The following is a 72,089-nucleotide window of genomic DNA, read 5'->3' on the forward strand; positions in this document are numbered from 1 at the left end:
TAGGTCTGCACTAACACTGGTGTCTCACATTCAAGCTCGAACTGTCTCTTACCTTTTTTGTCTCTGCTATTACCTTTAGAAATTTTTTATATACTTCCTTTTATAATAATGTTCCTCATGCAGAGAGGTCAAGGAAAATCAGAACTATTAAACTGATTGCACCAAGCACAATAGAATTAAGTAGCACCCCATCAAAATCTTGCCGGAAGAATACATTTTCAGGTGCTCTCTGCTACATTAAAAAAGTAATTTTCTATTATTTATTAAATAATCACTGGCCATTTTTACACCATCTCCTCTTTGCTTAAAGATGCAGTTGTGAAATTGGGAGGTGGTTTTGATTGCACAGCTGCACAGGGAGAATGGATTCTGTTAATGGGTGATGATGCACAGCTGCACTTTGTCTTCTGGTCGGATGGATGAGCTCTAAAGGGATTTATCACTTCAGTGAAATTCTCACAGTGAACCTTAAAGTCCTGTGGCAGTCTCTCTCCCAACAACTCTCCCTTTCATTTGGGCAGCTATGAAAGAAGATATATTTTCTTTTCCCGCTTAGAAAAAGATAGAGGGGAAAAGAAAGAAAGAAAGAAACAAACAAAAAAAAACCAATAAGGAGTGAGCTTCATTTCTTTTCCAACTAAATAAGCCTAAAACACACATAGATTTCCCCACAGGGAAAGCTTCTGACTGATATGTTGAGTCAAGACAGCATCACACTCTTCCAGCTGTCACAGCATTACAAAAGTACAGGTTCATCTGCCAAAAGCCAGGAGGTTATTCTGTGACTGCTTCCAAACAAGTATGCCAGGGATGGTTTGCTGATTAATTCAGTCCAGGGGCTTCCAAGACGATTTCACTGAAAATGACTGACTGACGTTAGTACACTGACCCTCCGCTTCCATGGTCTGGGGACAAATATTGCCGAAACACCTCGGAGCTACCCTTCTGTCAGGGACACATGGACATTCGTGAGACTGGCTGGGACTTCTTCCCTGTAGGCAGAAGTCCTAGGCTAGTGGCCAGGGAGCATGGACCAGTCTCCTCCATGAAGGGGGAAAAGCACATGCAGCAGGAGCCACTGCAGGTCCTGCACAGGCAGGACCATGCATGCTCATCTTTCAGGATGGCATAACATAGTAATGTGCTTAAAAGAGAAAAGAGCTATGTCTTTCCACTGAAGTGAAAGAGGGGCTCTTGAAGATAACCAGGCATTTTGAGTCAACCCTGAGGTGTAGAGAACAGCCGTTTCTTGCCTCGATGGCTTCAGAAAGTCTACTCCTTTCAGTATTGTTGCAATTGTCCTTACCAAAGAGGACCACCACCTAAGGGCAGATGTGTGACTACTTACATGAATCTTGTTATTCTATTCAGTAAGAGTCTCTATTTTAAGAAAACAGTCTCTTCTGTATCTTTATCCTGTAAACTAAAAATATTTGGGATCAGAACAACTCTCAGAATCAGACTTGACTTCTAGACTAAACTGCTGAAACAATTACTAATCCTGCCAGGTTTTGATTGAAAGTCAGCATTTTACTTAAACAAGGAAAAGGTGTGGAAGTTTTATTTTCTTCCAGAAAGTGAAAAAAGCTTTTAATCCAAAAAAGGTAAACCAGAGTTTTAGTGAACACAAAACCAGTAATTTGACAAAAGAAAAAAAGAACCAAAATAATTCCCTTGAGGAAAACATCTAAATTTCATGAAGTTCTATAAGTTAAAAATGGCATTCAAAGCGCATGCAGTAACTATCTAATTGTGGTGGCCTGTCAATAAGAAACAAAGAAAAATAATAAATGTCTATTTTCTTATAAAAAACATATCTCTCACCATTTTAAGGGGTAATTTCTCAACTGCAGCTGAAATCTAAAATTATCAGTTTGATCAATGGTCTAGGTAGATGAAAAATCTGGTCAACCCATTAAATAAGAAAGTTAATAAGAAGAGAGAACCATCTCACAGTTCATGAAATAGTACAGCAAAGTATAATTTTTCAAGTCCTAGTAATTATGTTGGCTATCACACCATTACTGATATAATGTGAAGCTAATAAGCCAAGTAATTAGAATGCACTAGGTCAGAGTTTTCACCTTAATATGTGAAGGGTAAATGAGAATGAGGCATTATAATATTTAGCATATGGCTAAAACAGTACAAAAGCAATAGAAACGAAAGGTTACTTTTTAGAGGGAAAATGTTCATCGAGTTGAAAGTTGTTTGTATTGACTTACATGCTGGGCCTAATGAAGGTCATTATGGGGATTTAATTGTGTTACAGATGCACCAGAGAGGTCTGACTAGCTGAGTTTCTCCTCTGTGAATGACTTGCTGCATTCTGCTGCTATTGCCCAACTTCTCACAGGCTGAATTGCCTTTCTCACTTACAAGCCACTTACAAATTGAATGCAGCCCTACAAAAGATTGTCTAACACAAAAGAGCCAAATTAGTCCATACCTCAGAAAAAGAAGTGTGATATTCCTGAAAAGCAAGGGGGGAATACTTCCCTTCCTGATGTTTCAGTTCACAACATTGCCAGACCTAATTCTGTTATTTGATGTTCACACTAATGTCAGACTATTCAGCTATTTTTGAAAGAAAGCTGAGTACAGACCTCAGAGGCCATAAGTTTACCAGAAAACAGTTAGATGCACTCCCCAACACCAAGGTTATTCACTCTCAGCTGTTTACAGGCACAAACTAGCAGCGTACCTTTCTCCTCAGCCACAAATGTAGCAAACAGTGGACATACAGTTTCAAAAGATGCTTCGCTTTCAGTCCTTGAGGAGACAGAATGACAAATTCCAAATGAAAATGTAAAATGTAGAGATTAAAAAAAGAGGTTATTAAAAGAACAACCTGGGAATTGGTCTCAATTTGGAGCGATAAGTCACATAAGATACTTTTTACAGTGAGGGGGCTTAAAGAGAAAATTAAGCTGTTTACTGCATTTGATATGGGGCACGATGATGTCTCACGTTTGACTGTGACGCCTTGGGCTGCCAAGTGTGATGAAATAGAAAGTGCCATGTGAAAGAGAGTCAAAACCTTTGCTTGACTCTGCTTTGCAGTGAAGCGTCTCTTTTTGATCCTCATTTGTCAGTATCAAAGAAAAATGGAGATCACTAAATCGGTCTGCAGCAAATGAGTGGAGAAATGCACAGAGTGAATGAAAGAAATCAATGGGAGAAGTCATTTGAATTCTTCTGGCAAAGCCGCATGAAAAAAAGACTGCCTTCCAGAAGGTTTTGAATTAAAAAGGTGCCTTTGAGGTTTCAGACTCTCTTCAGCCTGCATGTTGTAAGCGATACGAAACGCTAAAAACATTAAGAGCTCTGAGGAATGCACATTCCTACGCTTCGTTGCGCAGCCTTGCTTTGAAGGGTGGGTATGTAAAGTCCTGAAAAATCACTTCAGAAACTGAAAGGGAAAATACCTCTGATGGGACAGAGCTTACAGCACACTTGATCAATGCTGAAAACGTAGGTGTTGTCACATGTACACGGTAAGGGTCTCTGTCTGACGACCTGATCCCGATGAGAATAGGAGTGAAAGTCTGCCTTCATCCAGTACCCACATTACAGAGGATGGTGCCTGAATGTCCATTTAGTGAATGGGCTTATCCTTTGCAAGGAAATAATTTTAACAAATGTCCTTCAAGTACGGTCATAAAAGAAACCATGTTTTAGATGGAAATTGGAGCATGACCAGCAAACAAATAATAATAAAATAGTCACATTAACCACTCCAGCTTCTCTAAGGAACAGGTACAAAATGTAACTCTAAGGTGGACATTTATGTTGTGTATCAAACATAATGTAAATATGGGCGGTTCTAACCTTAACAAGTTTCATAGACTGAAATTCTCTTATTCAGATTTAAGCTAAATCAGCCACGTTAAGTAGAAAAACATGGATGGAATTAGAGACTAGGTCCTTGACATCAACCTCATTCATACTGCTTTCACATAGCTATTATGTAGAGAGCACTTAGGGAATAGGGCCTGACCTGAGTTCTACAGCCTCTACTGCATAGAATTTCTGGAAGCAGGAGTGGGTGTTAGAGGATGTGAAAACTCATAGTTTTCCAAACCTCAAAGGAAGAAGTTTTAAAGAAAAGGAACAGTCTTCTTATGGCAGCAGCACTACCATCCTCAACACTTTTTTGCTCACTGCTTTCAGTCTGCCCGAGGGAAGAGGTTTGCTGAGCAGCACAAGCAGCAGATAAGGAATGAGGACAGCAAAGGGTAACCCCCACCCAACTCCTACCCCAAGATCTGGAAGTTGGACAACAGTGGTGGAGCAGTGGGTCTTGCAGCAAGGTCTGTGCCTCACAAGTGCTCTGCAAGGAGAGCGTTCCATGGTCGCAGACAGACTCCTTAGTGACCTTCTTCAGGAGTCACTTGTTCCTTCTTTGCCTCCAGTCAAGAACTGATGTGTGGGAAGCCGCTCACCAAAGCAGGTCTTCTTGGCACTAGCAGTTTTTGCTTCTACTTGTTTAGATCTTGCTAAATAAAATGTCAATGAAGTGAATATAAATGAGCATTAAAATAACTTATCATTGCCAGACTATACTCTCAAATTATGCTTCCTCAATAATTGCTTGACTGATGCATCTAAGCATATATCTTTCATATCCATACTAATTAATGAGTTGGCACCTCAAGAGATTCAAAATATGCCTTTTCCTTCCCTGGAAATGATGTGTAAGACTCCAGAGTATTTCCATGTAAAATTCCATCTAATATTTATATTTCATTAAAATATACTTTTTTACTTTGGTAGTTATCCTTTAACTCCCACAGGTCTTAACTATGTTCACAAAAGGGCATTAATAATTCATTACATCATTTATGTAGTTAATGTCACTACTGTTTTTTTCTGTTGCATGCACTGTCCATGAACCAAGCGTGGACTTCTCAGGTGCATTTCTTCCCAAGTACAAGCTTTGCATCTCTTCAATGAGCAGTGCTTAACCTGCAAGAAAGAGGCTAAGGGACATTCAGGGAGGAGTTGTTGCACTTTTTTTGCTAATCGTTTCAGGAGATAACAGAGACACTCAGGCTTTTGAAGGCTGGAGATCAACAAGCTGCTGTCTTCCTATTGCCTCTCTAAAGAACTTTCTGATAAGATGCTCAGACATCCATTTTCTATTTTTTTTCACTCAGTGAGATACTTCAAGCCAATAAAGGACTGAAAAGCTCTCAGATTTCATCTATTCATCCACTCCTTTCCCCCCGCCCCGCCACCCCATGCCGCATGTATATCAGAAGGAAGAAAAGTGACGCAGAATATGATACTGAAGCTGTTTTAAACCTTGCCCTTCTAATGCAGAGTAAAGTTAATTTTCATCAAATTACAAGTCTCTGTCACAGATGCAGGTGTGAATGTCACCGGAAGACATGCATTGTCAGTTTTTATTTCATCATGCACTGAAATCAGGAGGCAATTATTCATGTTTAATATCTCAACTTTAAATAGCTTTAAAGATGTTGAAATAGGTGCCCACTTAAATAAAAAAGTGGAAATAAAGTTTAAAATTCTGGTAGGTTTCAGAGGATAGGACGAGGGGAAATATCACTTTAATAAAGACCTGCCATAAAATGGAAAAGTAATTTTTTGTTTTAAATCTGTTCAGGTTTTCAGCAGAGCTCACCTCTGCTTGGTTCTTTCATAGAATTATGATCAGTGCCTAAACCACAGAGAAGATTGCTGCCCAAATCATGGAGATATATGTTGTCTTAAAACAATAAATGATCATCAGTGCCCAATTTTATTTTAATTTTCAAGGAGATAGGCAATGAATGAGTGCAAAAAGCAAAAGGAATAGGTAGATCTCCTTCATTTATTTTACAGTGTGCAAAGAAACATAGAAATAGTTTTTTAAAATTTGAATATTGCAAGTCTCCAATGGAAAAAAATCAGATCTACTAATATTGCTTTGGGGGTATTTTGTTTGTTTGTTTGTTTTTTAAGTGAGTCTAACAGGTTTCTTTTCTGATTGAATGTAGCAGGGATGGAGCTCTAGAGGAGCAGAAGCTCACTGCCCTGCAGTTGAAGGCTGATGCTCCTCTGAGCCCCCGGGACTGCCAAAGCAGAGCAGAAATCTCCTAGGACAAGCCTTCCTGTAGGCGTTTAAGTTTCTTTTTCAAGTCCTAAAGAAAACGGAGAAGAACAGAAGCTGCAGCAAAATGAAGAGCTGTCTAAAGCATTACCAGTATTGTTTCTGTGATGTTGTGATCTAGTTCCAATCAGTGTGCGTTTGTCATCGGGAGCAGGGACTCTGCCACCCCTTATGGTGCTGCCACTTTTGCTCTGGGACCTGGATCAACGGCGAGGGTACAAAACAGGTCAGGATGGAGCTGGCTCCTCCCGGTTCTGGAAATCACTAAAGTAAATGTTCCTGCACTAAGAAAAGGTGTCAAAACCTTCTGGAGTCAATGGAGAGAAGTCTTATTACTGCCACTAATTTTTATTTAAAATTTTATTACCACAGCTCAGATAAAAGCTAGAAGTTTGACATATGCAGGCCGTAAAACCCTGACGGCTGATCATCATCCAAACCTAAACCATGACTTTCAAAATGACAGGTGGGGAGAGGCTTACAAAACTTGACCTGTCTTAAGCACATCAGCATGTGACACCAGATCCAGATTAATAAATACTCTTTACTGCGAACACATGCAAAGGGGCTGTTCGAGTATAAGAAGTTGCCATATGGCGTAGCCAGTACACCTGTGGTGTTGCAAGGAATGATGGATCGTGTGCTCTAGCAGTTAAATGGTGTCATCTGTTATTTGGATGAGAGTGGGAGAGACCAAAATATAAGCTAGGTAACATATCTCCTCAAAAGGTTTTAAATAATACACCAAGATTTGGAAAAAAACAGCCGACAACCTCATCCCTCGCTGTGATGCCGCAGAGCTGCATGGTCCCTTCAGGGCATGGAGCGGTGCGGTGTGGCAGCCTCTGAAACCACGGGGGATAAATGCTGCACGGAGTGGAGCGGCCCCTCAACGGGAGGAGGGAGCTCCTGCAGCCGTGTCCCTCCCAGGACAGGGATGGGCTGGCAGGAATAGATGGCGCTGACCTGTATGGTGCGGATGAAGGAGCGGCCATTTCCATCCTGGTGAAATGATATCTGGAAATAGCCCGGAATACTTCAGGGCTGAGGTCAGTTTTGGCAATGCCATATTACCATAGGGGATTCCAAATTTCTCGCCTCGGAGAGCTGAAGGACAGAGAGGACTGTAACATCAGTTTAGATTGACCAAGGAAACAGGTCATCGAATGCCAATGTGTTTGTTTCGCAGAGCACTTTACAGGCAGACCTCTGTAACTGCTGACAAGCACCCTTTCAGCAGGAGAGGGGGCACCTGTCGCTCTGCACATATGCAGAGGGAAGATTTATTTCCGCCACATTTTCAAAGTAGCTGAGAAACGAGATCTCAGAGAGCAGATGCAGCATTAGGCATTCGGCATGGGATAGCGGATGCGTTGGGACAGTTCACTGGCCATGGTCACAAGCTGGCTGCTGATCACAGGCCAGTGAACGAACAGCTTAAGGGGTGGGCAAGAAGCAGCTTTTGTGGTCCCTTGTCTTTAGCAGTCTGGCATTCGTACCCACGGCAGCTAAAGGCAAACAGAGAGTATGATGCGCCACGTCGTGCCCCTTGCTGCAGTTGTGGCCTTCGCTAGCCTTGCAATCTACGCTGCGCTGATCTTCAGCCCTGGGTGTCGGCTTAGTACCTTAGCTGGAAGATGCGTCTTGGAGTGTGTGTGCCAAATAATCCTGCTGCTGAGATTACTGAGGCACTACGAACAATTTCTGCTGGCGAGCAGTTCTTTGGGGGAGGAGTTCCTGGGAGCAGTCTTGACTCTGCTTGCCTGGGAAACTGCTCGCCAAAATAAAATTGCTGGGGTTAGCTGTGAGATGTCAAAATGAGTTAGTCAATTGCTGTGCATCAACAGATAAATGGGCATTACTTCAAAAAAAAAGGAGGAACCTACACTACTGGCTGCATTTCAATAGTTCACTACTGTCTTTTTGGTTTAGACCACACAAGCTACATGAAATGCTCCAGTACCATGTGTTCAAATATCATTCCCTGATCAAAGCACCGATTTTTGGCATTTTTATCCTTGCAGAATGCTCTTTCCTGACTAAACTGGTTTGTAGCATGAGTGAGAGCGAGTAGCAGAATCTGTCTCTCTGTTCGAATTCCCTTGACCAGAAAACACAAGAGAAACAAATGGAAAACAACACACAGCGAAAGACCTGTGAAAATAGATCCTACTTAGTATGGGGAGCGTTCACGTGAAATTACAGAGAAGGAGAAACTGAACTAGCAGTATTGTCAGGTAGAATGGTTCCATAATTGAAGAAAAATGTGAGTGAAATAAGTACAAAATAAAGGTTCAGCAAATAGAAAAAAACAGGCAACAATATCATAGGTGGCTGACAGCAAGCCGAGCCTCACCGCTTACGGTAATCCAAGAAGAGAGGGCATTTCCTGCATGTCAGGAGATATTTCCTGGTGTGGGATCCATTCAGCTGAGGGTTTATCGATAGCTGCCAAAGTACGGGACAAAATAAATGGGTTTGAGGAAAGGATTTCCAGGTGACATCGTACCTATGCAAAGAGACAGGCAAAGTCCTAAGAAATCAAACACAGCCACATTCAGGCACGGCAGCAAGCACAGGTTTCTGGGGCAGCAAGGATCTGCTGACACACAAATGCACTAAGCAGCAGCAGCAGCAAACATTTATGAATCGGAAAAAAAAGGTATAGGAGACCCACTTATTGGAAGCAGCAATTTCTTTGGAAATGGATATGGATATGCAAACACAAAAACCCTAGAGACATGATTGAACTCATTGCATCATTGGGATGCATTAATCAATAGTGTAGGAAGCTGGGAAGGCTTTGAGGGGTCAACTGGATTTCCCAGCTCCTGTTTGATACATTGCCAGAGGAGTAAGTCAACAGAGATGGGGCTTGTTGACATGTTATCTGCATCGCCTACGTGCCTCTGCCTCACCTCTGCCTCTGTGCAGAGACAACCTGCCTGGCAGAGGCTGGACAGTTGGAAGGTTTGTAGAGGTAGATGGGATGACATCTAACTGCAGCTATGGCAGAGGCAATACGCATGTGCACAGCATGTTTGCATATGTGGCTACACTGGAATTCCCAGACATCAGAGCTACCTCGAGAGATTAAGCCTTTAGCAGGAATAAATGGGTGCTAGCAAGAACATGAGCGATTAAAGACTTCACCCTAGTTCTCCGGCTTCACAGCTCTGACTTACATTTGTCTCCTTTTGACATGCTCTGAAGGCTCCTGCTCAGTGGAGATTGCTGACTTTGGGCTATTAGTCACAGCCATTAGAGGTTAGATTTGTCCTCCAGTCATTAATAAGAGCAAACACCTCCTTTTAGTTGAAAAAGACACGGTCAACTGATCAGTTTGCAGGCAAACAGCGAGGAAAGGGCTGGCACAAGTCAGTCTGAGGGCTGTAATTGCCCGAGACATTTTGTTTGTGTTTCCCTCTCCCCCGCTTTTCCAGATTTTCTTCTTTCCTTTTGTGTTGTGGGAGGCCCAGAAATACAGCAGGGGAAACTGAGCAACCACCGGTTTTCATGGCAAAGCTACTCAATAGAAGTGCTGTCACATCACAAAGGGAAAAGTAGGGCATACTCCCCTTCATCTTTTATAGTTATAAGCTGAATTATGAATAAGAATGGTGAGTAAAACAACTGTGATTTTTAAATCAATCCTAACAGTAATAGGATTTCTTTTCCTCCTTTCATGTGGATGAGTTTTTATTGTGATAACCTTATAAGCACGGGACTATAAGCTTGCTCCTGGTTCTCACTTGCTCTGCAGAGGGAGGAGGGGTGAGGAGGGGAGTGGGCTGGAGCAGGGCCCTGCACTGGTCTTTGAAAACATCCTTTCATGTCACAGCAGCTCTTTCAAGCATCCAAAAGATGTCCTGCGCAAAGTCAGGATGCAATTAAAACCCTGTGAAGCTCTTTTGTGAAATCTCACCCATCTCAGATTAGACAGTAGCTAAAATGTTCACCTGGGAGATTCACATTTAAGTTTCCTTTTACAAGCAAAATGGAGACTTGAATAGAGTGGGGAGGATTCCCACGTGCCCTGCGAACATCTGAACCACCAATTATCCTCTCTTTTTTCTGATCAAAAATTTTGTCTCAGATCCAAGAAAAACCATCCTTCAAAACTAATGTGTGTGTTCCCACAAGAATTTCTGGTGGTGGTGAATTAACATTTTCTGAAAACAGCCAGCCACTTCTGCATATTCTGAATTATGTGGTTGTTTTCTGATCAGGACGAGAATTTTACAGTATTTGTGTTTGTGATGTACAGATCAACATTTTCTTCTTTGTATCCATTTCCTGACTGATTTCACCCATTCTTTTCTTACTTTGTTTCAGAATGAAAAAAAAAAAAAAGTGGAGATGTGCTAAATTTCTGCATTTTCAGATTATTCCAAGTAATTCCTGATCTAAACAGCACGAGCGTGGTGGGGACCAGGTTGAGACCCCACGGTGAGTACATTCGGGCTGGCCGTGGGCCCCAGCCCAGGCCATGCAGGGGAGTCTGTGGCTTCCTTCACGCGGGGAGCGGGGGGCAGAGGGAGCGCCTGGGCTTACTTCCATCCCAGTGGGGTTTCGACCAAGCAATGATGGTGCAAAAGACGTGGTAAGAGTTATTTCTAGACAACGGTGGCATGGTTTATAAAAAGGTGGAATCATGGCAGAACTGAAATATAGTCTTTAAACCTCTCAATGGTCCTCAGAGTAGCTACATGAAAATAGCATATTATGGTCTAAATCTGTCTCTGGAGCAAATTCTATAAAGTCCTTCATAAATATACTTTATGAAACTTATTTCTCTTGTTAATTAAGAGGCACATACTTAGATTCACTGTGTGTTTTATCAGGAGAAGATCAGAATAGCTCCGAACAGCTGCTGGTGTTGAATACATTGGTTTTTGCCAAACCATCTATCAGCTAGTGGGGCATACCAGGACAAATGAATCATTCTTCACTGAAGATCTCAAAAAATATTTGCAACTTCATTGGGATAAGAAACTGGTCTCTATAACACTTTCTTCTTCATAAGTACAAGTATAAATACACAGTATCTTTGTATACTAATTTAATTCCTGTAACACTCAAAGATATTGAGCAAGGGCATATGTGGCCACTAAAGGTCAATCCCTGCACCAAAGAACTTACTTCTTAAGAAGGTAAATAACAGCTGAAAGATAAGGAAGATAATTTTTTTAATCTTCCTGCAAATACAATCATTCACTATTGTTAATGTTTTGAGCAGTTAATATGCATGCCAGGCTAAACTGTAGTATTTCCAGAATTTTTTAAAGTGTGAAAAGATTTTTTCCTGGATTTTTTTTTATTCAGAATATTCTGTTCAATTTTCAGAAAAATCAAGATGCCCTGAATAGTTATTTGTTTAGCAAATATTACTTATTTTCTTCTATAAGAAGATTTAGCTGGTATGCATCCAAATCATTCTCATCACTAAGAGTAAAAAATGCACTACTCATTATTTTGTTTGTGCATAAAATGTACTGCTATCTGCATTCATGAATTAAGTACAAATTATTTGTTGTTAAATAATGTAAGTTATATTAGAAATGGAGCTTTAGAAATGCATGCCAAATGTCAAAGAATTTGTCTAAATAATATAAATGTTGAAATTATGCAACTTAAAATTGTTAGCTTTCTAACAAAAGAAGAAAGTTTTAGCTACAGGAATTGTAATTGCCTCATACAGACAACATTGAAATAAAATAACGCCATGTGGAAAGCTTATAGGAAGATTTTCAGGCAGTGCCATGTTGTAGGAAAAACATTGGTTTTGATATCACTCTAAAAGTTCCTTCTCTGTTCCCAGAGAGACTGTACTTCACTAATATTTCCTTTTATTTTCTCTTCAACTTTCCAAACTTTACATTAGCAGTCTCTAAAAACTAGTGAGTAACCAAACCTTTTTTACGTTGCAATTCATAGATCTGTAGCAGGCTGCTGCAGCTCCAAAGCCATCATGGACTGGTTAATGTCTTCACCAGTGGCATCAAGGTCTTGCAAACCAAAGGAAGAGCAGATGTAGCCCACGGGGGATTCGTTTCTAATGGGCACTGCAGAAGAGGTGGGGTGGACTTGGGTTTGGGAGAAAATGAACTTTAGCATCCCATGGCACGAGGCTTGGTGGCCCATCACCTCCTCTTGTACACAACTTCCTCCACACACTCCCACCCTGGGTCCCCTTTCAGCCTGAGTTGTCCAAGCCTGGGATAATTCACATGCTTGCCCATTTTTGCCCCAAAGGAGAGTAACCAAATGGAATATTTTCTCTATAAGCACTTCAGAAAGTAACCATCATCATGAAAGGTGCCTTTCAGACACTTGGTTGGTGTACATGCTAAAACAAAGTGCTAGAAATAACACCAGGACTGTAGTAAGTAGAAGAAGCTACAAGTCCACCAGCTTTGGGTAGGGTCTGTTGACAAATCTCCAGTAAGTTTTACACATAAGAAGAGGAACTGCCATTCCCCATGTCTAAGACTGTCAAACTCAAGCTACTCAAGCTGGTGGCAGCATGTCTATCGTATGTCCTCACAGTCCTACCTCTGACGGATGTGAGTCCTGTAATCCTGCCCTTGAGGAGACTAGTTCTGGATCAAGCTTAAGTTATGAGGAATTGCAGTAATCAGGTATATAAAATAAGAGGTATTGAACATCAAAGGGGCAGAAGCATGGGCACACAGAGACGTACACAGAAGGTAGATTTTTTTCAGTGTGACTCAGAATAGGCTGTCACCGGGGTCAAGAAATAAATGGGAAATGAGAAAACCATATGCCATGTAATGCCTTCAGCATTCAAGGTTGGGTTTTTCAAGTCACTATTCTCAGGATCATTAAAGATCAAAAGTAAATTTATTCATGTTGTTCTATCTTGTATAGTCTATCACTTTCATATTTAAACAGTGACTCCCATATATGTGTTTGTGTTTACTAGAAATGGAGGTGACTAACAGAAATCTGATAGTCTTTTTTATTATTAGGGCTTCTTGAAGTTTAAACTTCTAAGTCATATGCAAAAAATATTAAAATAATGCTATCAAAGGCTCCGTCTTTCGGAGATTCGGTTCATAAATATGCACTTTGATGGAGGAAATGCAGACCCTTTTATGCAGTATGAATGTCATCAAGGAGATATTCTCATGCTAATTATTACAGACAATTCATGGCTGAACAGCTCTCAGATAATGTAAGAAATGGCAGGGGCTTATTTCCACATTCTTCTATTCTTCTGCTAAAGCTCTTGTTAACCACTTTTTCCACTAGCTCTGCTATTTCATTTGCGACTTGCCATCTCCAGGGAGAGGGAGTTTGTAGTTTGGAAATAGTTGTTAGGGACGGTGCGAGGCCCTGATGGCCCCGAGCAGCCCCAGCTGGGACCCGAATGGACCCACCCCGGGCTGGGAGCCCCAGTTCAGCCCAGCCCAGGGCACCCAGCCCTTCCCCATTTGCCCTGAGGGTGCAGGGCTTCCTGCAATAGCCCCGTGTGTGCTGCTCCCTTGCGAGTGGTAGGTGTACATACTATATCTGCCTTTGTACTTAGAGCAGGTAGTGATGTTAGAGGAGTAATCCATCTCAGCCTGTGGGGATATCCACCATAAGCAACAGCTACTGTTGGTAAGAGCATGAAGTGTCAGGTTTTGGCATGAGATGGACGCAAGAAATGCATATGCATGATGAAATTGGAGGATTAGATTGTGATGACCCAACTTATTTTCATGACCTTTCCAATTGGCATCTCTACCCTATTAAGGAGGTAAGATCTGCAGTAGTCTGCAAAGAAGCTGGGAAAACCATCAGGCCCTTGCTGAACGCTGAATTTTATGCTTGTACCAGTAGTTGTGAGCATCTCGAGCTCAAAGAGATGTAGAAAATAAACAAATGAGGAAAAACAGCTTAAGGTAGAACAAGTTTAATATGTTTTTCCATTTACATTGGGGCAGTGGGGAGAAGCATGTGCCAAATTTAAAGCTGACTGCCGATGGCCATTACTTTTGTAAGTAACTTTGGCTTGCCAGCCCAGTGCACAAGGCTGACTGACCTTGGCAGCCGTATGTCAGTATTATTCTCCCACAAATCCTGTATTCTTTGGCAGTTTCTGCAGCGTTCTGAACAGAGGCAGGCTTGTCAGTTTGTAGAGTGTGTTCTTCCTATTTTTTGCCCTTTTCTTTGAAGAAGCAAGGGAAAACTAATGCTGGATTCTGTGTCTGTTTTAAGGGATGTTAAAGCAGGGGGGAAATCTTTCCATTTGCTGTACTGAGAAAGCAGTTGTGGAGCTGGGTAGCTTGTAGAAAATGTTGTACAGAAAGCAATCACTTGAAATGGATGCTGGAATAAATGAATTTAGGTAGTAAAGGAGAAATAACTGAGGCTGAGCAATCTGACGAGGTTATGTTGTTCGCATTTCCTCTGGCTGGGCACAGACTCTACTGTCTGTGCCATTTTGCTGTCAGTACAGATCCTGAACAGGACTCAAGGAGAAGAGCTGAAATGTGCATAAGTGTGAACCAGAAAATGTCGGGTTTCCAGGTCAGGGAACTTGCAAAAAATAAATGGGGGGGGGAAGTCCCCTTTTGTCTGCAGAAGGACATCTGCAATAACTTGCAGCTGAACCAGGGATTAATTATAGCAGCAAAACACTGAATGACGGTGAGGTCTCAGGATTTTACCACCCTGGGTCTGAAGCACTGCAAAGCTGGTAGAATCCCATTTTTTGGATCGGATCACAGTTGGGTTTCAGGGCATGTCCCATTTCTGGAAACCTGCACCCGAGGACATGTGTGTACCCCCGTAGCCCTTACAGAGGACCTGGGCTCTCTGAAGCTGTCCGGAGGCAAGTGTTGCCCAGCTGTGCTCCAAATCTGTTTTTCATTTGGATGAAATCCAAATCAGAAAATAAGTTGGGTAAGCTGAGTAGCTCAGGTGGAGGTTTGCCAGATTGATTTCATGAGCTTCTTACAAGGCATCTTGGAAAAATACATGAGTCAGTGTTGGGGTGGCTGGGTCCCAGCACGGTGGCTAGCGTGGCAATGCAATACGACGATTTTCTTCCTGACACCCAGAGGCAGCTGGCTGCCATCTCCTCACCCTGCACTGGCAGGCTTGTCTGTCAGGGCTTTCAGCTATTGCTACAAAAAGACCATTTACCCACGTGTTCCCTTTAGCCCGAATACAAATCACTTTCAGCTAAATCAGTAGTTAAGTCTGAGTCTAAGCCACTAACACTGAGTATTACTTCATTACTGTTTGTGTCCATTTATGCTTTATACATCCAAATGGAAAATGAAATACCAGTTTGCCCGCTCTTGCTCTTTCCATCTGCTGCCAGGGTCCTTGAGTGTGGTGTGACCAAGTCGTAACAGACATACAGGGTACAAGGCAGGTGGGGGTGTGTGTGTGTATATATGTATATATATAAAAAAATTTAAACAGCCTGGGACAGGGAAGAAAGACTACTTCATGTTCAAATTTATGTCATTGCAGGTATAATTCAGGCATGAACAAGATATTTTTTATTTAGAGCAGGTCAATTTCATCTAAAAATTGATAAAAATCTCTCTACGCTATACCTTTCATCTTTGTTCAAAAAATAGGTATTTTTAACCACCCCTCTTTCTATGTCCAACAGTGACTCAAGTGTCTAATTCTGTATGGATGAATTTTTAATTTGCAGTGTGATCCTGCTATTGTTGGAGGTTCATCCATCTGTTAGGCATCTTGGATGTACCCATGTGAAGGATCAGACCTGCCTTTTGTAAGCTAATCTGGTAGGGTGTTAGTCTGTCATACTATTATAGTGGATATAGCCAGGACTTTCCAAATACAAGCACTCTACAACCAAGCTGGTCCTCTCAGTTTTCTCATCACTTTCAAACCTTTCAGCTGTCAGCCCTTCTTTGTCATAAGAAAGCCTTTAACATAGGCCACTTCCGAGACACAAATCAGGCTTATTTGGTTTTGCTACTCATATGAATACTTAGGGTTTGGGGTTGGTTTTATTTTTTGCTGTTTTTCCGCTGGTGGAATGCGCTCTGATTTTACTTTTTCACCCAGCTACAGTGTAAGTGCTAGAAGAAGAATGCAACACGGGATAGTAAAGGAGAATTGGACGTCCACATCCTTCCCCACTGTGATCCTGCCAGCGGGTCCCCAGGGAGAGATTTCCAGCAGCACTCTGGAGAAGCAAGAGCTTGCTGACACCCACCAGCAGTACTAGGACTGCAGGGCTTGACCTCGCTATCTGAACGAAACTGGCTAAGGGAGAGCAGACAAATGTCCTTGCTCAAAATTAAAAATAATTCTCTGCATTTATATGACAATCGTAAAGGGGTGCCACAAGAGAGGACGACATAATCTTCCTTCCTTTTAAACTAAAACCTTTTAATTTTCTTTAAAAAAAAAAAAAAAATTATATATTGTACTTTTCTTTCAGCACTCTATAAGCTTCTGCTTCTTTTCTATCTTAATAAGGAAAGCAAAGCTGAACTGAGGTTTTTAATATATTAAATCAGAAACCTAGACTGGAATGAAAGATAAGAATCCAATAACACCAAAAAGACACATAGAATAGAATCGGTTATAAATGATTTATGCACCAGGATTAGGAGGTTAAAAAGGCAAAAACTTTAACGTTCACTCATGCAAGAATGTCAAATCACTGGCCTAAATAAGGAATTTGACAGTAATAAGATTTTAAAAGTGGGCATTTTCAGGTAGTGCTATCTGCCGTAATAAATAGAGGTCATAAAACTTTGATCTAAGTATATTCCTGGGATGTTAATGGCTAAGATGGTCACTCATCTGAACTTTGAAAATGTATTTTATAACCTGTTTTAATAAACAGCTATTAATACAAGGCATATTTATATACCTCAGTAAGACTGTGCTTCCTAGACTTGCTTTCCTTATCTGTATCTCTGCAGTCCTTGTCTAATAGAAGACTGTGCCAGTCTTCTGAAGGATTTGCTGCAGGGATAAACCTCATTTACTTTCCACCTCATCTAGGGTGAAAAGCATGCAATTGTCCTGGAAGTTTGGGGAGGGAGGAATTTCTAAGTGCTGACACAGGACACCTGGCCCTGGGTTACTTGGGATGGAACTTTTCATTCAGGATAGCACATGGAATATGGCAGGAAAGCGGAGTATTTACCTCACCAGAAACTTAAGTCTTCTCCCTGCTAGCATGCGTTTACACTTATTTTGAACACTGAGGAGCTGAACAACATCAAGCCTAGCTGTAGATAGATGAAAAAATAATACTGAAGATCCTGCCCTTCCTACAAAATCGACTTTCTGAATCAGAAGGTTTGAGACAAGAATAAAAACTATGTTATAGCAAGCAGGCCATGGCAGGTACTTTAGACCACTGCTTAAAATCCCTCGTTACTGTTTCTAAATACCGAGTCAGACTATAAATCTAAAGGGAATGACTATATAATTTTTACTGGAGCCTCTCAGAAAAATGGCTGAAGCTTGGCGGTCTCTTTTCAGAAAGAAGTGACATGAAGCAGCCACAGTTTAGGAGCTCTAGCAATGGTGCGAGCCTTACATTTCTGTGCCATCTCTTCGCAGGCCAAAAGGCGCTGGGCGCTCAGCGGTGTGAGTTGGGGCGCAGACTCGCACCGCAGGACGCGAGGTGCTGACACGGGAGGTGCCTCCGGACCGGAGCAGCGGTAACGTGTCTGGGGCTGAGCGGGAGGGACCGGGAAGGGGCCAGGGCTAAAGCAAGCCACGTCGGTTTTTTTTTAGGGGGGGTGGCTGGAATAAAGCTAGACACGAAGCGGCCACATCTCCGTCTTTCTGGTCTGTCTGACAAATTAGCTCGTACCTGCTTTTGTGTGGGGCAGCAGTGCCATCTCATGGCTGTCGGCAAGCACTGCAGCCGCCCCACGGCCCGGCGGCGGGGACCCGCCCGGTGCCCCTCGGGGGGCTCAGTCTCTGCCGCTTCCCCCCCCCGCCCCGCCACACCCGTTATTTCTGGCAATTACACACGTGACGATATTTTTCTGGAAGCGCTTCCCGCAGTCCCAAGAGGTCATCCTGCTCCCGTCAGCAGAGGGGTTACACGGCGCCTGCCACCCCCGGGAGGGCTGCGCAGCATCTCGCCAGCGTCCCCCCTCCTCAGCGTCCCCCTCCTCAGCATCCCCCTCCCCGCAGCATCCCCCTCCCCCCCGCAGCATCCCCCTCCCCGCAGCATCCCCGCACCGCCGCCGCCGCCGCCCGGGTACCAGCCGTGACCCGGCAGCCGCGCCCCACCGTGCCCGGCGCCCTGGTCTTTAACATCCCTCCTCCAGGTTTATAAGCTTCTTTCCTGCTCTTGCTACATATGAGCAGCCACTATAGCGCTTTTCCCCACGCCCAGCAGGAAAGAGGCAGGTGGGCTGTAGTGTCGTGCAGACAGTGCTCTAATTAAAATGCTCCTCGCTGGCATATACAGAAAGTTAAGAGAAAGAGAGACGAAAATACTGATTTCGGTTTGAAAAACGTTCAAAGCTCAACGTTTTTACAAAAGCTCAGGGAACTCTTCCGAGAGTACAGGCTAGTTAGTCATTAAATTGGTAGTTTATTTATTTTCAGAGAGAGAGAGAGAGAGGAGGAAGGGGGGAGCGCACAGGGGACACGTAGGAGTTGAAAGAGCACTCATGTTATTCACCATGCAGCCAGGAGCAGAAAATAAAGAGGCAATTAGAAGGTCAGAACCAATAATAATACACTGGCAACCCGCAGAAGCTGTAGAGCAGGTGTTTGTTCTCTTGGTATTTTTACTGCAAACCATCATTAAAGCTGTGTGACACCACCAGTTCTCATGCCACAATTATTTGCATGCAAATTTGACATCTTCAATGTGAAGACAGATTATATCTTCACTAATTTGGTCCAAGGCAAATTGTCACTATTTCCTTAAGAAAACACTGCTTTTCATGAGGAAATTATTGCGTGCCAACTGAGGGTTTTTTCATGAATTTAGCCCAGGCAACCAGACAGAATCATGCTTTTATTATTTACTTCCACTGTATAATCAGCTTTTCATTGAAGATGACAGCTTTCAGCCAAGAAAGTCCAATGTTTTTTCTCAGGGAAACAAGACAAACAGGAGGCAAAAAAATGTTGAGCTTTTCTGGGGCTGAAGAAAGCTGTTGGTTTTGCTGTTCTCCCTGTACATATACATAAATGTTCACACATATATGTATTCTAAGCGTGCATGTGGCCTCACTGAGAGCTAAGGACCCTGTGCACTGTTGCAAAGCAGGTCTAAAGCAATGATCAGAAAAGGCCCGTCAGGACTTGAAATGGAGAAATGAGGGCTGAAAATTCCCATGAGAAACACAGAATGGATGGAAGCATAATAGCTGTTGGTTTTATGTTTTTATTATGCAGGTGCTCTGATCCTCATAGTCTTCATCCTCAGGCTTAGAATGAAAGTGGCACATGGGGAGGGAGTCGCACTATATTATTCAAGCATTTCCCTTGTTTGGGGCTATCTGCAATGACCTCGGGCAGCCCCTGGCAGACCTGTGTGTCCCTGGCTCCCCAAAGATGCAGGCGTTCAGGTGCAGCCGGTGCTGGGCAGGAGGCAGGGGCTGCGTGCGGTAGCAAGGGCGCGGGAGCCCTTGCCCTGTGGCACTCCAAAAGCAGCACGACATCTCCGGGTTTGTGCCTTCAGGGTGGCCATCACAAGACAACTTTTATTACAAAAGAGTCAAGTCTGTAATTTCTACGTATTATGTCCAGGATGTCTATGCTTTGCTTGGCTTTGGAGCCGAGGCTTATGGCTCAGCATCATGGTTAAATACATAGTTGTGATGAATTGTTCAAGGACAAGTTCCTAAACCAACCCTCCCGTATAAGTATTGCCCTGCAACAAAATGTGCCACCTTCCAAGAGGTGAAATGGGGGGGGGGGGGAGAAGCGGGGAAAAACTGTTGCTGCCAGAACTGCCTTTGCTTTCCCTTCTTTTCGGTGCCCTCAGGGTTTTTCCCACGTGCTCATTATAAAGTGACTTTTCTTGCTATACCTAGGAAGGGAGTGCCACCTTCTCAAAGCTGATGCCTTACAGCTCTCCTTGACCCCCCCAAAAGAGAAGGAGCCTCAGTTTCTCACGCTTGGTCCTTCCACAGGGTACCTGAATGTCAAGCCCTACTGGATCGGGCCCCAAGCCAAAAGCCCCTGGCCTTTGGCTGAGATCATGGAAAGTGTCGGTGCTGATGAGCGTCAGCTGCCGGGAGCCTCTGCTGCCTCTCTCCAGAGCTTTTGCGTTCATTTTTATCAAACCAGACAGCAAGGCATTGATCTCGCCTGTACACTTGAAGTGGAAGATGGAAAAATCTTAATGTTTCATTGTCTTCATGTTTAAAAGTGAAACCTTTTAAAGAAATGGGTCTTCACCAAGGATAAGAGAAATGTTTTTCTTAACTGCATAGCAACAAGCTATAGCTGCAATTATTTATATCGAGTATGAAATTCCCTCAGTGCTTCATTTATTTATTCAAAGCTATATTTTTACTCGCTTTTGTTTTCACAGATGGCTAAGCTAAGATGCTGTCTTGGGCTTAAATATCTACACAAACTTTGGCAGTCCCCACCAACAAACAAAAATAGATTAAAAAAAAAACACAGAAAAATTGCAGTTAAACTTGCAAAGCCCTCCAAAGAGCACAGCAGTACTTTTAACTAATTTAAAACTATGATTATCTACTGAGGAATTTAATGTAATTCTGTCATTGCAACATAGTATTAAAACAGCCTTTATGGGAACCACTGGTTGTCGACTGACAATTATAAGTGGGGTTTTATTTTTTTTTCTAATTCTTTTACAAAAGGCACAGGTTTATAATTTGATTTCAGCACTTGTTCCGAGTGCTTTACTCAGGGAAACTTTATTATTATTGTTTAGGAAAAGAAAGTTGAATACTTGCAATTGAAATGTACAGACTCAGCCAACACTGAGATTCAATTTCAATGTTTTCTCTCATGCTCTTTCAGGGTGAAAAAGTGTGGTCTGCTTTATTGTTGTTTTTGTTTAGTCTTTTGTGTAGTTCAGAAAACCAGTGTCCGTGGGGATGTGCTGCCCTGGCACAGGTGTGCCGAGCGTGGGCACATGTTACCCTGTCCATCTACACGGGGAAATGACCACTTTCATATCCAGCCCAAATTAGAACCTGTTCATTTTTCACTGCATCTGCTCTTTAAGGTGTTACCTTACAAAGTAGCTGAAATTCCCAGGTATTTCCAAAGAACGATTTGGGGTTTGATACCATTTTGCATTTGGGGACCATAATTTAATCGACTTTTCCTCCAAAATAAGTATCACACTCCTATGTCAACAGTCTTCATTTGCTTCAACAGTAACATGTTTTCCTGCTGGTTTTTACCCTGTATGTGGTATTTTGATGATGGGCACTGCTTCAGCTGGCGATAGATGCCCTTTTTCTCAGGCAAACTCAGCTTTCTACCAATGTAGAGTGTTATTTAAAAGTAATACAGAAACAGGATGGATTTGCCCGGACCCAGGAGACCACAAAGACTGTAGACCAGTAGTACAGGCGTATGGTCATTACTATCTCTATAGAGCAGATATTGAGGAGGTGTCTTTCATCAGATGAGAGGTTCCTTCCTCATCTGGTCCTATCACTGACCTCCATTTTTGATGCAACATATTTGAGCTCTGGAAAAAAATTCATCTATGTCTAGCATTAAGATCAACAAGCGGACTTCAGTTTGAATGAGTCTCAAGGTATGTAACAAGTGTGACAGACAGGGACTCCTGCAGTGTACGAGTTATTTTGGCTCTGCTGCCTAAAGGTGCCGAGAAACCTGCTTTGCCTCTCTCTGGCTCAGTTTCCTGAGCTGTAATATTGGATTAGGCCTCCTTTGAAATCTGCCAAAGGTGCAAAGATGACTTTTATGGACCAGGTAGTAGAAAAATACCAATTCAAAGCCATGTTCACCATTTAAAATAAAACACATTGAGGATGATTCAACTTCCATGAAGGGCTCACGAATGGGTTACCGTTCTGTCTAACACAACCTCTGTGCCAGTGCTGTAGCGCTCATCAGTCAGCATGAGAGCGGCTGCCACAATCAGAAACAATTACTCACTTCTATTGCAGCTCCAAACAGAGAGAATAACGAATACTTTTCACCAGCTCCTGCCACTTTATGTTTTCATATCAACCAGTCAATCAGACTCTGTATAAAACAGCATGTGTCTGTTCATTAAGAGGAGAAAAAGTTGATTGGTACCAGAAGATGAGTGCAGAGTGATTTAATTGTAGCCCTTTGGTACATCTGTGTTAGATATATTAGGCACTTAGACACTCCACACTGACAGCAACAATGGGTATTATATTGGAATAATACGATTTTTAAAGCTGTACTTACACACACACAAAAAAAAAAAAAAAACAAAACCAAAACCCTTTTGATCTCTGTGATTAAGTATTCCAGGTAATTTCACATCATCAGTTAGTCTTTCTCCTAAACCAGACTGAAAGCTGTTAACTCCCCTCTTCTGCACAAGCTAGCTGATCTATAAATAAAGAATATGTTCTTACAAAGAGAGTGTTCTTATTGATTGGCGAGATGTATTGTTACCATTTCATTACACTTGATCGTTATACGCTTCTTTCCTGCCAGAATTTTTTACTCATCACCAAGTTAGAGACTTGCAAACTTTGTGAAGGCATCCCCCCTCAGTAGGTAGCTGGGAGGGATGTTGTCTCCTGGCCAGAAGCAAGGTTCACCACAGTGAAATTACTGGCAATGAGCCATTATTTTACTGTTAAAGCCTGTCATCTGAAACCCACCCTGGATTTTCTTAACTGGGTTTCTCAGAGTACTGTCACTATTCCAGTCTTCTGGAAACTGTGAAAGGATAGTCATAACAGGACAGTTTTCCGGAAGGATAAATTGTGGACCGCGGTTTCTTAAGGAATTGTAGGCACCAGTCACCTATTACCTTCAAACAGAGGAAAAAAAGGCAAATCAGACTTGTTTTCTATTGCTGAGTGAGCATGATTCATGATCTTTTTAATGGCATTTTAGTTATTTAAATCCCAGAGACAGCCCACTTGGGAAGCAGCTGCGGAGTGGCAGATCTGTAAAGGACAGGAGCTCAAGGGTCTGCTCTGGAGGCAGCTCGGCGTTGAGCAGTGCAGCTCTGATATCCCTCAGCTCAGCCTCTCTGCCAGCACCGTTTCTTGCCAGGCTGCTTCAGCATGGCCATTAAGTTTGGCCGCTTCTGTACTGCTCGCTTTGCCAACTTCTCCACATTACTGCAGGTGTCTGAATCCATACAGTCTCCGATGAAACCCAGCGCTCCTGAAAAATGGGGGCATCTCAGAGTTCGTCTTAAGAAGAAAAACCATGTTCCTCTAACGCCAAAAGTCAAAGATAGTAGAGCACTTATTATGTTTTAAAAACATAACTTTATAACCCATTTTCAGGATTATTAAAATTTCCTGGGGAGTGTCCACATTTTCTTTTTTTAGCAATGCTTAAAGCAGGACCAGATTAGGATGCTGGAAACAAATACCCTCAGCAAAGCACAGGTGCTTTCTCCAGCCGCTGTCTTCCTAAGGACCAGGGGCAGTCCTGGTCCCAGAGCAGAGGGCAGCTCCTTCCACGTACCTGCCCGGATCCTGCATCAGGGACCCTGCCCCATCCTTGCTCTGGGTTGGAGGGCCCACATACTACGGCGTTGCTGATGCTTTCCTCTATGGGCAGAGGGCTTGGGGAGCATAAATCCTATGGGAGCATGAAGCCCTACAGCCCTAAGAAGAACAAGAGCACAGGTAGGAATACAGGTACAATGTGCCCGAGACCACCCTGGGAAGCCACGTGGCTGCCTGCCACCCCCAGCATGGGCCGCAGTGTCTAGCTGGCTATGAGCATTGAGCCATCTTTGTTAAGGAGCCAGCAAGCTTTCGGATCCTGCCCTAACAATCCCAAATGTATCATTATGAGAAGAGCATGGCTGAGTCTCTTTTATTGTTTCCGTTTGAAATGTATTCTGCACTAAAACATTTTTGTGGGGCTGGAAATTCTTTACAGAATCTGCTAATTATTTTCACAATCTACAGTCTGCTCTTACATTTCTAATTGTAACTATTAATCCTCACTCATCTACATGTCCTAGATCTGTGCAAGGCAATAACGCATTTTATGCTCAGCAGCACCGTGCCTCTTGACTCATTTGTCAAAAGGATTATTGTACAGTCGGTGCTGAATGTGAGGAATTAGCTGCATAAACTTGGCCATTAAAAAGAATGCCTGTATATTACCTGTGCTGGGCATCGGTATGTGCACAGTAATTCCCTCCTCAAATATGCAAACACATCTCACTGGTTTCCATTAGATTCATACATGCTGCAAACAAATTTGGAAGTGATTTGAATGCAATTTCACCTTTGTGTCAACTCAAATGGTGTTATAATTGTAATTAATAAGGACTGGACTTGACTTCAGTCTCTTGACTCATATTTGGTTTCCTAAGGAAATTGTTTAATCCATTTTAAAACATGGCAAGTACAGAATATGTTCCGTTGTTTTCAAAAAGTGGTCAGGTAGCTACCTACAAATATTGACACCAAAGGTCTGACAGATATTTATAATTAACACTCGTCAACTCTGCCAAGACAAGACAGCATCCCTGCCGCTGCCTTCGGAGGCAGGGAAGAGCAGTCAGAGCAGAGTAGTATCCATTTCCCTTCGACTGTGTAGGAATGATGTGCTTTCCAATCCTCTCTTACAGCAAAGAAATTCCTCTTTTCTGTCTAATGAATGTTGTCTACCCAGGCATCTCTGGACAGTTTTCAGTGAGGGTTGTTTGATGGTGAAATCCATTAGTAGATGCCTTATCAGAACAGCAGCTGGCACTGCCCCTACCCTTACTGCCAGAGACAGCAGCCAAATATTTTCTGTTGGCAAAGTATGAAGAAGTCTACTGAAGCATACATCTATACTAAAATTTGGCCCATTATTTTCATGGACGGCCCTCAAGCTGCCCAAAGGTCTGTTCACTTCTTGGCTTATGGTTATTCACATTCATCAAACGCGTTCTACAAGAAGACCACTGGGAGAAAAATGGCAGAGAAGACGCTTTACTAGTTATGTCCTGTTAGTCCCAGCTGCATCGTGGCCAGACACAGCCAGAGCCTATGTGCCTCATCCTAGGAGTGCAGTTGGGGTTCAAAGATTCATCTTCTCAAGTCACACCACAACCACTGCTCCAGCCTCTTGCACAAATAAAACATCATGTCTCAACGCTGGCTCACTGAGACATGTGTAGGTCAGGCTCCTCACGCCCAACCCACCATCACCGATGGCCTGGTTTCTCCTGGGGTTTCCCTTGGGCAGTGTGGCTTTCCGTTCCTCCTGCTACGCTATAGCCTCCTCTGACAAAGACGGTGAGAATTCACCCACCCCCGAGCCCTGTGCAACTAGCCCACTGCTAACCTCGTGTTCGGAGCAAGCTCAGCCCTTGTTTCGGATTGGGATGCTTCAGGAGTCAGTCTGTTAAATTCATTCCTCTCCGAGTGGTCCTTTTGGGCTGTGCGGGGACAGGGGACAGTCCCACCAGGTGAGGATTCCTCTGGGAGGAGGTACAGAGCCACGTGTGCCAGTTCTCTTAAAATGCCATAATATTTGTACTACTTGATGTGACGTGAGTTGCTGTGGTACTCTCACAGTCCGACTTGCTTGCCACCAGGGCAAAATCTCTTCCAAGACTTTGTAGCTGGTTTAAATGTGGAAGGACAAAATCCTTTCCTTCTCCGCTATCTGGCACAAGCTTTCATAAATGATTATGCTTATCCTGCTAAAGCCTGCAGATACATCAGGCTGAAGATTAGTATATGTGTACAGGTAATTGGGGTGGCATGTTCTAATGGGAAACGCTTGATTAGAAGAAGCTTTACTCAGGAGACCAGAAAACAACCATTTTCTGAAATAAATCAGATCTTGCAAGAGGAGCATTTTTGTCCCATCACACCTGCTGATATGCAGGAGGCCACCCAGACAGAAGCTGTCACCGTACTGGCTGACAAAGGTGACACAACTGTAATCTGAAATCCAGACTGGATTTGCAGATCTGCTTCTCTGCTCTACATCTGCTTTCCCGTCTCACCCAAGCCATTTAGCTGCTTGCTTTCTATTTCAAAAGGTAGCATTTATTCTAATTCTTTGTTCGCATTCACCCCATTAAGCTTCCGCTTTCAATCATCAGCCGCCGAAGCACTTGGCTGCACCGCTAAGCAAGCCTCGGTGTCTGGCTCGTGCTGGAACAGCGGTGCGCCCTTCTTTATCACTTTGCTGACACTGGACTGATAAAACTTATCTTCTCTGGAGGCTGGTGTGGGGGAGGGGCCTTTAAAATAAGATGAATTTTTCACTGTGTAAAGATAGCGCTGTTCCAAGAAATAAGAATTGAGGTGGCTTTCGTCTGGCACGGTGTGTGGCCTCAGCCTGGGGACGGCACATGAGAGCTTCTGGGGGAACTGCTGAAATGCGTCAGAAACATTGTGTTATGCTGTATCATATTCATTTATTTTTCATTCTGAAGTTTTCAGCAAGTGTGCCAAGAAAGGTGGAACAGAAGTGCACCTATCTGTATTCAAAATAGCAAATGCATTTCTGGAATGAAGAGGAAGAAAGGTGCCTTCTGCAAGAAAATTGTAACAAGTTAAATACAAAACAGACAAAATAAAGTAAAAATTAGGCACGATATAGTTTATTGCCTGTCCCGCCCACCAAAAAATAAAAAAATTTAGAAAGGGAAAGACTGTTTAACACAGGCAAGCTAGATATAGGCTCACTTGTGAATTGACTCCTGGACGTCACCAAGGTGCGTGGTGTTACAGAGGGAGTTACAACAGCTATATGTGTATCTCCCTTGGGCTTCCTAACCCCCAGCTACCTGAAACCCCTTGAATAAACATCTATGTTTGTTCTTTAGACATGTGCTGATTTTTGGCATCCACACCAGTCCCTCAGGCCCTACTGCATTAGCCAGGTAGGACAGAGGAGTATGAGCACAGCGTTATGCCCAGCCCTCTCCAGGACTATCCTGGACAAATTGCCTATGGCAGGAGCTCCAGCTGGGGCATAAACTCAGACAAGAACTACTCTGCATTGGGATACAGCCAGCTAGAGAAACTGTTTCTGATGCAAATATGGGTCAATTTTGGCAAAAGTTGTAGGATTAGGTCCTCAGTAGTGTAAACAAGCTCAGCTGCAAGTCATCTGAGCTCCCTTCAAGTGGGTTTGAGCTCTGTTAACTTTTCCTCCGCAGCTTGGACACCTGCTCTGACCACCACTGAAGTGTCACCAGGTCTCTTACCCAGCTGCAGTGTCCTCACGGGGTGAGAGCCTGCCGGGAGCCTCATCTGAAGAACAACGCAGTACTGGGGTACCCAAGGAGTGCTAAAGGACATCCATCAGGAGAGTCTGATCTTGGAAACTTCAACAGCCTAGCCTGACATGATGCATGTTTATTCATCCTCTGCTTTCACAACACGCTAATAAAGGTAAGACAACTGTCAAAGTATAAAAGTATTACATTTGAAAATGGGGGGGTGAGGAGCTGTTGGTGTTATATGGTTTCAAAAAAAAAGGCTTTGTATGAGCAGTTGTTTCTGTGACAGATTTTTGATTTCCCCAGTCTTTACTGAACCCTTTCATTTCTCTTTTTCTTATTATTCAAAAGACCTTCTAGAAGAGCACATGTAATTTTTTTTAGTATGACGACAGGTTAGTGTGTTCTTATAAGATGCTCTTTGAATATGGGAATTTTGATTTTCTTTTCTTTAAAGGTGAGGATCACACCACCATTTTGTCTTTCCAGTTTGCTCTGCGCTATGAGCACGCGGAGGCAACAATTTCACTGTGGCAGCTTTGGCTTCCCTTTTCATTTGTCTTTATGCTGTCAGTGCTTCCTTAGAAAACAAGCAAAGCCCAAACAAGAAAATGCATGCACCTGTGGGCAAGCCATTGTTGCTGGGTTGCAGGGAGGAGGGAAACCAGGTGCAAAAGGTCAGCATGTGAATGATGAGGGCTCGGAGGCTGTAAAGGAGAGTCCCACAGCCCAAGGGAAGGTTGGCTGGGCAGGGTGGTTTTGGGAGAAGATGGAGATTTCGTGCTGGCGTAGGCTGGAATGGCTGCTCTTCTCTCTGACTGAAGGTCTCTTCTTTTTTCTGTGAGTTTTATAGTTGTAGTCTATAGCTTAGTAGTAGCCTAAAGCTTAAGGGTTTAGAAGACTAACTTTTCTTTTCTCTGCCTGTTCTTTGCTTGATTTTGGATGTTGTTCTTCCCATGCCCATGAACTTTTCTAAGCTATTGAGTTCATGTCCAACTTTCTAAGTTACTGGGTTAATCTTTCTTCCTTTAGAAAAGAATTAAAACCCCACAAAACTCTTCTAAGTGTTGTTTGTCAAGGGTGCTGCTGCTTTCTATCTTCATTTAAGGCTTCCTGGGCTCAAGACTTTAGGTGTCCTCTGAATTCAAAGAGCAGAAGAATCTGTAACATGGGAAGGTGCAAGGGTTTTCTTTTTGTTTATGAAATACCTAAAGTAGATTATGCTCCTGCAAAATTACCATCCTAAGGAAGTTGTCAATTTTGAGGTTAATCTCAGCTCTTCTTTTCTTTAAGGAAAAATTTCTAAGTGTGGATATAAATTCAGAAATCCTTTTGGAAGCAAAACTCCTGCAAGAGTCCTCAGCTAGAACTGAGAGACTTTTCTGTCCTCCCTAAATGTGAATAACTGAATGTGGTGAAATTTGAAAGTTGAAGCTGTTACAGCCAGATCTTTAGGATACAGAAGATGAAATATCTTAGTTTGAGTTAGTCAAGGGATTCACGGCTTTTTGTTTAACATACAGCTGCATGGGCTATTAGAAGTGGAAACATATGGAACCATAATTGAAGAAAAATCCTTTTTCCAGTGATAGGATCAAAGACTTTTGGTCTCTGCTTAATATGTAATAGCCTAAGTGGTGCATCTGTTCAAAAAGCAAAACAGAAAACTGCAGACAGAGGCAGTGTTATCATTAATTTTATCCTTATTATTTTTATAAATCTCATATTTAAATCAAAACAAAAGCAGCATTGCAGCATTTTTTTTCCTGTTTACATTTTAACTGTTTGTCCTATTGATACAAAGGTGGGTGGGTGCTTAGGAAGCAGGCATATTAAATTTTTTATATGGCCTTTAGGAGAGCTAGGAATTTTTTCCTCCTTTGTCAAGGAAGAAGAAATGTTGTAACTTTACAAGTGCTTAAATTGATCTTATGAAATATTAAGCATGAGTAAACTGAGTTTTTCAAACCCTTTTTGGTTGACCAGTGATCATCTCGGGTTCTGTGCTGTAGGCAAATTATTAAAAAATGAATAAAAAAAAATATACATTGATCAGGACTTAAAACTAATGGACCACTGCTCTGCTGGCATGCTGCTCCCACACCTCCCAGCAGGGTTAGGGCAAACACAGCATTTTTGAAACTTCATTTGCAGCAAGGTGTTTCTTTGCTGTTTTGGCTTTTTTTACCAGTTTCTGACTCCGAGGTCAACCCTTGTGATAGCCATAAAAGCATGATGCAGAGAGTTGTCATGGCACCTCAGTAGTGCAATAAAGCTAAGAAGGGGGTGTGTGCACAAACCCACGCATGGAGAGCACAGAGGTAGACAGAGAGCACTCGCAAGCTGGAGTTAGCTCAGCAGGAGTGTACCGTACAAAGCCAAATGTCACCGTGATCCAAAGCGTTAACTGTGGCGGGTATGCAACCTGCACCCACCGCTTCCCCGCGGTGTCCCTGCAGCACCGTTCAAGGAAAAGCAGGACAAGCAGGACGGTCTCCAATTCTTTGCCGCAGGTACTTGATAGGCTTTGACTTGTGATGTACCAGTACGTTTGCCTCTCTGCAGAGACACCCCAGGCTTTTGTGGTGGATTCTGTAGCCCATTATCAATGTTCTGTGCCAAACTCTCCCACCAAGACCCGGTGGCAGCCAGAGGTGGAGCTGCTTGCAAAACCTCAGCTTTCTTACTCTGGGAAATAAACATTTGAAGGGAGAATACTAGCGATTTCTGAAACAAAGTTGAGATTTGCTGATCCTAGTCTCAGCCAGATGTGGACTGGCAACCAGATCACATCTCCCCACTTATATTTTACTTTTTCTGAAGCGTTTTTTCAAGCAAATCTTCCTGCCTATGCAGAATGTGACCTCCTTGTATGCAGGAAGACTTGAAAAATATTTTGCAGCCCTGAAATGGCTCTGTATTTTCCCTGCAGATGAACAGAAGCACGAATTTCACCTGGCTTTGCCACTTAGTGCAATTGTGGTCCTGTGGCAGTGTTTTCCAAAGGACTGTTTCCACCTGCTCACACAGTCACATTTTATCTACTTAAAAATAATCCCTAACTTCATTCTGACTAGCATATGCTCAATTGTACTGCCATACAAAGTAAACCAACCAGGTAAAACTAGCACCTAAACACACTGAGCTTTCACTAACTACAGTTTGCAGAAAGATCTGGAGAGGTTGAATTGCTTACCCGAGTTTACAGGCTGTGTCTGCAGCAGAGCCCAGAGCACAATTCCACAACACCGGCTTCTGCTCTCCCTGCAGCGCTCCTTTCTTCCCACCAATGCATACAAGATGAAGAAGCAGGCAGCAGAGGATTGCACATGCTCTTTCATATTGACTTTCAGGTTGCAAGATTGAAGGAAGCTCTCATAAGTTGATAGAAATAAGTTGCAAGAGAAAGTTTTGGAGTCATTGCAAATTAGGAAAAAAAGCATTTTACTTCCTGAAATTCCTTTAGTTTGATCCCAGGGAAAAAAAAAAAAAAAGCTTTAATACGAGTGTGTTCAAGAAACTACATATACGTTTTTCAAATACTGCAAAGTAATATCTGCCTTTCAGGAGAGATAGGATTTTGTTTCTCAAAGTCAGCATTTTCCCTTATTCATCAACACAACTTCTTTGCTTTATTTTTAATTTTTATTTAGATTATCTCACTTGCATTTTGAAATATTCCATATCAAAATCTTTTTTCCCAACTTTTTCCCTTTTTCTAGCTTCTGTTGCAGAAGTATAAAAATAAATCAAAAGCCAGAATTTGCGGTGCTTCGACTGTAATAAGCCTCACTCCTTTCCTCTTTCTCTGTCTTACACTTGCTGTGAAAGTGTTGCTGAAATGACCTAACTTGTAGGATGCTTTCTGTGAGATAAAAGGAAGGGAAGAAGTGAAATTGTGAGATGAGAGCTAGATGTATTGCCAAGTACATTTTTCCTGTGGAACAGGATAAGTTAGCAAATGGGGACCTTTGGGGTGGATGTCCAGAGTTCAGGAAAGAAAAACCGCATCCCAGTGTGCCGTGCTTACAATGTAAATAGGATTCATGGTAGCTCTGCCACCAGGAAAACCCCTTCATTTCTCATGAGTGTTGGTCCCCAGATGCATAGCCTCAGGAGAGATCCCTAATGGACCATGCTGTGTGTCATGGTCTCTGTGATAATGGCTTGCATATTCTAGCCAAGTGATGTTTTTAGCTTAGATAAACCTACCGACTCTTTTTAAAGTATTGTACCACTCGTCTTGAGGAAGTAATTGCTAGTGGCAATAGATCCTTATACTCACACACAGCTTGCCAGAAGTGTGGTTTTATTTCTTTTGTGACCTGCTTTTCCGAGTTATTCATGAAGTAACTCAGGATCTGCGTGCTACTCAGATGCACAAGCTGGTTCGGTGAGCAAAACATAGAAGCATGTGCCTGCATGCAACGGGGCATGTTGTTCTGCACAGGAGGATGGGAAGAGAGACCCTTGTGAGAGGTATCTTTCCAATCTACCATCTGCGGTGTTGAGGGTTTTTTGATCCCGCTTAATGCCTGGATAGCTAACAAAGCACTAACAATTTTGCTGACCCTTCAATCAGAGCAGACATTCAGGGAAAAAAACATTTATTATGAAGTGTAGAGGTGCTGAGCTATGGCATGAGAGAAAGAGTTTTACTGAAGTTGTATGAGACAGGGCTTAGATGCAGCACGCCTGTCAGGTGGTAGTAACGGCTTTTGTCTGTTGATGATGATTTTTCTGAATCGAGTCTCAGCAAATTATTCTACTGAATATATTTCATTCCTCTCTAAAAAGTAATGTGACACTTGCGAAATATCTTTTGTTGTCTCTTAAAAGCTACTGTGGTTAACTTGAGAAATCTGTGTTTAAATATGATAGACTTCTGAGTCTATACGGGTAGCTTAAGATGAAGCAAATAGGAAGCTATTTAATTTACGATTTTGATTCATGCTGTGGACAAACTAGATGTTTATTCCAGGTGATCTGGAAGTGAGGAACAGCCCTGACTCTAACAGTACAAAAAATATTTTCCCCTCTTTGAAGCCTGTTGCCACACACCAAGTTTGAATATCCATCTTGTAATGATATTTCATGCTTTGAAATATGACAAAGTCCATGATCACTAGTTGTGATTTCTGACAGTAAAAAGCAAAAAAGATTGACATTTGGTACGTTGTGGATCTTTGTAAGCCAAAAATTTCAAGCCAAAATCACTGCTCAGCTGAAATATCCTTGGATAAGCTAGTAATGTTTTCAGCAACAGCATTGAAAAAGTGGATTTGACAACTCTTAAAATTACAAAAAACCTAAAAAGATTGCAAGAGAAAAGTCCCCTGTGCTTTTTGGAACAATTATGGTAGGCTTGTGTGTAGTTTTGCCACATGGTTTCTTCTGCTTTCCCAAAAAGAGAACAAAAATATTAGACTTGTTCCCAGCACAGATCATCATCACAAGGGTTTTAAGTGACTGGTCTGTAAAAATGAAGAACATGCAATTTACAGCTTGGTAAATCAACAGTCTCATAGGCACACCTAAACTCCATTATGACTTGGGAAAGGAAGTGAATCATAGTAGCACCTTCGAGTCAGAAAAATATAAATGACTGCTGCAGGATTAACTTTTTTTTGAAGTAAATTAAGTTAACAATAGTTTATTCTCTTCTCTTAATGCTGTTAAGCCTCTTAGGAGCTTTCTCTTCTGCAGAAACCAAATGTTTAGTTTCATTAAAGGGACTTCAAATTCTGTATTCTATCAGTAGGGATATTATTTTTTGTAATGTTTTGCCAATTGTTTCATTATGTATTTATACAATTCACATTTTAATTTCTGAACATCCTTTATCTGTTGCCACACCGGAGAGTTTAACTAAAGCTGGGAGGATACAGAGATTTAGCCTTTTGTAATGAAGAAAAATATGTGTAATTCCTTTCAAAGAAAATAAAGAAGTACTAGGAGGTAATTTTCTCAGGGAATCACTATGGGGAAGTAAAGCTTTTTGCATTACTCCTTTGTCCTACAAATAAAGCACTTATGTGTCTTGGTGCAAAGTGAGTCCTGTAGTGTTGCAATTATGTGCAGCTAAAAGATTTTTGCCTGACACCAGGTTGCTAGGTTTAATCCAGCTGGGTCTGAGAGAGACCAAAATTCTTGTTTCCCTTCAGTCTGGGTCAAGCGAATTGGTGAAATCATCTTAATTAGGTGATGTAATGGGTGTCGGCCGCAAGCGGCGGGGACCGTTGTGGTTGCAGGTCTGCAGTGCCTGGAGAAGGCAGGTGCTGCTGTAGGGGAGCACGGGCTCGAGCTACATAATCATCCATTGCCCCACGTGCAAGCCGGATAGCCGTAGGTAGGTACACAAATATTCTGAATCATTTTTCTCTGGCTTTTTATTCCTTCCTATGCTGAACCTCCCCTACTGCTTCACTGCCTTCCAAGCGACAAGGGCTGCAACTGGTATTCCAGTGCTACTGTACCAGAACTACCGGACAAGGAATTACTGACACATTTCTTCTGCTATTTGATGCTTCTCTATGACTCTATTCAAACTTGGATTCCTCCAAGCATTCAGCAGCACCTGGACAAGGGCTGCTCTGAATGCCGGAAAGCTTGTGTATCTAGTGGATTAGAAGGTAATGCATGGGCTGACCATGATATATTGACCTGCATTAAAGAAATCAGCAATCTCGCAGAAGGAGCTTTCATCTCAAGTGTATAATCAGCGTGGCATCAGATCAGGTGCCAAGTAGAAGATGTTATGCCATTAAGTCAAAAATGCTTGATGGTGCAGAGATAAGTAGCTGTGCTCTCAGTTGCTTGCAGTGCAAAATTGAAACAGTGCATTGGTTTTGTAATGTCGAAGAACAGCTTGATAGGCACGGGTTCACAGCAAACTACAGATGTGCCTTGAAAAGCCTTGCACTGGGACCTTCCCACCTTTTATTGTGTTCAGAGTGCTGGTTTGACTCTGTGGGAATTTTCATCCTGTTTCAAACCTGCCTTAGCACAGATTTGTGACTGACCTGGGGAGTGGCAGCGGGGCTGGAAATGTAAGGAGCTTCCCAACTCCCACCAGTCCTTTCCATGCAATGGCTTTTCCCCAGGAATACAGTCAGTATCAGAAGATCCTCAGCACGGTTCGGTTTCTAACGATGTCCCATGCTAGGCTGCGCTTGACTTCACCGAAGTTTTGTTTTCTCTGCTAGGGGACTTAAAGGAAATTGCATTGTACACAGACAACAAAGATCATATTTCATAGAGCAGAGGCAGAAGACTCCTACAAATAATTCAGGCATTTAAAATCACATTAGAAAGACACCGTCAATCTTTGCTTAGTATCACTTCTGTCAATGTGTCTATCACTAAACCACACACAAAACCAGCATCCTTGGTCTTTACCTCTCTCAGTGGTGTCATTAGCATTTTAATGATTTGCCATGTTCTCGTTTCAGTCTGAATTTGGTCATTAATGTGCTGTTGTAAGTTAAGCTTTGGAATAATTCCTTTTCCATTTTGAAAATTTTATTTGTATTCAGCAGAGAGTCAGGAACAGAAGGCAGCCCTGTGTTTCTCTCACTTTTAGTAACTGCCGCTCAGGTATCCACTGCTGCCCTTCTCATGAGAAACTCACTCATGCTCTGACTTAAAGATGGGATGTCGGTGTGTTTGGAGGGACATATGAGGACAAGGACGTTCGGTCCCCTGACCCAGGGGATGAGCACTCTCCTTGCCGCAGAGTTTTAGCAGGCAGGAGGCAGATGCCGACAGGCATACATCTGAGGAGGGAGGGCAGAGAGGAGAGACCCCGCTGCACACCAGCTGCTGGGATGCTTTGGGATGCAGCGCAGAACCCAGCACTGCTTTCTACTCTGCCTTTCAAACCCAAACTCCCCAAAGGTACAGGGGTCATTTAACTTGGAAAAAGAATGAACTGTTCTTGTAAAAGCAATGATGCAGATGGCTACCTGTGGTAACTCCTCAGGGCGGCTGTGGGATCAAGACTTCTGCTTGGCCAACTAGGATCAGGTCTGCTAGTTTAGGCTGTTATACAGAAAACATACCTATCACCTGGAAGGGGATAGGGAATCACCAGCTTTATTAACGGTGGTTGCAGAGGGAAAATCACAGATGCTTGGTCTCCACAAACACATAATGTGTGAGCTTTTTGCAGTTACCGCAACAAACGTAATCAACCGCTGCCTCATTTGCACAGCAGATGGGTTATAATTCAACAAAATGAGAAGTGTTTTCCAGCTGACTGTGAAACTGTCCAGCAACTATGAAGGGCTTAGGTGCCCCAAAGTGAAGTAGAGATTGGAGGACTGAGAGGATAAGCCCTTCTGTTTTCCAGGCTGAACAGAGATACCCCAAAATTCCTACTACCCTGAAACAATTGATGAAGGTAGGATGGCAGGCAAAAGCCCTAAAACTAATTTGCAAGCAGGTAAAACTGGGTGACAGCTCTCTGCAGCTGACACTCAGAAGAACTGGAAGAAGGATGTTATAGAAATAATTTTGACTTGTGTGGTGTACATCATGGGAGAGGTACAGGTGATCATTGGAGGCGGGGTGCAAAGCTAACACAGAAATTAAAGTGATTGCTTTTTCTTTTAAGTAGTAGCCAGTGCATGCTTTTTTTCTTTTTTTTTTTTAATTAGGGCAAATGAAAAGATAAGCTATAGAAAATTATTTGCATTGAGAAGGTGAACAAGGGAAACAATATCTTCTTGAATCTGAAAGAAATTGGGAAGCCCATTAGCCTGTCTCTATGACATTGTTAAGCCTTTTTCTATTACATTTCTTTGTGTAATAGCTGCTCTTTTTGAACACAGTGGCATTTTTCATCTAACCTGACGATGATTCAAAGCATGCATGCATTCTACTTATAATATGAACCACTGCTCTTTCACCACAGGGTTCACATTTAAGATTAGACTGCTGTGATTTTCACTGCTGCTCTGGTTGAAGGTCATTTAGTTTAGGAAATGGAGAGGGCAGTTGCCAAAAAGTAATCTCGTCTCATTTTACCTGGCAGTTGGCTGTCAAGTTCAAATCATGGCATTAAAAACCACTGCTACAGCCTGCCTGTAGTCTAGTTTAAAAAAAAAAAAAAAAGTGGCTGAGACACACTGCAACTGTTTCTCAGTAAATTTAAATCCCAGCTTTTCCAGAATGTTTGCTTTGCTAATATGGTACTTGCAGAGCAGGTCTGATTGATTGCTCCTGTCAAATGCAGTGCCCAACACATAACTCCATTTCATGATTATGTAATTTATGATGTGTTGGGTCACATTATGTCATAATAGTACTCATAACTATTGTGCTTTCTTTTGCCTTTTCTCCCTCAAAACCACAAATTCTGAATATCATTTTGGAATGAAATTATTTTCTTCAAAGATCATTTCGCTCCGAGTAGTGGAATTGTGATTAAAAAAAACCCAAACCACCAGGCCATCAAGTCTGGCATTATATATGTTCACCAGGGCTTAGTTCCTCTAGTTAGGAGAAAAACAATACTTTCAGCTCATCATAGTAGTTTTCATACAATACATTCAAACACATGTGAACATTCTGTTTCTCTTTAAGCAAAATGGAGGAAGTCAGGCTCATCATCAGTGGCTACAAGCTATAGCTGAAAATGTTAAAAGGCAAACTTTATTCAAAGGTCAGATCACTTTTTGAAAGGCAAAATATCTAAATATTTCCATGTTCATTGCCTCTACCTGTTTTCTTCTGTTTAACAGCATCCAGATCATAGGCAATGCTGCTACATTTCAGAGTCTATGTATGTCATGTATATTTGTTTTATAAGAACACCACTGCAAAGGGAAAGAAAACGTGACCTCCCCCCTCCAACAAACCGTCCTTAAATCTGTAATTTGGAGTGACATCGATATCACACACACGCGCACAGTGCGAAGCAGAATGGGATCAAACCCTCCCACTTTGCTATCAGGCATTTCCAAAAGTCCTCTACACTATCTTTGTTCAGCATATTTTAAGAAAAGACTGGGAGCATCAAACTGAGTTTAGTGAAAAAGGGCCAGCATATGGCCCTCTCTGCGTGATGTCTGCTCAGAGTGACATAAAAGCAGCAGAGAGGAGAGGTGGTTTTAACTGATTTCCTTGCATATATGTGGGGAGCGCAGCAGGTAGCTTAATTGGAAGGGACAAAAGGTATCTAGGGGCCCCTCTGTCTTGAGGGCAATAAATACTGGAGATGCTGAACCTCCCTTTGGGAAGCTGAATAGCAAGTTCAAAAGTGGGTAGAAATTTCCATCCACTGCCTAGCATTTGAGCTTAAACAAAACATAACTGGAAGCTTGGATCTGTGATGTTTATTATTATTATTTTTAGCTGCCAAAGGACACGATGCTCCATCCCAAGGCTTTATACTGTATAAAGTCTACAGTTCCCTAGATCGCAGAACTAAGCAGGACAGTTGGCTTTTGGCTTGCAAACAGAAACTACCCTCCTGCTGCTTAGCAGTTAAAAGTCAGCATTAGACTAGCAGTTAAAATCCGCAGCCTACAATTACTTTGGGTTTTCTTGTTGCTTTCTGAAGAATCTGTCCAGTTGCTTTTTAGTCCATGAAGGTTTAAAAATCATCACTGTGATGTGCCCATGTGAGTAATAAATCCACATAACCATGAAAAAGTATTTAAAGATGGTCTTTATTGAATGTGAAGAGCTACTAAATTGCTTTTGCATGTATGCACCTTGGAGAACGTGGTACCTCGTGTTCAAGGTGTCTGCTTGTGAAGTGAAAAATTTTATCTATTTAAGGACATTTGTAGGAAAACTGATTTATCACCAAGAAGCGGGACGTGAAAGACCCTTTTACTTTACCGAACATGTGAGCTTACTTTTCCAGATGATTGTGGAGACTCTAGAAAACACAATTCTCTTACCCTTTTATTTTGCGTGGCATAAATGCCCTCTTCTCCAGCTTTTTCCTGGTGAAGCTGAGTTTAGGCTTTTTCTGAATCTGAAAGAGAAGTTATATATATATATCCCCTGGCTTTCTGTCACCCTTCTCTTGTGTGTTTCAACTTGCAAACGGTGCAGGGTGACTGCAGATTGTTTTCCACAAGAACATTTTCTAAAGCCTTTGTGTTCATCTGATTGAAGGAAAACAAGTATAGTCAAGAAACATGGCTTCTAACCCCACATTTTCACTTAGGGAATAAACAAAGGAGAAGCCCTCCAGTGCTTAAGGTGCTTTATGGGTTTTTTGGTTTTTCCCTCTGCTGGAAAGTCTCCAGTATTACCTTACCGATACTCCTCCCATGTGACTAGTAACGAATGTTTTATGAACAAATACAGGATAAAATGACCTTGATATACCTGGGTAGAAATAAAAGAAGCTATTTGAATGTAAAATATTTATATTCATCAGGAAACTATCTGGCACTGTTTATACAACTTATTTACTGAACTTGGATAGTTAGGAACTGCCTCTGGAGGTTTGAGGAAGAAAAGAGACAGTTCCTGACAACCACTTGAAGTAAAATTTTGATAAGCATTATTTAATTTAAAAAATAGAAACACAAAGACTCCTCTGAAATAGGACTTCAACTTTGATTTTTAGCCCTGATAAAATTAAAGAAATTTCTTAATAAAGAAATTCAAGCTCCAACTGATTTTATTAATCGTTTCCCTCAATCTTTCAAAGCAAAGATCTTCTGTTTGATACAAAGCAACATCGATAAAGTCACTGAAAAGTGATTACCAGATCTTGTTTAATTGACTTGAATTACTCTTTACTGGCAATTTGCTGCAAGTGTTGCACATTTATTTTTGCAATCAGCACAGCATACCTCTTCATTGGCTTTTGCCATCATGCAAATTAAATAATTTAAAACTTTAAAGAAACTAGGGGGGCATTGTTTTGTTTTGTTTTGTTTTACTTGAACAGTGAACTAGAAGCTGAATACTGGAAAGGTTGGGAAACCCTGTTGTCCATGGTTAAGCTGAGCTGAATGGAAGCATAAAGCTGAAGAATTCAAAGCTGGCAAAATGGCAGCTGTAATGGCAAAATGATGTGGGGCTTTGAACGGATACACTTTAGAAGACCATTTTCCAGTAAGCATTGCATGTCATCCAGGGGTAGTACTTGCTACGTGGTGTTGCCCTCAGAGGAAGCAGCCAGTTCCTGGAGCTTTCTATGACCTTCCCTTCTCCCCTTCCTTACTGTATGTTCTATACTATATTTAAAATAACTTTTCCTGTGAGGTAAAATTTGAAAGCAGTCACCATCAGTCAGTGAAATATTTTCTATTTAGCAATATCCATTTTTGAAGCAAAATCTATATCTGAAGAAAAAGTAATATATCTGGTTTTTTGCATTCTGTATTTCTTCTGGATCTGAAATGGAAGTCAATACATTATTTTTATTGCAGTTGTGTTGAGATACAATAACAGAAATCAAGGCCAGAAATAAACCCTCAAGGGTCCCTGTACACCTCTAGTAGATGCTCTGCAGCAATCGGAGTCTTTAGAGTCTTCCTTTTAACTAAATGTTTGTGTTTGACCTGAGGAGAGATGCTTCTAGTCTGGTGGTCACATTGGGGGCAATAGGAGCTTAGTGCCAGCCTGGTTAACCCATCCACCCCGAGTCCAAACAATGGTCCCAAAAATTGTTCAGTGTACCATGGGTGGCACGTGGGGCTGCGTGAGAGACCAAGCACGTCTGGAAGGAGCAATCAAGAGCCACCTTTGGGCTGCTTGGGCCCCGTGGGGCTTTGCTCCCTCCAGAAGGGGCCAGGAAAGAACACGGAGCTGGGTGCTGCCAGCATCCATGTTGGTAGCTCACCCGTCACGCCTGGGCACTGTGGGGGTGCCAGGGTTAGCTTTGTAGGTAGGAGCGCTTTCCTTCATGTTTGGTTTTGGATCAAGACAGTGTTTTTAAAGCAAATTGTGGGATTGTTCCCTCTTGTCCTGGTCTGACTCACCTCGCCAGGCAGTCAGGGCTGCACCACCCCGGTCGCTTTTGGAGTTGAGCTGACCTGGGAGATGACCTCCGGGAGGGCATCTAATGCCCTCCTGTCCCTGAAGAGCACTCATCCATATCTGAGGTCCAGATAAACCCAGGCAGAAATGCGCAACCTGAACATAAATCTGGTGGGCGCAGTCCACAGAATGAGCTATTTACCTCTGTAGACGCTTTGCTCTTGTGCTACAACGTTTGCGAATGCAGATATGCCCATATCTCTTAAGGACAGAAAAAATGGTCATTGCCAGCATATTGTTTGTTGCCTGGCGATTATCTGTATAGTTCTGTGATGAAAGACTAAATTTCCAGCATTGATTCCTTTTATGACCTTGCCAGAAAGTATTTATCCCACTTTAAATTCTGGCTATCAGCTATACATTGTAATAGTCTCGTGGAGCATTGTATTATTTTTTGTAAACCATTGGTAAACAGACCCGAGTTCATTACTCTATGTATCTAAGCAGGTATTTCAGTCTGTTTAAATGGCTGTTGAAATTGCCTCTTTACATCCGAATATTTACATGTGTGTTGCTGGCAATTGTTGCGAATTCAAAGACATATTTTTTCCTAAAAGGGCAATCAGCAAACAAAATTAGAAAAACTTGACACCATAATAAATCATAGTAACAACAAAATTGTAAAAATCATTTGTAATGACATATTTTGTTGCTGTTCTTGTTTGCTAGATTAGATTTCTGCTAAAGGTAATTGAAGAAAAAATTGTTCTGGTTAGAGGGATAAAATACATTAAAATTAAATGAGCTTCTTGAACTCTGCTTAGGCTTTAAGATATCATATCAAGGAATGAAAACACATTAAACAAGCATAATAGTTACTTTGTGTGGTTGACCATAAAATACGTACGGTCCAGCCTTTCTGTCACACCACAGGCAAGGCCTCTCGGGTAACGGCTGCGACATTTGGGCAATATGAAAGCGGGGGGTCCGTTTGCTGCTCTCCACCTGAATTTCAGACCTCCCCTTGCGTCTCGCACAAACCCGGCATCGCCGCCCGAGAAGCGGGTAGAAGCCGCGGGGTGTGGATGGGAGCATCCCGTGGGTCAAGGACCGCAGGTGAGTGGTGCTGCTGCTGCTGCTTCAGGGAGAGCTCCGGGTGCCTCGCTGTCCTTGGCTGCTGGGACCTGCTGTGTGATTGTGCTGGGACTTGGAGTTCAGGTTCTGGTTTTATAGGCTTTCTGTAAAGGAACATAAAGCTGAACTGCCTTTCTTCTGGGCAGCCTTTTCATGCCTCTTTCAAACACTAAATAAATACAAATAGGTGGAAAAATAATTCCTCAGAAAACAAATACTGAACAACAAAAAATATCAGTAATTTTCAAAGGACTGTATCCTCGAGAAACTCTAAGCCTACAAAACTCACTTTCTCCACTTGTTTCAAAACACAATACCTTTTCACATGTGCCTAATAGTCCTTCATGGCTGAATTTGGAAGTAGCATATGTTTTGTTTTATTAATTTATTAATTTGGTTTGATGCATAGCCTCCAATTAAGTATACCCTACTGCCCCTGGGGTTTTTAACCTTCCTTTCTCTTCTGTCCTCTTTTCCTCCCTCCCTCCCCTTTCTCCCCAGAAAGACTCAGTCATCAGGCTAAGAGTCTGGGTTTTGTTGGGGGTTTTTAAAGGAAAAAAAGAACAACCAAAAACCTAAGCAGTCATGGATGGCAGTTCCCTCTGCAACTGGTATGGGGGAAGGAGCAATAACACGTTTTTTTAAAGCATCTTTACACATCTGTAGAAAACGCTTAGGATTTTTTCTTTCTTTTTTATTGTTTACTAAATCAAAGCAAATGCATCTGAGGCTTATAGTGATGATAGCAAAAATTACAAAGACTTTCATATGCAAAAAGACATTTTTGTATGACTGAAGATTTGAAATGTATTATGCCAATCTTATACTCAAAGACCAGCTTTGTGGGGTTTGAGTTCTATTATGTGATTTTCTGGAGGCTTCTTTTTTCTTGGGTATTTTCTCTTTTTCCTTCATTTTCATGAGGTTTGTAGTATTAGGACTTTGTAACATTTTCACGGGGTCTTTCCTTTGAACGCTGCACATGAGATGAATGAAGGAACTGGGTTTGCTTTATGAATCAGCCTCTCTAATTTTTCTTCTGGCTCTGGAAACATCCCCGGAATTCAGAAAACTATCAGACAAATCTTCATCAGCACTTTTGCACTGGCTGCACGCTGCAGCACACAGCTTCAAAATTTGAAAGATCCTTTTATTCCACTATTCGGCATCTTGAAGGGATATTTTATCTCAGTGTCAGGGGATTTGGAAGGGGAGGGTGAAGCACTCACAAGAACTAGAACCACAAAATGTTTTTATGACTGAATACCATGTTTTTAATGAAAATTGTCAGCTCCTCATAGTTCAAGGTTGGTCTGGTTTTGCTGTTGCTGTTATTGGGACGTTATCTGTCTGTAGTGACCCATCAGCTGTTTAAGACTTTCAGAGAAATAACTGCTGTCAGGTTCCCTGCTTCCTGAGCTTGTGCCCATTAACTGACTCATTCCAAAAAGTTTGGCTTTTCTTTGCCCCATCTCCCAACCATGCTGGGGGTATGTACCTGCCTGTTTCTTACGTCAGGCAGTTCCTACAGCCCTGGGTGCAATCTCGGACCCCGTGACTTCCGTGGTGTCAGGATTTCCAGGCTTATTACCTGTTTTTCTGACTTGGTGCCCCCTTTTCTTTGTTATTGAACTAAACAGCATTTATTACTTTCTTGCAACTATGAAACTCTCCTCTCCTACCAGCATGGCAATAACAACTGGTGTTAGGAAGGAACTGAGAAGCATACACTTGAACTTTGATTATTTTTATTTTAATGAACAGATATACACCATGAGGTAAGAGTCAATACACAGGGAAATTCTTGCAGCACAATAAGCAAAGTATTTAGATATGGTCATGCCTTAAATGTCCAAACAGGTGTCCGTTGAAACCCCTGATGTCTCCTCATGCCTTCTCTTGCAGTAGCATACGTAAACTACGCAAGGCTTTGCGATGTTCATCTCTTGCAAGTCCGTGGGTTCTGCTTCCCGCTGCGAAACCTGGGCAGGTATGGACTCTGCGATACCAAAGTAGACCCCAAAGTGAGTTACTGCTGCCAGCGGTCAGCTCTGCCCTTAGAAGGGGGTACCACTACTGTAGCTGGACTGTCAGAAAAGATTTCCAGAGTGCTTCCTATCTGCTCCAGCCCAAAGCCTGGCAGCTTCAGCTTGCCTCCTCTGCCGTCAGGTTTGCCCCAGGTCAGCCTGTGTGCCGACTTAGCAATGTCTCGGGTGCACGTCCTGTTTTATTGACAGCTACTGGGGCCATCATGAGAAGCAAACTGCGAGAAGTTAATGATTTAGTCTCTCAGTCATTTGCAGTCTCTCTTTGGCCTAAGGCAGCCAAGTGCTAGTTATCTCTTGCCTACTGCAAATTACCTCAAGAAAAAGTTGGCTTGCTTGGAAATAAAAACCTGTTAGTTATAAGCAGCTAGGTGAAGAAATGTTGAATGCAGCTACTAACCCATGCATGTGTTAGCAAGCATGTGATCATCAAATAGCCAGCAAGGGGTAAAAGTCATTGATTTTGAAATAAAACTGATTCCAAAGGTTAAGGCCAGATACCCTCTTGCCACTGCCAAAACCAGCAGCTACCAAAATGGAAATCAAGAAAGATGTGTCCCAGGTGCTCTCGTGTTTACAAGTTACAGCTATATTTTAAATTGAGGGCAACAGGGATCAGTTGCCTATTTAGAAGTGTTTGTGCCTTTTAACTATCAGCAGTTTCTGTGCTAAATGAGGAAGATACAATTACAAGAGCTCATGAAGCAGTTTTTCTCTTGATGGCATATTTGGATATGTACAAATGAGAGGTAGCCTACAGCGTTCCAGCATCTCGGAATCCTTTTCATAAACAATCCCAAAATTGTCCTGCAAAGCAATATCTAGCTACCTTACTGACAGATTCAGAACAAATTGTGCTATATGAGGTTCAATTTTTTTTAATAGACTAAAAAAATTTGCACAGCTATGCAGATGTTTCAGCCATTTGGCTTACTGTAATCAGATATGGTGAAGAAGCTTTAAGTGCATTTCAAGTTTATAGCATGTCAGTTCAGCTGGCTTGACTACTTTTTTCTATAGCAAGTCTGTTGGAAAATGCATTCAGTAGAGCAAAATGGTGCTGCTGCTAATATTAATAATAACACTTAGCACTTCAATTGCATTTCATATTTTCAAAGTGCTGTACAAATGCTAATTAATTAGGCTGTGAAGCTGAATGCCAAATAGAGAAAAAGCCTTGTGTCACTGCCTGTAGAACAAGTTATCTTGATTATTGCACTTTTAATACTTTTCTTGGGAAAGCACTAATAATCCAAGGAACAATTCAACTGCACGGAGCACAGCAGGGGCTGGGGGGGATGACTGCCACAAAAAGCCAAGGATGTCCTCATCCCAAAGCTGTGACGAGCTCTTTTGATTTTAGTGTTTGGAATGAAAGAAGGTGTCTTTATTCCAGGATTAGGCTTTTAGTTAAGTGACAGAAGTGGAACAATAGTTTTCTCATTCTGTGCGAGATCTGAGTTCGTTGTTTTTTCGAATTCCACCACGAGGTACCACCTTTACAAGTTTTTCATCCCTCCTCAAATGTAAAAATCTCACAAACCACCCCAAACACATCTTCCACACACTGCTATTAAAAAAGAAACCAAACAACTTTGCAACTGCTTTCGGAGATAGCTACGCAGCCAGCTTGTGGTTTGTTTGGCCAACAGGACAAGCCCTTTTTGTAACAAGTGTGAGTGGCTGAGACCACTATTGGCAACAGGGTCTCAAAGAAAGGGTGCTCAGCTCGTAGCCGGAGGCTGTCTGGGTGTCGTAACTGTGCTGGTAACAAGCTCTGGTCAGGTTTGTTGTTATCTCAACCCTTCGTGCCCTACATTGGGCGCCAAAATGGACTGTCGTGGTTTAACCCCAGCCAGCAACTAAGCACCATGCAGCTGCTCACTCACTGCCCACCGCTCCCCCCCGCCAGTGGGATGGGGGAGAAAATCGGGAAAAGTAGTAAAACTCGTGGCTTGAGATAAGAACGGTTTAATAGAACAGAAAAGAAGAAACTAATAATGATAGTAGTAACAGTACTAAAATGACAATAATAATAATAAAAGGATTGGAATGTACAAATGATGCACAGTGCAATTGCTCACCACCCGCCAATCGACATCCTGCTAGTCCTCGAGCAGCGATCCCCCGCCCCCACTCCCCCCGGTTTCTATACTACATGTGACGTCCCATGGTATGGAATACCCCGTTGGCCAGTTTGGGTCAGCTGCCCTGGCTGTGTCCTGTGCCAACTTCTTGTGCCCCTCCAGCTTTCTCACTGACTGGGCATGAGAAGCTGAAAAATCCTTGACTTTAGTCTAAACACTACTTGGCAACAACCGAAAACATCAGCGTTATCAACGTTCTTCTCATACTGAACAGAAAACATAGCACCGTACCAGCTACTAGGAAGACAATTAACTCTATCCCAGCTGAAACCAGGACACTGGGGCAGGCCGGGAGGAGAGGGAACTGGATCTGCCAAATCCCCTTCACTGTTACTCCAGAGATCTCGTGTTAGCTGAACGGGGAAGGCTGTACCCAGAGAGTATATATACCGGGGCCATAAGCTGAAAGATAAAGAAACTTCATCTCCAGTCCTTTTGCAGGGGTTAGCAGTGCCATTTGCTGGTTCATATAGAATTATTTTCTGAGGCTCCACGCAGCCAATAGTTGTTAAATGTGGTGTCCGTCCTGTGTTTTGTGTTTCATGACCACTGCAACACTTCAAAAAAGTCAAAAGCAGCCCCCCTGTCCTTCTTCAGAAGGCATCCCACTCTGGCACTTTGAAGTCTGAAAGATGTCCTTGTAGCGGAGCAGGTTCTCCGAGAGCTGAGCTGCTGCGGGCAGTGGGGGGGAGTTCACTTTTTCCTGGAAATGATCATTCAGTTTCAGAGAAAATCAAATGTGAATTACAGTTAGGTAAGACCCTGGGCTGTGCATTAATTTTGCATCAAGTGGCACAGAGAAATGAGTCATCCCCAAGTGGATGGCGTGCTGCCCCAGCTCAGGGTCCTCTCCCCTGAGAGCACCGTCACCCACGGGTGCTGCCGCAGCTCCTCGGACGGTGCTTGCCCGCGACCTGACCGGGTCCTTCCTCTGAGACAGCCCCACGCTGCCGGTCACTATTGGAAGTGCAGCTGCAAGGAGGAGGCAGCACAGTGTTACTCTTCCTCAGGAACAAGGAGGTGGGAGATTCAGTCTCTCTCAGTGTCTCTCTTCTTTGTTATTTATTTTTTAGTCTTCCATGCTGACCAACTTTGTCAATAGCCATTTTCGTCATATTTATTTTCTCACAAACTGTTTCCTTCTGAAGAACGTGAGAGAATTTGTATAAGTGAGCTATGAGTTAGCAAGGAGAAATGCATATCATGTCCAGCATCTCCTGGGCGTCAGCAAGTGCTGAGGCATTCGCTGGAGCCCAAACTGCAGTTCTGCACATTTCACTTGAGATAGTTGCCTTCTGATGCAAACAGGCATCTAGTTCATCAATAAATGACATCAGAGGCAAAATTAGCCTGATATAAAATAAATTAGGAAGCTGCTTTCAAAGATGCTCTGCTGATAATCTGTTTGCATAAAAGAGCATCCTGAGATCCCAATCTCACGTGCTTTATTATCCCTACACATATCCACACCACAGGGAGACTGTGGGAAGGAATCATGATATTTAGACAAATTTATTCACATTTGAAAGGGACTTTACAAACTCTTGTAACCAATACAGAGATAGAAATAAAGGTAAAGTGGTAGTCCTCCTTTTTCCTTCTCTCCCAGACTTAATGGAAGATTTGTTATTGCTTTTGAAAGAAACAGGTTTTATCCTGAAAATGCTGCTAGACCATGTTGCTCTTTCAAAAAGACAGAAATATGCTACTGTTTTGGAATCAGCAGTTCAGGAATTTTCTTTGCCTGTACTGATTTTTTTATTTTTTTTTTTGTCAATTGCTGACTATAATTATTATGACGAAAGAGCAGCTAGTTGTTGGTCTGACCACCAGGCCATTACTAAACAATTAATCTTTGGTTTGATGAAAGCAGTGTGCCTAGCATCATATTTTCAGATTGCCTCTTGAAATTGCCTTGGTTTTCTCTATAATACTAAGAAATCACTGTTGTTATATTTTTGTGTAATTTGCATAGGAGCAGCTCCTTTTCTCTATTGAAATACAAATGCAAGGTGTTTCCGTAACGTTGTTGACAGTATGTTATGATGATTGTTTCTCATATAACACTTTGCAAAAAATATATACCTTGATACACTCATTTTTCCAGTCTTCCATTTTAAGAGGGAGGAGATTAAGTGGTAAAATTGGTAGAATTTCTTTTTGTGAATAAATTATCCAGCCAATTTAATTAATTTTGCTGTTGGCAGATCATTTTGAAACTGACTGTGGTTTCTGTGCTGGTATGATTTGCTCATATGTAATCCCCTAAAATAACTGGACCCCACAGCTCAGACTGCCAGGAATTTGGTCACCTCCTGATTTATACTGGGTGGCAGACTAATGCACAGGGTGGGATTGTCCACTGCAGTCTCAGGAATTGCTCTTATTTAGCTGATCACTCAACTGAAGGCATGCAAATAGGAGAACAGCGATGCTTGCGACCGGTGAATTATCTCTGCAAGGGTGATGGTGCCCTCTCCAAGCATCAGAATATCGAGGAAGCCATGTACCAAATGTTTAAAACTAAAAAAAAAAGTGACACATGCAATGGCATGTACTTAGCAGCACTGTTTAATTTCCATATTATTTTGAAAATACCATGTTAGTAGTTTTTAAACCTGTGGTGATGGGCACCGCAGGCTGTCATTGAGCCCCAGACAGCAGTGGGTTTGGAGGATTCACAGTAGCTTTACACTGCTTACTGCACTCTGCCAGCCAATTCCCTCCATGGCAGGAGGCAAAGAAGCTCCCAAATCAAAAGCTTATTGAAAAGTTACGAAAGACATTTCAGAACTCCCTAACTCTATGGAGGGATGGGTGGTTGAGTGCTAATCAATATATTTCTTCTGGGACGAGCGCTTACTGGCAAGTAATTATTCTTTAAAAGATATACATCATAATGGATTCTGCTTCCCAAGAATAACGGCTCAAATGATATCTCCAGGAACAACACAGCCCAGAATGGGCATCATGTTTTCCAGTGAAGATGAGTATGCTTTGACTATATTAATACTGCTAGACCAATTAGGTGGAGCTGCTTATTTGCAATTAAGATTGCGAGGCACTAAGTCTATTAATGCTCCCAGGCAGTAGCTCTACATCAGTGCTCATATGCCAGAACCATTTATTTACACGCTTATAATGGACAGCCATAAGGTACCTCTGCTCTCCCAGGAACCTCATTCATGTTGGTGCTAGGATCTCATAACACACTCGTGAAGCGTTAAAATTACTCAAAATTTTTACTGCTCGGTGCACAGTGCAGAAGTCTACATGTAAATAAGAGTCAGTGTCAGCTGTGTTTGTTTACTTATTAGAAAAGAGCTGGTCTGGCTTTAATGAATGATATGGCATCTATATCTTCATGCTGAATCTGTTACAGGATTTGCTTTTCTGTAGCATTTAGGAAAAAGCAAATTAGTGCGTGTTGTAGCATATATCCTGTTGCTAAAAATATATCCCTTGGTTTATATATTTCTTCTATGTACGTATACATAAATATAGATTTTATCTATCCCGCAGATACATGCACACACATGCAGACTTTGCATTTGATATTCTCTATTGTAGCTCAATAGATAAAGGATTACCCTTGGGTCCTCTCCGGTCATTCGCTCTCCTCCCATGCTTCCCTGCTTCTTTCTGCCCAGTTACAATTTGGGTTAACTCTTACTTTAGCTGAATTAAACATGCGCTCCATATGCAACATTCTAAACTCTAAGTTACCTAAAAATATTTGCAAATCTTTTTTGCACTGAAGCTACATACAAAAAGCTTTTTTTCTGAAGTCAATTCTACTCTTACTTATTTCAGAGTATAGCCAACACATCTGCACTGAAGATGTACAATGGGATAAGCAAAACCAAAATCTCACTCATACAATATAAATGACTTTTATGTCTGAATAAGTAATTATCTAGTGTCATAAGAAAAGCAATAATAATTTCCTAATGCTTCTTCCAAGTGACATGGGAAGCATCAGACAGTCTGAATCTGTTCTGTAAAGTACAGGAGATGTTAATGAAGATTAAAACTGAATTAGTGGACATACCAATGCAATTGTGTCAAACAAAAGCAACAGATATGCCAGATTATAATTGCAAACACTGTTTTGTGGCATGTTCTCTCATGTGGAAGCAAAAATAACCATATTCTCCAGTCCCTTTTCAGTCATTTTTATGAATGTTGCATTTTGTTCTTTTTCCCCACTGTACAAGCCAGGTGTTCCTTTTTGCTGCAAAACAACAATACATCATTTAAGTGAAGTTCATTTTTTGAAGCTCAGCGAGTTGAGGCTTTCTCCATTTCCCTGGCCGTATCCAATCAGCTAGCGGAGGCACTGGCATGTGTCATAAATTTTGCTGCGAATATGGGCCAGCTGAAATGTATACCAATTCAGAGATCATATCTCCTCAGCATCCCACTAGGCAGGAAAGGAAATGAAATGTGTTTGCTGTGTTCTGCTGAAGCAAGAGGACAGAGCAGGAGCCGAAAGAAATCGGAATTCTTAGCAGGAAAGAAAGACTCTCTCAAAACAAAACTTTGAGAAAAATTAACCCCCAGAACACTGCCTACACTTTTCTCTAAGAGTCTTTTCTCAAGCAGTCTCCCAGTCCAGCACACTTCTTGCTTGCAGTAATTCACTGAGGCTTCCCCTTTTATTGCCCCAGCAGTGAATGCCTTTGCTGCCTTACACACAAGGCTGCTGTGGACCTGTTTTACGAGCAGTGTCTGGAAAGCAGGTTGAGAATGAAAGCCATTTATAATTAAGCAGTGCTGTGATGGGTAAGAAAGTTTACTCTTCTGTCCACATAGAAGTGGCTTTCGTGGCTATTCCATTTGCAGTCCGGGCTTCCAAACACCAACGAGCAGCAAGGTGCATCTCCAATGCTGTCTGCTGTTCCCATCCCAGTGCCGTGTCCGAGAGGAATGGCGTGGCCAAAGAGACAGTTACTTCTGCAAGTAATATGCTTTATCACATAAATGCAGCTACAATGATCTAGTGGCACGGGAACAAATGTTGTACTCCTGCTGTCCAGTCCCCAAAACAACCATTCCTGGTTCTTGAGTAAGACGCTGTCAGGAAAAGTTGTACTTATCAGCCTGCTGACCCTGCTGCCTTATGTGCATGCCAGACACGCTCCTCTTCTCTGTAGGTGTTTTGTGGGGTTTCTAGATCTAGTTGTCATGTTCATGGAATGACCAACTCCCTTTTTAAGTCTGAAACATTAATAATTTTCCCAGCAGAGCCATGCTGTCTGTCCAGGTCACAAGACCGTATCCATTTACTTGACGCTACAGCAGGCTGAAGGTCACATTCCTAAATTAAAAAAAAAAAAAAATCCACAGAGGATAGTGAAAGTGCTTTGTCTCGCAGTTTGTTGATTCAGCCCTTTGCCCATTGTAGGATGGCTATATGGCGTGCCCACCCTCGGATCCAGAATTTGTCACATGAGGAGTAGGATATGTATCGAATCTGGAGCTTTTGGTCAACCTGAGGAAATCAGTCCCGGCTTGTTTGACCTCAGACTATGGGCTGCGGTGTCATTCTGCAGTGATTTCTGGCTCCTGTATTACCCCATTTTTTCCTGACCGCTCTCTGTCCATTTTGGGAATCAGAGGTCAGGGTAAAGACACATGTCTAAATGACAGTTTCTTCTTACTGTTGGGGATTAAATGTTCTCCCAAGACTACTCTCTGATCTCTACCATGGGGGAATGGGCAGTTTGAACCCTGAATAGTCTGAGCAAATATAGGCACTACAAAATCCCTTGAAATCACTATGGGATGCAGGGGGCTCAGTTCCCTATGTATTTATTTCAAGGAGTTTCCATGACTGTTTGGAACTTTGTGCAATCAATTACGTGCTCTCATGTAGTATGTAGCAAAAGTGAAGGTGGGGGGGACAAAGCAAAAAAGGATTTAACTATGCTTGGTCACTCTCTGGATTACTTACTTTTGTCTGTTTGCTTCAGGGTTTTTCTCTTAACTTTGCATCAAGGATATGTATTGACTTTGCTGAATTATTGAAAGTAGTTGCAAATGATGCATGAAATGAAAAAGCCTTCTTCATCTTTTGCAGACTGCCAGCAGACAGTTCTGTGCAATTGCTGCTGAGCTGCACCATGATACCAGGTATACTTAGATACCCAAAAATTGTTGAATTTAATGGTAATGGGAGTTTCCCTTCTCGATATTTCTCTTACTCCTTTCGCCTGGCGGTTTCAGAAGAAATGCAACCTACTGCTAGGGCAGTTGCCGTCACTGAAAGCAGTTGCACCCACTATAATCTAATGTTGGTATAACTGGGGGTAGCATTTGGGACCAAGCCAAAGAAAATAGGCAGCCTTCTGGTGTGCTTCTAGAAATCAGTCCCTTCAGCTTCACTCAGATTTATGAGCGTACATGTGTGTGTCTCTTAATATCTATCAAGGGCAAGCTTGGCACAGAATACGTAAAAATTACCTAGAAGTTGCTACAGCGTAACATACATCTGCACAACTAGAAAAGGACTAATAAAGTAGAAGGATATGAACACCAAAGAATTTTGTCCCTGGTCTAGAACAGGAGCAAGCAACTTCCAGTCTCGGTGTCCCTGTGCTCACCCAGCTGGTGTGACAGTGCCGGGAGGGGGGCAACCATGGAGCCACATATCCCTGCCTTTCAAGGCTTGCCACAGGCTCTAAGCAGCAGGGAAGTCTGCACTGTGTAACAGATGGGTTCACTTATTTTTCTCTTTTTAAATATGCTCTACCTGTTAAGGGAATCTCTGTTTTGAAAAGCTATATTCCCACGTAGCTATGAAAAAGAGAGTCGCGCCGCATTTTGAATCGAGCAGTACATATGGATGACAACCAACTCTGGAATTACAAGAGTTTTTCAGCAACTTGCATGCTTCTTTTTGAGTGGTGTCGATTTTAGCAAAACTTCACTTGCTCAGAGGACCTCCATCTGAAACATTACATTTGCTTGATATAATTTGAAAGTCTTCTGAAAAGATGTATTATAAGAGTAAGTGATAACATTAGGGTTTGGAGTTTAATTGTGACTGTGTTGCACAGCTGCTAACACCAGCCTCTTCAGAATTTATGTCCTCATATAGGTTTTTCAGGAAAACTTAATTTGAGGAAGTTGTGTTTATCAACTTCCTGGCTTGCTGTCAACAGCATGCTGCTTTCTTTTTAATATGAGGTGCTAATTATGTTTTTCTCAGTCTTCAATATAAATGAAATGTATTTGGCAGTTGCCAACAGCTTTGCAGGGTATGATAATGCCATCATGCAAACTTTGAGGTTCTCTGAGCATGAATTTATGCTTCTGAGTTGTGTAGCTTACAAGTATGTTTCACACCATGGACAAGGAGATTTGGTCTGCAGAGGTCACTACCAGAGGAGCCTGTTTTGCAGATGTTTTGGAGAACACAGAAACTGCCAGAAAGGGTAATAGCACCGAACATCAGAAATGCCAGTTCTTTGTGAGGATGGAGCACAACAAAATTGGTCTTTAGTGAAAATCTTGCAGCGTTAACAAAGAGCTTGAATCAGACTAAGCAAGAGTGCACCTGTGAAAGTCCTTCTTGATCCCTAAACTGAGAAGAACTAGGTAAGGGTAAGCCATTCAGAAGGGGTGGCTTCGTCTTGTTTCCAACAACACAAAATGATCTGCATGCCACCGATCCCCACACCATGAAAATTAACATTTAGTCTCCAGTGAAGGGAAATCACAGAAAAATTTCTAAAAACAGTCTGAGCTCCAGACTCTCCTCTCCCACATGCCTCCTCTGGGCACAATGCAGGAGGCAGGCAGCCCCAAAATCTCTCTTCCCCATGCCACAGCTCTGGCAGCGGTTCGCTGAGCAGGTCCCACTAGGAGATCCTCTCGGATGTGAGCTGCCCAAGTAACTCTGGGAGATCTTCAATTAGGGATTATCAAAGGAGTATTGAGCCTCTTCAGTTCCCACAACAAAAGAGAACAATTGCAGAACAGAAAGGAAGGAATTGGTAAAGGCTTGAATGCAGTTTGAATATCACAGGAGAGATGGAGGAACCTATTTCCACAGGCCATCACATTAGGGACAGAATCGCATTAGTGCAGGACAATCCTGCCATTTCCTTTGACAGTGACAGTCTCAATAGTGGTGTTTTGAAGCTAAATAACTTGTGGGCTGCTGCGCAGAAGAAAGGATGATGAGGTATCGATTGCATTTGAGTTAGCGAGAGGGAGAGCGAAAGGGCGCAGTCTATTTATAACATCTGGTTACCACCGTGGATGGAGCGAGACCCGGGAAGCCTGGGAAACCTTTGTTTTGATCAGAGGAGGTAATTTCACTGAAGTCTCAATAACCTTTGCAAATATGTCACTGATATCAAAATCGGAGGACAGGGCAGAAATGTGATATAGGAAGCCGTATTTTGAAATTATTAGGTCTATTTGGGATTAAGAGATTGTTGGCATTTTTTGATTTTTTCATTATCCTTTATATTCTTAGAAATCAAATCTTGCTTCAATTATGTTGCACTTAAACATTATGCTCTTAAACAAAACTTGCTCCCAGTTTATTTATAGAAAATCTTGAAATGGGATAGGCTTTTTAACATTTTTGCTCTTGAAGTCAAATTTTTAATAATCCCTTTTGCAAAATAAGTTTTACATCTTCCATGCAGATATAGCTATAATCTTTCTCCCTATCATAATTAAAAGGCACTTTCTTGACATTTCTGCCTCCTCTTTTTCCTTTAGATTAAATTTTTCTTTAGAAGAAATACTGAAACTTGCACTTTTCCTTCTGCTCCTGCTGTGCTATCACCCCTGTTGCAGGACTGGTGTCATGTTTGTATTCAGTGCGACTGCTTTGTGGCTCTGTTTCCTTCCAAAAGTCGTAATGTTTGCATCTTCCTGGCAAAAGCCACTCCAGGACCTGTGTGCGATGATGACAGGATCATTTACAACGTTCACCTCCTTTTGAACAGTGTCTTTGACGGATTCGCTCATGCTTGCATGCGGCGGTTGCCCTCCTGAGGATGCACAGAAGTGGAACACCTCTAGGGACTCCTAAAATGCTAGCCAGGCAACCAGGATAACATCTTTTCCTTCCCCCAGGAGCCACTAACCGTGCACAGGCGTAGGAGATGAACACATATTTCTTATGACTGCAAGGAAAGAGAGATAATTCAGATCCCCAAAGAGATTTGTGATATGAAAACGTGTCCCTTTTCCCTACCCAAACTAAAGCAAATTGACTTCTCTAGTCAATTTGATTTAGGTCAGCATGCCAAGCACCACAAGTGTTGCCAAGCCCTTAAGAGGGACAGATTCCTCAGAAATGAAGATATGTCCAATGTAAATGTGCCCGCTGGCACCCCGCTGCCTGGTCCCTTATGATTTTAGGCCATTACATCACCTACTGCCATTTCCATTGCTTGTCTTCTTCCTTCCACAGTAACCTGTACTTTTCCTCGTGCTTTTTCTAGAAGTGTATTTATGATTTATCTAAAGGAATATTCTTTTCTACAGCTGAAACAGGGAAAGTCTCAATCTCTCCTCCAGCACACTGGCTGCACGGTTGCTCCTGGTACTCCTCAGCATGCCCCGAAGCCAGCCCTGAGTCCAGGGACAGACCAGGCACTTCGCGTTCGGCCAGTGCCAGCTGTCTGTTTGCGCAGGTGGATTAAATGAGGTCCTCGGCTGGTGCAGCTCCTCGGGGGACAACTGCAGTAGCCTTCCTGCTGGCACTTCTAAGTGTCCTCACTGGTACCTTGCCATGGCCGAAACGCTTTGGGAAAGCTGCTCTCAAGGGCATAATATAAGACAGTCAAAAGATATGAGGCACCACAGGAAACCACTTGCGCAGTGTGTATTTGAATTCACAGAATACCTGGAACACCTCTCTTCTGCAGCAGAAAGACATTTCGTTAATAAAAAACACATACCTTCATTGATGAAGCCTGGAAAACAGCATGTTGGGGATAATTTGCTGCTAGTGGTAGATTTTAAAAAATTAAACCAGCCCTGTGAGGTAGGAAGCTTGTCTCCACAATGGCATGGAGAAGGAAATTTGTGTTCAGCCGGTGAAAGCCAGGTTTCAGCCAGTGCAAGTTTGGGGTAATCCTCCACAGAGACATCAGAAGACACTGAAGAGTCAATTCCGGGTGCTTTCTGCGTGCTTAACTGTAAACACATAAATAATGGAGCAAAGAAAGAAAAGGTAGTCCTGCTGTCAAACCAAAATTGAAGGAGAAAACAAACTAGTGATGAACCTCACAGACCTCAGAAAGGGCAAGGCAGGAGTGCCAGCAGCATCAAGTCTTGTGTTTCGAGTTGCTCTGCACCACACAGGGCTGGGTGATGCTTGTACCACATGGCCAAGGAGCCCGCTCCGACATTTTTCTTCAGTTCAACATTTGCTTGTATGATCTTTAAGTGCAGAAATTTTGGCACAGCTATGTTCCACCCCTGCCAAAATGTGTGCCTTGTTCATCCTTTTGTTCTTCTCAAAATAATCATTATAATTTAACTTTGCATAATTTAAAAAAAAAAAAAAACAAAAAACCAAAACCAAAACCCTCAGGCTTCAAATACCCTGTTGTTTTTTTTTTGAATGAACATCCTAGAGTAAAACACCAATATTCCAGTTTTACTGTTGTATTTATACACTTGAAATCACTTGCCATTTCTTTCTGTAAAAATTAATTTCATCTCATCTCAGGAAAAATAGTTAATTCATTTTAGTTAATTCAGTCGTCTTCTGAGTTTAATTTCCTACATGAGATTTTTCCCCTTTATTCATGTGTTTCTTACAGCCACTGCATCAAAGTTATAATTCACCATTGCTTCAAAGTTATGACTTAGTTATGTCATAAAAAACAAAATTGAGAGAAATTTGTGAGCATCATTTATTTTAACTCAATATATGTTTTTGATTCTAAATGTCAAAAGTGCAGCAGAACCCCTGTCATTTCTGTTCATGACATAAGAAATATTAATAAACCAAATAAAGGAGACCACACCAGAAAATGTGAATTCTAAAAAAAAAATCCAAATGAAAAGCTGAAACTCAGTCCATGAAAATGAAAGGAAAGAATCCTGAATTTTTTATCAGAACTCTATTTGGTCTGCATTTTTGAATGTATTTGTCATGCTTTATATACACAAAGAACAATCATAAATCAGATGATTTTTATTATTTTTTTTAGATTAAGGCAAGAAACAAACAAAAAAGAAGGCATAAACAGCTCATTTTTTTCTTTATTACTGTGTAGTTGTTGACTTTGATGGAGTGACTTCAAAGACTTTACATTGCTTCCAGCATGAGAGTAACATCAGACTCAAAATCTTCATATAGAAAAGAGCTCTGTTTGACTCAGACAGACATTTTCCATCTTGAACATTCTTTACTGTGTAAAAGGAAACCTCAAGTCTCTTCTCCTAAAACTAGTAATGAAATTGAATATTATTAAATTTTGGTGAAAAAGTAATCTGTGTACAAAGTCTAATAGAGGTCAAAGGATGGAAACTCAGTAGGAAGTTTAAAGTGGGAAAAACAATCAGCAAATCATAGAAAATCCTCTTACAAATGAAAAATTGAGATTTTGGTCTCAGATTTGAGTCGTTTTGTTTTTTTTTTTAAAAGAATCCATAAGTGAAAAAACTGCCCCAGTCCCAGCGGTTGGACTCTGGATTGAGCATGACCTGGCTGTTCCCAGAATTCCTCACTGTGTAAATTTTGCTTCAGAGCCATAACCACTCAATCACACAATTTTCTGTTTTGCAGATTAAAATGGTTCTGCTGAGATGCCCATCTTTTTTGAGAATTCATTTTTTTTCCTTTCAAAAGCAGAACACTGGAGCTTGTTGTAGGATTTTCTGGGGGTTTTCCTGATTAGGAAAGACAAACTGCATCAGTCTTGACTTCTAGTTAAGTCTGATCACTGCTTAAAATAACCTAGTATTTAAATCTTAATTTATGTTAGAAGTACAGAGAAAAGAGGTATGATACCATAATTTTAATCACAATTTCTATGACCTGTATGTTTAAAGAGTGTTAAATGTTCTTAAATGCAATTGCTTATTTTGCAGAGAACAATTTCTACAAATCTGTCTTTATTCAGTCAGTAACAAAGGCAAAAGAGATTGTTTCAGCATTAAGATAGGTTAACTACCCATCTAATTCTGTGTTTTGAAGACTAGCATGGTACCTGCATAAACTGTGGTTCTACATATGGGCATTACGGGGCTGGGGGGGGGGGGGGGGGCAGGAAGTAAGCGCCAGCTAATTATGTTATATCACTGTGTAACATAGTTACTAAACTGAAATATTTTCATCAAGAATGGGACATCTTAGTACTCAGGCTTTGAATTAATATTTGATGCTCTTTGAAGTCAATAACACAAATTTCCTGTCGGGCTAAGTATGTCACTGGCGTTTTGGGGGTTTGCTTGCGGGGGAGGAAGCAGACTCTGAACAAGTAGAATAAGGAGGTAAACATATATCAAGCACCTGAGAAACTTGTCTTATTGGCACGAACTTCTAGAAAGAGGCAGACTTGCAAGCGGGGAGATGGTAACTTATTTACAGCACTCCATTTCTGTGACTGCAAAAAAGGGACAGATTCTTGTATAAAGAGCGAATGTGGATTATGGGACAGCAGATAGGTAGAAAAATTGGTCTGTGGGACATACAGACAATGCCAGGAAGATGCTGCCTACTTCCAATCTGATCCATCCCATTTTGACTTCAAAATTTTCGTATGCTAGCCTGGGTCTGTCAGATCTAGTGCAGAATATGAGGTTTCAGAAAGACGTATAGCACCAATGAATACTTGTTCACCGAGGAAGATTGGCACTTGAATGTGGTGACAGGTCTTTATAAATTGCAGTGGTGGGTGGCAGAGCAATCCGTAGGAAAATGAAGACTTTTTATTTTTAGGAAGGTGGAAGAGCAACATGCTAAGAGACAAATCACAAAGCAAACAGAAGTGGGCGGAAGAATTTAGCAGATAAACAGGCTATGCAGGACAAGTGGATAAAATAAGAAGTCACATGGATAAAATTTGAAAACTAGAGCAAAATTTCTCACTCAGGTGCAAATCCTGAAGTCTGTGATTCAAACTGGGGTTTATCTACCCAGAGCAAGCAAGAAAGAAGAAAAGGACTAAATAGGTTTGCTCAGGGAAGAAGAATCAAAGTTCTGTCACAGGAAACTGGTTAAATCTCAGTATGCTTGGGTTTCTGAAGCTTTCTGGCAGGCAGAGCGTGACTGGGACCCATGGCTGCTGACTCCACGGCTGAACCTTTTCAGCGCTCCCTTATCAGAGATTCGGCTGGGAACAGCCAGGCATTGGGAGGGGATGGGAGAGAGGCTGGGTTACAGGGCACCAAGGCCTCTTTCCATAGGAAATGCCACCCTGCAACAGGGTATTTTGCATAGATGTAGCCAGCCAGGTCGCAGACTGGTTATTTTTCTGGGTCTTCTTCTTTCCATTTTGTAATGGGGGATGGCAAAGTACAAAGGCACCAAAATAATGTACAGGTGAGTCAGAAAATGAAGAATTGGACAGGACTAAAATACCTTATGGAAATGAGAAGATGTGTCAGTTTAACTTAAACGTGGCACCAAACGGACCTCCCTTTCACCCCAGAATAGTGGCTGTCCTACATTTCTCCCTGACACAGCTTAGTTGTGGCACCTTGGCTTGTTGGGAGCACTCGGTCGCCTGAGAGGTTTCCCACATGTGTGCTGGGGTAGGAGCTGCTGTTTTCAGTCTTCTGTAAAGAGCACTGTAATGTGGTGTCTTTGGACTGTAAAAGGATCATTAGCTCCCCACTGTTCTTAAATGTTTATCGGTCTCCCTTTTCACTTCAATTGATTTTCTAAACACAGGTTCCCCTGGAACTGGAACATTTGTGTCTCTGAGGAGCTGGATACACGGTTTTTCCTTCTGTCACCTGGTGAGGGCAGGAGGAAATCCTTGCTCAAGGAGAACTGCTGGAGGAGAGGTGACTATGATGCTTACTTGTGTTGTGTAAGCATTCATTTTTAATTCTGTCAAACCAATTTGAATGAGAATGGTGTCACCTTTTTTTCCTGCCTTTCTTGCAGATGCCAAGTGTCCACTACACTGCTGATTCCTCGTACCTCTGTAACTTTCTCCTTACTCTTTACCAGAGTTCTTGCCAGGTGTTTACATCAGAAGTGTATCAGGCAGCCTAAAAATACTCTAGGATTTTCTGTATTTTCCTTTGGTTTTTTGTGTCCCCTTTCCTCCATTCCACCTTTCCAAATACAGCTCACTGATAAGTACCCATCAATAGCTTCTGTCCTGCTACAGAAAAGAAAATGATTCCATAAAAAAAAAAAAAAAAAACCAAACCAAAACCCTGATGGGTTTATAACTTTTGAAAGACAGGGAGAAACACGAGAAACACATAAAAGCATAAAAGTTAGCAGCTTAGGGGTCAGTGGAGCAGGAATTCCTAGTCTGAGGTCTTACTGATTTAGGGGAAACGTCATTTGGGAAGAAGGATTCCTTAATAGGAAAATCAGAACCAGCAAAAAACTGAGATGTGTGTGTTTTCAAATGTGTTCATTTATATGAGATTTGACCCAAGAATCCTGAGGTACATCTGCTCTCCACCCTTATACTTTTCTGATCTTCTACCTATGGAAACTGCTGGACCTCATTTGCCACATAAAGAGGAACATTTGTCTCTCCTAACAATTAACACCTGTTTGTGAAGAGACTATTTTTTTATTTTTTGTTCAGTCACATGGTGTTCAATCTTAATGGGAGACATTGGCCAGCCAACCTTCTTATTTCCCTGGATTCATATTCCACTTGCCTGTAAAGTCAGGAAGATGTCTTCAGAAGACATCTTCTTGCCTAATATGTTAGGGAAGATGGGTATTTGGATAAATCTTCCTAGCTCAACATGGGTAAGACAGCCAAGAATGGTATCAGAGCAGACAGCTGACATCGATAAATTGGGCAGGAGCAGGTTTTACATTCTAAGTACAGTAAATAAACATATAGAAAGGTTAACAGTTAGGAAATAAAACCCTATATAATAATACTGCAGTTTCTTCCCAGAAATGTTTTGTGTAGTATTCATTCTGGGGTATTTACTACATTCAAAATATCCTGAAAAGGGAAAATACCCTTGAAATCAGTATTTTAATTTTCTATAATTTTCTTATCTTTTTTATTTAATAAACTATATTTTTAACAGCATTAGTGATTTCAACTTGTAAGCCTAAATGCTTATTTTTGTCAGACAAATAAACTAAACCCAAACCTAAAATAGCCTATTACGTCTGAGAGGATTTTCTCCTGCTAATTGAAAATGAACTGGAACTAAGCTAAATTACTTGAATGTTTAATCTTTCTTTGCTACACTAAGGTTACTAGCAGGTGCAAGCATAGACACATTTCTAAATAGAAATAATAAACTATTGAGTGTTTCAGCTTTGGTAAATGCTGAGAAGGGCAGGGACATGTAATACCAGTTAAGAGTAGAGGCATTTCAAACTCCCAGGCATTCTCGCTAAAATACAACTTCTCAAAGCTTAGGTTTGTTTGTAGCTGAGGAAAATGTTAAAGAAACTTCTTGTAAGAAAGCTGATTGCTTCCATCATTAATGTAGAGAGAATTTAATCTTCAGAAAATTGAACTAGTTTGCAAACAGAAAAATAAAGAGGCTATTTTAAGTATCAAGCAGCAGGATAGACTGGATCTCCTGTCTTGAGGGAAAATTACAGTAGTTACAGCTCCCTGTGGCGTGAAAGCCTTGCTAATCCTCCAGGCATGTGCTTGCTGTATCATCAGGCATATCTTACTTGCAGCTCTCTGAGGCTGGTCTTGGAGATAATGTATGTGGGAGCAATTCACGGAGGAGAGTGGAAGGAGGAAATTGCCTTGCATCCCTAGGGAAACTCTCAGCACAGAGAAGGCAGGAGAGAAGGTCAGAGGACAAAAGGTGTACCTGGCAGATGTAGACGGTGGCTAAATCCTGCTCTCAGGAGCAGAGACGTTAGGACCGGAGTCCAGCAGAAGCTGGTTTGCTGGCCAGGGATGAGGAGAGCTGGGGAGGAGCACAGTTCTCCACTGCATCTCAGTAAGGAAGGACATAGGTGTCCAGTGAGCCACGCATTAACAAAAGTCAATACTGCACTTACACAGAAGAGGCAGAGGCTAAATTTTTAAATATTGTCTTTAAAAAAAACCTACACATCTCCTAGACTCCTCATTATTTTCGCTGACAGGCAGTTAGCCCTGTCTCACAGCACTTCACAACCCCTTCTTAACTTTCCGTTTTCCATCCTTTAGGTACAGGTGCTGTTTCACTCCACTGCCACAATTAAAATTACCTAGATATATGTAGTACAAAGGTGCTTTTTGCTCAGTCCCTCAAAGCACAGACATCAAGAGCTTGATCCCCAGCCCATTGATATCAATGGGAGTCTTTCCATTCATCTCAATGGAGTCTGTGCCAGGCCAAGGAGGGATACAGATGAGAGAAGGCAATTTGGCCATCGCATTTTCCTTTCATCAAGCACTTTACACAGTCAAACTGTTCTTAATGTAACTTCTGCTCCTGAGTTGGAGATTTTTGTCCGTGTGAAGTGAATTTCCTTTAATAACTACAGAGGGTTGCATGCTTTTCCAGGATGGGTCTGAGAAGTACGGTGAAGAACTTGAATCACGTTGGACGTGTCTGAGGTAATGAACATTTGTGCTATTTTTTTCCCTTCGTTTGGCAGCTGAACTGGAGGGAGAGAAGTAAAACGAGTTTGGAGCAGAGGAAGTGGAAAATGAAGGCAAATCAAATGTTAGCAGGGTGGTTCAGCTCCAAGCAGAATCCTTGTGCCCTGGCACGCAGCAATGGGGCTGGAGCGGTGGCAGGTGGCAGCTAAGGCATCAGGGTCACTATTGAGACAAAGGGAGCAGCAGGATGAGGAAATGAGCATAATTTTGGTGGCCCAGGTGGGAGGGAGGGCAGGAGCCAGCCCCAGGTCTAGGATGGGATGTGTAAAAATGGCTGCACTCACCACAACTGCGTCATCCCCAGCTGCCCTGTGGGTGTCAAGAAAAAAGGATCATCATGGCAGAAAGAGAAGTTTGCAGGATGAGAGACTTTAGGTAAGGGCATAGATATGATCTTCTCAAGTGACTGTAGAGTTTTCACTTAGAAAAGGGGTAATATTTAAAAAAAAAATAATTTCTTGTTAAATATTGAACTAACTTTCAGAATAATGGATTGCTACTTTCTCCTTTGGGACAGGTGCCAAAAAATGGTACCTGGGGCGTGTCTCTTGAGCTATCACCTTTCTTAGGAGGAAATCTACTGAGTGACAGGTAAGATAAAAAATAATGATTTGCTTCTTATTCTTCCTTTAACTTGATGTGAGCATAGCAAAGGCTGGAAACTCAGGTGAAAGGCTCACATTAAGTCAACTTTCTGCCTTCCCCCCAGTAGCACTTCAGATGTCTTAATATTTGGAGTGTCATTTAAAGGTCAACTTTATTCTGACAAGGCCATGTCCCTGGGATGCTCGGGATCACGGTCAACCTCTAACAGCTCGATGCATTGTCAGGGAAGTCTGTGGGTGAGGTTTCTGAATGACGGCCAGAGAGCCATCTGCTCCTGAGTTTGAGCTTCAGCGTGAGTGGAATGGAGAAAGGAGGCAATGCCCCCTCACCACATACCAGCCTGGCCAAAAGCTTGGGAGAACTTCTCTCTGAGAGATAAAAATGGAGATATTTTCCTTTCTGTACACATTAATTTCCCTTGGTTCATCTTCTTTTCTAGAGTTGTAGGTGCCCATTCTCTACAAATAAAATCTCATCATTATTGGAGTAGACCAGGAGGTCTGGGGCCTCGGACGTCGTTACAGTATTGGCCACTTCCATTCCTGAACTGTAAATGGTTATAATCAAATACAGCCACTTTGGGGATATCAAATTATAACTTTTTAATAAATGTAAGTGCATAACGGTATGGATAATTTGCTACCATGTGAAGCAGCTCTAAAATTGGTAATATCGAGCGAGGCCTGGTTGAGGGAGGTTTGATGCTAAAAATGGAAATGGAAGTTAAGTTTGTATTATCTGTGGTTTACAGACTTTTGTCAGGGAAGGGGGAACTTTCCTTGAGTTCTGTCCCAAAATTATGGATATGCAATCTCCAGGGACAAGCTCAGGGTGAGGACAGATGGTTTGGAAACAAACATTAGAAAGAGCTTTCTAATTGCTGATCTTTTAAACGCTCAGACTGAGCAGATTTAATGGCTTGGTCTGGTGCTGAAACCAGATCAGATACAGCTTGGTTTTTTAATTTATGGCTGGTCAAAGTAACTACGGCCATGAGACTTATTCCATTTTAGGTCATGGCATGAACTTCTACTGTTGAGATTCTTTTTGAAATCATCATTTATCTATGCTAACAATTTATACTAATTATACAGAAATCTTGTACTGTCAGTTCAGTCACCCTATTTATCGTGATGTAAAGCTATATTATACATATAGTGTGTGAGAAGCATATTTTATATATGGACTTATGTACTGTTCGTTCTTATTTGATCAAACAAGGTTCTGATTGCCTTAAAATGTAACTCAAATCAGGAAAAATAATGATCTTTCCTCACTCTTACAAGTCTAGGTCTCCCTTTTTCAGAGTCAACTTAGTGTAATTGTCCATAGAAACAAAATCACCGTTAATTATTTTGAAAGTGGTACATCAGCCACTCGTATGAAATACAAGATTAACAATGTGTCTTGGATGTACAGTCAGGACACCAATCACAAGTTAACTATGTTTTTTTACTAAGTATTCATGACAAAAAAAGCATGTACATTTAACTCCTTCAGATTATTGCCTCGGTGGAGTTAAGAGCTGATTTACAGCACTGAGACTCCCACTGATTCTGTCAAACTTCAGAAAATTTCTTTTAAAAAGCCTAGAGTCTAAGAGGAAAAAAAAAGAAGAAGAAAATGTAAAGTTGATTTGGACAGAAATGAATAAATTGCATTTAACCTTTTTTTCACGGCTTAACGTTCAAAAATTACCTTGCCATAAGTCTACTGTAATTTGCATGCTCTGCCATCAAACACCACTTGGAAACTAATTGCCTAAATCTTCGGTGCTTAACCCTGCTGAGTTGCATATTGAACAGTAGAGGGTGCTACCCAGCCTAAAGACTGCTAAATAGGGGACAAATTTGGGGGACGGGAGCAATAGGCTTTTCTATGGTCTCTTGCCCCTGAATCCCATGAAATACCGAATGTGTCCACATGGCTTATCAAGTACACCAGAAGCTAACAAAAATATATTCTTATGTTCTCTCTTACATTTTCCATACCAATAGTGGTAGCTTCTGGGTAGAGTTACTATCGACCGAGTATCAATTTACCCTTTTGAGTGGAAAACGATAACATTACTTGATGACACTTCAAATTTTAAAACTGATCTTTTTTCCAGAAGTCAGTGTGGTGGTAAATCCAGTATTTGTAAACTCTTTTTTCTATTGAAATAACTAACCCTTTTTAGCTTGTAGACCCAACTCATAATTACACCAGCTCCTGTTGCTGATAGGCTGAAGTTAACGAACCTCCAGTCTGGCATACAGGTTGTCACTAAACAAAATATCTGTTTAGCAAACCATCAGAATTTGTGGATGATGGGAAGCAGATGTATCATTAAGCACTAAATGGGAATATCATTTACAGTAGATGTCATGTTTCATTTTGATAAACTGCAAAAAAACCCCATGTGAAAGATGTAGCCCTGTGTATCCAATGCTGAAAGCAGTATTTTGAAAGTTAATGTTATTGATACTCCGCTAGGCTGGCAAATCTAAGATTTATTAGAAAACATGATATATGACTCAAGCATTACCATGAAAGATGATGAAATGCTATCTGATATATGAGATGGTATCTCATATAAAAAGCTCAGAGAAAAGAAGCTAGAAAACAGCAGCCTTCCTTACCCTAATGTTTTAAAATGATGGGGTTCCTGGTTTAAGGTCTTTCATGCATGAGACTTCTCCTTCCTCCACAATAACAGTTCGTATCCCTGACATGGCACTTCTGTTATTTAAGCTCTTTGAAGTTATGAGCTAATTACTCATCATAACTATAACAAATACAACAAATACCATCTTCACTTTGTAGAAAAGGCACATGGAGTGCAGGGACTTGACCAGGACCAGCAAGTTGGCATCAGCTGTTTGTGGACTTTGGGTTGATGTAGACCAATTTTCCTTCATAAGCACCGACTGTCTTTCTAGCTGAAGAAAAATTGTTGCTGTCGTTTTTCACAGCCTGTAATGATCAAATACATTTTAATGTAAATAAGAAGACACAGTGAAACATGCTTGAAATGATTCTGTTGTTGGGGAAAAAAAATCCTTCAATTTATCTATCATACTTCTGTCACTGTTACTTGAGTGACAATTTACCATTTTTAATGCTTGCATCTCTTTCAACTTTTCCTCATTTTGAACGTTCTTCCTCCTTTCTTTTCTTCCTATTTAATCTTATTTTTACTGTCAGTCTGTATAGGATGTTCATCTTCTAAATCACAAATTAGTTGTGAGAAAATACATGGACATAACACTGTTCTTGGGGCTGCTCTAATTCCTCTTTCCACAGTCAGTTTTGTTAGGACTCTGTTTCCTTCAGATTTCCCCAAAATACTTCTCAACAATTACATTTTCCTTTCTCTTTCTTGAATGCCTGTCTAGGTATTGTAATCCATTATGCCTTTTCTTTGGGTAATTACACTGTTCCCCTATTATCCATTTGAAGTACGTAATATGTATGAAGCAAATGCAATCATACTACATTATCATCTTAAGGTAGTAGTAGTAGTAAAGCTCCCTCTGCATTGACTAGGGATCCACTGCTGGATAAGTTTAGAAAGACAATATTGGCTCAGAAAGTGTAAAGTATGATATGGTGATGGGTTGTGGTTTCCTAGCACAATTTTGTGTGAACTGTCCATGCCCTGTTTACTACTCCGTTTAAATAGGGCAAATACAGACAAGGGCACTAATGAGGCACTTCTGAAATTTTTGGACTGATACTCATTACTAAGACCAGAGCAAATGTTTATGATTTACCATTGTAACCCTGGAAAAAACAAGGATTTATATCAGAAGGACCCAAGTACTGACACAAAGTTACCTCGTGGAACAAACCATACTCTCAATCTGCTGAAACAGAGCACCGTAGTGTCAGGAAGCGAAGTGACAGGCATGGTATTCTGGCCTTCTGCCTTTGACCTGCAGGGGAGGTCTGCTGAGAAGCTGCGGATCACTCGTTCCCATTGTGAATAGTGGTGCTCGTGGACCACTGTTCCTCCAGAGCTTGGCTCGATCAGCAAAGGCAAATTGCAGATCTCATTGCTCATTGGACGGACATTCTGTCCTTCTAATCCTGAAAAACTGGATTCTTTTACCCAAACCTTTGATCCAAAGTGAAGTCCTGGTGGTGCTTTTCCAATTACGCAGCAGTTGAACGCAACGGGCAGTTCATCGTGATGCACTCAGGTTTGGGTACTGCGTGGGGACTGTAAGCAGACCGTATCTTCTCGTGCACGTTACGTGAGCAAAGGGGACTCCAGGAGGAAAACGAGGGTGCTGAAAAGCGGCACTTTTGCTCACCAGAGCTGGATTGTTTAGGGAAGACTATTAGGAGAGTGAGGGGAAGTGGCAACAGTACATACAGCCACGTGGTAGGGCAGGTTTCCAAATGGGTCAGAAAATCTTCCCAGGCAGTGGGTCAGCCTTCAGGAGAAAAGGCGCTGGTCAGTGTGAGACAAGCATACCACCAACAAACTCCCGAGGTGGTGGGTGTTATCTGAAGCTGTTGGGATTCCCCAACCTGCCTGTGGAGCTGAGAGAGACGGACTTGCCACGCTGATGCTCCTGCCACCCAGCAGTGGCTGAGCAGAGGAGCAGGTGCTGGCACAGGTGCCGGCTCCTTGCTTCCCCGAGCTGCGCCTGCACGCCAGCCACAGCCCCTGCCTGGCAGCACGTCTCTATGAAAACAGAAAACACTGATTTTTTTAAGTGCCGAGCTGATAAAGAAGTGCCGCAGAAGACAGCGGCGAGGACAAGGATGGCTCTTACGTGCAGAATGACGGATGTGGCTCACTTTTCATTATTATGCCGCAAACTGCTGTGTCCAGTCCGTGGGCTGACCTCCTCCGTGCTCCCAAGCCCCTCCGAGGCTCACAGCACAGTTAATGATAAATGAACAGCTATCAAATTAATTTCAGGAAAGCAATAAGAAATCAATAGCAGTACAGTGCAACTGTTAGTTAAACCGTTAACTGCACGTGACTAATCGTGCTCAGAAGTTGGGGTGGTTTTGTTCTGCTGACATTTATAAATCGCTAAGCCTTCACTTTCATAGTTTATGATGTCAGATGAATCCCTTGGGAAAGTATTTTCCTTCCGAATGATGTTTAAATGTCTATAATTCTGTGCTGAATGCAATTTACCAACAATTGTAGTACTCTAAAGCATAGAGTAAACTCCCTTATTTCAGTATCAAGCAACTTGACATTTAAGATAATTTGTTAACTGCAGCAAAAATATATAAACAATGTAATTTTCTTGTAAACAGTTGCCATGTAAGACACGCAGCATAATTGGTAACCTCTATTGCAAGCGCGAACAATGCCATTTTAGAAAGACTCGTCGTGAACGTGGGTGTACAAAATCAAAAGAATTCCACTGGGTTGCACCTGCACTGGGTCTGCTCAGCTGGGAAAGTAAAACAGGCTCCAGAGAGGTTGCTGCTGGAAATGGTTTTTTTTAGAGGGGAAAAAAAAAACATTTTCCCTGAGGCTCGTTTGTCTCTCTTCTCTCACTCTGCAGTGGGGCTGAGCTGCCGGGATGCGGCAGAAGCTGGTGAACTTGTTGGTTACGTGTCCCCAGCGTGGGTGGGCAGCAGCAGTCACCGCAGTGCCGGGGTCATACTGTACACCTGGTTGGGACTTGGGCCCCTGCTTCCTTGAGGGGGCAAGGGTCCAAAATGGCCATTTCTGAGCATCAAAATGACTCTCTGTGCACCGCCACTCAGTGCCAGAGCCCTGCCAGCTTCGCGGCGAAGGAGCACCCAAAAGCATGTGAGTGGGGCAGAGCTTGGGTCCCTCTTCCCAGGACATCAGCCGAGTTTTTGCAGCATGGATGACCCAGAGTTATGTTCTCAGCAGTTCGGTCTGCTTTTTGTGTGCATTTGTGTTGTTGGAACAGAATAAAACCCTTTGTTTCTGGTGACCAAATGCATAAGGATATAACCCTACGCATCTTATTGAAGCTGGTTTTATAAGCAAGGTGACAGACATGCACTGCAGCATACAGAAATTCACAAACATTTTTGTCAATCACTAAAAGCAACGTATTCAAAGAAGTTGCTTAGAGATTCCTGGTGATACGATTCTTCCTTAGCAACAGTTGGAAGGATACAGCAGAATTTTTAAAAAATGCTGGATGCTTCTTGCTAGTCAGTTGTAAACTGCACCAACACAACACATATTCATTAACTTACTGCAATCATTAACACTCTGTAAGCTGTGGTTCCTAAGTATGCTTCTGAGAAAGGAGAAAGAGGATTTATTTCTGGAGGCACATTATTCTGAGGGCGTCCTTCATCTGGCCACTGAAAAGATTAATTTTCCTCTCCTATTCACTCTGCTTTCTTGCAGGACTGTCTTTTGCAAACCATGTCTCTTTGCAGGGTCTAGTCCTCTTCTAGGCAATAACTAGGCTGCCACAAGCCTTCCCCATTCACATGTCCTCTCCTATTATAGCAGCTACCCTTTGTGGATGCTATTGTCCTCTTTACTTCTATTTCCTTGGAATCAAAATCAAATGCTCTGTTTCTCCCAATGCATAGTGGTGGAAACACGCTTTTCACAGAAAAGATCTGTATCTGTGGTTCCACTAGTTATCTGCTTCGGTACCACGGTCTTTATTCTGAGTTTATATTATGAATCCTGCTTCTATTCAAATTGTGCTTACAGTGTATTTAGACGTATGTGAAACATTTGCAAGCACCTTATCTTTATTTAAAAATAAAATAAAATTTTATTTCCTTCTCAAGCACAGTCTTTTAGGGGAATAAGATTTTATGTACTCCTTGTGCATAGTAACAGTGTTGCTAGGGGGACAGTATTTCTGCAGAATCTCCTTCAGCTGAGGTTTCATCTTAACATTTGTCAACTCATTCAGTGAGAATAAAGCAGAGCATTAAAAAAAAAAAAAAAAACCAACAAAAAAAAACAAACACAAAAACCCCACACCACTCACATCACCTTAAACTTTCTACAGATTCAAGGGTTACAGTAACAAGGACTTTTTTTCTCCTCTCAGTTAGGCTTTGTATTGAAGTAAATGAAATTTTGTCTTCAAAATATGTGCAAATGATGTTTTTGTCTTCGTGATCAAGCTTAATTACCAAGTGGAAAATGTGCTTTTAGCACACAGAGCCATAATGAAATAGGTGTTTGTTTACTCAAAAAGGATAAAAGTGGAAGGTATTTGGGTTCTTTTTGTTTCTGTGAAAGCTGAGATTTTGTAGAAATCAGGGAGCTTTCCTCATGAGTGGCCAAGATACACCGTGTGAGGACCTACCTAATGAAACACCACCCCAGACACTTGCGTATGTGTTCACCTTCAAATGCACAAGTATTTGTGTAAACGTGTTTAAGGACACATTCAGTCACCAGCGTCAGGGAGAAAGAAATGATTGCACAGAGTAGTTTTATTAACAAAGTTAATCAGATTTAAATTTCTCTTTTAACCCCCTCAGAAACATCCTGCCTACTCTTTTAGACCATGAAGGTCTTGTCTTCAGGCAAACCACAATTTAAAATGAGCACAGGAATCAGATTTTATTTGCAGCAAAGACAGGGAAGGATGAGAAACATGCATCATTGCATTGGTTCTTTAAGTCCATGTGATGCTCCTATAGCAGCAGCTTTACCTGTTTAAGCTGAAATATGTCCATGTTATTTCCAACAAAATCCCAACTGTATCTCAGCAGAGATACAATTAGTTCAATGGAGGTAATTTTCAAAATACAGTCACAATATAGGATTTATTCTTTTATTTAATTGGTGTAGTAGAAGATAAGATGGTGTTTCTTATAAACATGTTGTTTTGTTTTTCCTTAAAAATCCATTAGCATCCATGCAGGCCTTTAAATATTTATAAGATTTAAATAATCTTTTAAAGCATCCTCAGAGAAGACATTGACTCTTCCTTCAGTTAAATAGTTCTTATTTTTCTAGTAGGGGAATTGTTTAAGTACTCAGCCAACTAATTCCCAAAGTTAATCACAATATTTTTATACTCAAATGACTGTTTTATGTAAGCAAAGAGAAATACAAGGGACAAACTTGTTATAAATACATGTAAACTGACTTACAACTTGTACGATGGGGAGATTATGCAGTGATTCTGGATCTGGCTGTAAATTGAAGATGCTTTTAAATAAACACCTCAGGAAGTTCATGCGCCCCTAAGTATTTATATTATAAGAAAAGTTTTGCCACAAAATATTTCTCATCTTCACATTTCTTCCTTAAAGCCATCTGAAGTGTTCAGACAATTTGCAAAACGGGTGCTGGAGAATAAGCAATATCACCTGCAGAAGGAGCCATGAAGTTTGTGCTGAAAGCCAGAATTAGAGGCAATTCCAGAGGTGAGCAATATTACCACTTGCCATAGCATCTTTGCTCACAGCTTGTGCTTAAAACATGCTGCAAGCACAGCCTACAAAAAGCGAAGGCCAGAGTCACTCAGTATGTATTTCCAGTAATTCAAACAGTGTGGAGACTACCTTCTACCTCCTGGCTACTGCTTTGACTTCTTGGGACTGCAGGAGATAGATACTTCTCCACAGAATATGTTTGCTTACCAGAGGTCCCTTGCACAGTCAAAATCTGGGGGGGGGGGGGGGTGGTCGTGTGTGTGTGTGTCTGTCTGTCTGTCTGTCTGTCTCAGATGCTTTTATACCCACCCCTGCACAGCACAAGTGAATGAACAGAGGCTTGTGGGCTGCATTTTTCATTTAGTTGGCTCCTGGTTGGCTTTATTTGGTCCGCTCTTTTGCTGAGCAGAGTTTTGGTTTCTCTGCTTGTTCCCGCTACCAGCAGAGTTGCTACATCTCTGTAGCGTTAAATTAAATGCCAAGCTTAGGATGCCTCTCCAGAACAATTGACTGTGCTTAGAGATACAGCAAAGACAGTCTCCAGTATCATGCAAGTTCAACACAGTTTTCCGGTTTCATATTAACGCTTTTAAAACAAAACAGGCACTCTGC

The 72,089-nt window shown here is 41.8% G+C and overlaps 2 long non-coding RNA genes across 2 annotated transcripts; both read left to right on the plus strand.

Moving 5' to 3' along the window:
* The first annotated feature begins 10,468 nt into the window (after nt 1-10,468).
* On the plus strand, nt 10,469-16,488 carry LOC115343369. The gene is made up of 3 exons (XR_003924095.1): nt 10,469-10,564; nt 12,053-12,191; nt 16,178-16,488. It is a non-coding gene; the product is annotated as an uncharacterized LOC115343369 (long non-coding RNA).
* Nucleotides 16,489-17,654: 1,166 nt separating this feature from the next.
* LOC115343368 lies at nt 17,655-33,819 on the plus strand. Its single transcript, XR_003924094.1, has 3 exons — nt 17,655-17,796; nt 27,414-27,648; nt 33,728-33,819. It is a non-coding gene; the product is annotated as an uncharacterized LOC115343368 (long non-coding RNA).
* The last annotated feature ends 38,270 nt before the right edge of the window (nt 33,820-72,089 follow it).

The sequence above is a fragment of the Aquila chrysaetos genome, chromosome 6, assembly GCF_900496995.4.
Source record: "Aquila chrysaetos chrysaetos chromosome 6, bAquChr1.4, whole genome shotgun sequence".
Taxonomy (NCBI): Eukaryota; Metazoa; Chordata; class Aves; order Accipitriformes; family Accipitridae; genus Aquila; species Aquila chrysaetos.